This window comes from Gorilla gorilla, chromosome 6, assembly GCF_029281585.2.
Source record: "Gorilla gorilla gorilla isolate KB3781 chromosome 6, NHGRI_mGorGor1-v2.1_pri, whole genome shotgun sequence".
Classification (NCBI taxonomy): domain Eukaryota; kingdom Metazoa; phylum Chordata; class Mammalia; order Primates; family Hominidae; genus Gorilla; species Gorilla gorilla.
Window position 1 is genome coordinate 877,569 of NC_073230.2, and position 72,089 is coordinate 949,657.

Genomic DNA, 72,089 nt, shown 5'->3' on the forward strand with positions numbered 1-72,089 from the left:
CATGGAAATATCTACACCGACACCTATATGAACATGGAAATATCTACACTGCCATCCGTACGAACGTGGAAATATCTACACCGCCATCTGTATGAACACGTAAATATCTACACCGCCATCTTTATGAACATGGAAATATCTACACCGCTAACTGTATGAACATGGAAATATATACACCGCTATTGGTATGAACATGGAAATAACTACACCGCTATCTGTATGAACATGGAAATATCTACACCGCCATCTGTATGAACATGGAAATATCTACACCGCCATCTGTATGAACATGTAAATATCTACACCGCTAACTGTATGAACATGGAAATATCTACACCGCTATCTGTATGAACATGGAAATATCTACACCGCTATCTGTATGAACATGGAAATATCTACACCGCCATCTGAATGAACATGGAAATATCTACACCGCCATCTGTATGAACATGTAAATATCTACACTGCCATCTGTAAGAACATGGAAATATCTACACCGCTAACTGTATGAACATGGAAATAACTACACCGCTATCCGTATGAACATGGAAATATCTACACCGCTATCTGTATAAACATGGAAATATCTACTCCGCTATCTGTATGAACATGCAAATATCTACACAGCTATCTGTATATCAATGGAAATATCTACACTGCTATCTCTATAAACATGGAAATAACTACACTGCTATCTGTATAAACATGGAAATATCTACACCGCCATCTCTATGAACATGGAAATATCTACACCGCCATTTGTATGAACATGGAAATATCTACACCGCCATCTCTATGAACATGGAAATACCTACACCGCCATTTGTATGAACATGGAAATATCTACACCGCCATCTGCATGAACATGGAAATATCTACACCGCCATCCCTATAAACGTGGAAATATCTACACCGCTATCTGTATGAACTTCGAAATATCTACACTGCTAACGGTATAAATTGAAATTATCTACACCACTATCTCTATAAACATGGAAATATCTACACTGCTATCTGTATAAACATGGAAATATCTACACCGCTATCTGTATAAACATGGAAATACCTTCACCGCTATCTGTATAAACATGGAAATATCTACAACGCTGTCTCTATAAACTTGGAAATAACTACACCACTATCTCTGTAAACATGGAAATATCTAGACCGCCATCTCTATAAACATGGAAATATCTACACCACCATCTGTATAAACATGGAAATATCTATACCGCTATCTGCATAAACATGGAAATATCTACACCGCCATCTCTATGAACATGGATATATCTACACCGCCATCTGTACGAACATGGAAATATCTATACCGCCATCCGTATGAACATGTAAATATCTACAAAGCCATCTGTATGAACATAGTAATATCTACAACGCTAACTGTATGAACATGGAAATATCTACACCGCTATCTGTATGAACATGGATATATCTACACTGTTATCTGTATGAACATGGAAATATCTACACCGCTATCTGTATGAACATGGAAATATCTACACAGCTATCTGTACGAACATGGAAATATCTACACCGCAATCTGTATGAACATGCAAATACCTACACAGCTATCTGTATTTCAATGGAAATATCCACACTGCTATCTCTATAAACATGGAAATAACTACACTGCTACCTGTATAAACATGGAAATATCTACACCGTCATCTCTATGAACATGGAAATATCTACACCGACATTTGTATGAACATGGAAATATCCACACCGCTATCTGTGTAAACATGGAAATATCTACACCGCCATCTGTGTAAACATGAAAATATCTACACCGCAATACCTATAAACGTGGAAATATCTACACTGCCATCTGTATGAACATGGAAATATCTACACCGCCATCTCTGTAAACGTGGAAATATCTACACCGCTATCTGTATTTCCTTGGAAATATCTACACTGCTCTCTGTATAAAATTGAAATTATCTACACCACTATCTCTATAAACATGGAAATATCTACACTGCTATCTGTATAAACATGGAAATATCTACAACGCTATCTGTATAAACATGGAAATATCTTCACCGCTATCTGTATAAACATGAAAATATCTACAACGCTGTCTCTATAAACTTGGAAATAACTACACCACTATCTCTGTAAACATGGAAATGTCTAGACCGCCGTCTCTATAAACATGGAAATATCTACACCACCATCTGTATAAACATGGAAATATCTATACCGCTGTCTGCATAAACATGGAAATATCTACACCGCCATCTCTATGAACAGAAATATCTACACCGCCATCTGTACGAACATGGAAATATCTATACCGCCATCCGTATGAACATGTAAATATCTACACCGCCATCTGTATGAACATGGAAATATCTTCACCGCTAACTGTATGAACATGGAAATATCTACACCGCTATCTGTATGAACATGGAAATATCTACACCGTTATCTGTATGAACATGGAAATAACTACACCGCTATCTGTATGAACATGGAAATATCTACACCGCTATCTGTACGAACATGGAAATATCTACACCGCTATCTGTATGAATATGGAAATATCTACACCGATATCTGTATAAACATGGAAATATCTACACGGCCATCTGTATGAACATGGAAATATCTACACCGCTGACTGTATGAACTTGGAAATATCTGCACCGCTATCTGTATGAACACGGAAATATCTACACCGTTATCTGTATGAACATTGAAATATCTACTCCGCTATCTGTAGGAACATGGAAATATCTACACCACTATCTGTACGAACATGGAAATATCTACACCGCTATCTGTATGAACATGCAAATATCTACACAGCTATCTGTATATCAATGGAAATACCTACACTGCTATCTCTAAAAACATGGAAATAACTACACTGCTATCTCTATAAACATGGAAATTTCTACACCGCCACCTGTATGAACATGGAAATCCCTACACTGCCATCCGTACGAACATGGAAATATCTACACCGCCATCTGTATGAACATGGAAATATCTACACCGCTATCTGTATGATCATGCAAATATCTACACAGCTATCTGTATATCAATGGAAATATCTACAATGCTATCTCTATAATCATGGAAATAACTACACTGCTATCTGTATAAACATGGAAATATCTACACCGCCATCTCTATGAACATGGAAATATCTACACCGCCATTTGTATGAACATGAAAATATCTACACCGCCATCTCTATGAACATGGAAATATCTACACCGCCATTTGTATGAACATAGAAATATCTACACTGCCATCTGCATGAACATGGAAATATCTACACCGCCATCTCTATAAACGTGGAAATTGTCTACACCGCTATCTGTATGAACGTGGAAATATCTACACTGCTCTCGGTATAAATTGGAATTATCTACACCACTATCTCCATAAACATGGAAATATCTACACTGCTATCTGTATAAACATGGAAATATCTACAACGCTATCTGTATAAACATGGAAATATCTTCACCGCTATCTGTATAAACATGGAAATATCTACAACGCTGTCTCCATAAACTTGGAAATAACTACACCACTATCTCTGTAAACATGGAAATATGTAGACAGCCATCTCTATAAACATGGAAATATCTACACCACCATCTGTACAAACATGGAAATATCTATACCGCTATCTGCATAAACATGGAAATATCTACACCGCCATCTCTATGAACATGGAAGTATCTACACCGCCATCTGTACGAGCATGGAAATATCTACACCGCCATCTGTATGAACGTGTAAATATCTACACCGCCATCTGTATGAACGTGGAATTATCTACACCGCTAACTGTATGAACATGGAAATATCTTCACCGCTATCTGTATGAACATGGAAATATCTACACCGTTATCTCTATGAACATGGAAATATCTACACCGCTAACTGTATGAACATGGAAATATCTACACCGCTATCTGTATGAACATGGAAATATCTACACCGTTATCTGTATGAACATGGAAATATCTACACCGCTATCTGTATGAACATGGACATATCTACACCGCTATCTGTACGAACATGGAAATATCTACACCGCTATCTGTATGAACATGCAAATACCTACACAGCTATCTGTATATCAGTGGAAATATCCACACTGCTATCTCTATAAACATGGAAATAACTTCACTGCTATCTGTATAAACATGGAAATTTCTACACCGCCACCTGTATGAACATGGAAATACCTACACTGCCATCCGTACGAACATGAAAATATCTACACCGCCATCTGTATGAACATGGAAATATCTACACCGCTATCTGTATGATCATGCAAATACCTACACAGCTATCTGTATATCAATGGAAATATCTACAATGCTATCTCTATAATCATGGAAATAACTACACTGCTATCTGTATAAACATGGAAATATCTACACCGCCATCTCTATGAACATGGAAATATCTACACCGCCATTTGTATGAACATGAAAGTATCTACACCGCCATCTCTATGAACATGGAAATATCTACACCGCCATTTGTATGAACATAGAAATATCTACACTGCCATCTGCATGAACATGGAAATATCTACACCGCCATCTCTATAAACGTGGAAATGTCTACACCGCTATCTGTATTAACGTGGAAATATCTACACTGCTCTCGGTATAAATTGAAATTATCTACACCACTATCTCCATAAACATGGAAATATCTACACTGCTATCTGTATAAACATGGAAATATCTACAACGCTATCTGTATAAACATGGAAATATCTTCACCGCTATCTGTATAAACATGGAAATATCTACAACGCTGTCTCCATAAACTTGGAAATAACTACACCACTATCTCTGTAAACATGGAAATATGTAGACAGCCATCTCTATAAACATGGAAATATCTACACCACCATCTGTACAAACATGGAAATATCTATACCGCTATCTGCATAAACATGGAAATATCTACACCGCCATCTCTATGAACATGGAAGTATCTACACCGCCATCTGTACGAGCATGGAAATATCTACACCGCCATCTGTATGAACGTGTAAATATCTACACCGCCATCTGTATGAACGTGGAATTATCTACACCGCTAACTGTATGAACATGGAAATATCTTCACCGCTATCTGTATGAACATGGAAATATCTACACCGTTATCTCTATGAACATGGAAATATCTACACCGCTAACTGTATGAACATGGAAATATCTACACCGCTATCTGTATGAACATGGAAATATCTACACCGTTATCTGTATGAACATGGAAATATCTACACCGCTATCTGTATGAACATGGACATATCTACACCGCTATCTGTACGAACATGGAAATATCTACACCGCTATCTGTATGAACATGCAAATACCTACACAGCTATCTGTATATCAGTGGAAATATCCACACTGCTATCTCTATAAACATGGAAATAACTTCACTGCTATCTGTATAAACATGGAAATATCTACACCGCCACATGTATGAACATGGAAATATCTATACTGCCATCCGTACGAACATGGAAATATCTACACCGCCATCTGTATGAACATGTAAATATCTACACCGCCATCTGTATGAACATGGAAAATCTACACCTCTAACTGTATGAACATGGAAATATCTACACCGCTATTGATATGAACATGGAAATAACTACACCGTTATCTGTATGAACATGGAAATATCTACACCGCTATCTGTATGAACATGGATATAGCTACACCGCTATCTGTATAAACATGGAAATAACTACACCGCTATCTGTATAAACATGGAAATATCTACACCGCTATGTGTATAAACATGGAAATATCTACACCGCCATCTGTATAAACATGGAAATATCAGCACCGCTATCGGTATGAACATGGAAATATCTACACCGCTATCTGTATGAACATGCAAATATCTACACAGCTATCTGTATATCAATGGAAATATCTACAATGCTATCTCTATAAACATTGAAATAACTACACTGCTATTTGCATAAACATGGAAACATCCGCACCGCTAGCTGTGTAAACATGGAAATACCTTCACAGCTCTCTGTATAAACATGGAAATAACTACACCGCTATCTCTATGAACATGTAAATATTTACAACGCTATCTGTGTAAAGATGGAAATGTCTGCACCGCTATCTGTGTAAACATGGAAATACCTACACCGCTATCTGTGTAAACATGGAAATACTTACACCGCCATCTGTATAAACATGGAAATATCTACACCGCCATCTGTATAAACATGGAAAATCTACACTGCCAACCGGATGAACATGGAAATATCTACACCGCCATATCTATAAAGGTGGAAATATCTACACCGCTGTCTGTATGAACTTGGAAATATTCACACTGCTATTAGTATAAAAATGGAAATATCTACACTGCTATGTCTATAAGAATGGAAATATCTACACCGCTATCTGTATGAACAACGAAATATCTACACCGCCATTTCTACAAACATGTAAATATCTACACTGCTCTGTGAATAAACATGGAAATAACTATACCGCTATCTGTATAAACAGGGAAATATCTGCACCGCTATCTCTATAAACTTGGAAATAACTACACCACTATCTCTATAAACTTGGAAATATCTACACCGCCATATCTATAAGCATGGAAATATCTACACCGCCATCTGTAGGAACATGAAAATATCTACACCGCCATCTCTATAAACATGGAAATACCTATACCGCCATCTCTATAAAGATGGAAATATCTAAACCGCCATCTGTATGAACATGGAGATATCTACACCGCTATGTATATAAAGAAGGAAGCATGTACACCGCCACCTGTATAAACGTAGAAATATCTACACCGCCATCTCTATAAACATGGAAATATCTACACCGACATCTGTATAAACGTGGAAATATCTACACCGCTATCTGTATAAAGATGGAAATATCTACACCGCTATCTGAATAAACATGGAAATATCTACACCGCCATCGCTATAAACATGGAAATATCTACACCGCCATCTGTACGAACATGGGAATATCTGCACCGCCATCTGTATGAACAAGGAAATATCTACAACGCCATCTGTATTAGGATGGAAATATCTACACCGCTATCTGAATAAACATGGAAATATTTACACCGCTATCTCTATAAACTTGGAAATATCTACATCGCTACCTGTATAAACATGGAAATATCTTCACCGCTATCTGTATAAAGATGGAAATATCCACACCGCTATCTGTGTAAACATGGAAATATCTTCACCGCTATCTGTATAAACATGGAAATAACTACACCGCTATCTATATAAACATGTAAATATCTACAATTCTATATGACTAAACATGGAAATGTCTACACCACCATCTGTATGAACATGGAAATATCTACACCGCCATCTCTAGGAACATGGAATTATCTACACCACCATCTGTATTAAGATGGAAATATCTACACCGCTATGTGTATAAACATGGAAATATCCACACTTCTATCTGTGTAAACATGGAAATATCTTCACTGCTATCTGTATAAACATGGATATAATTACACCACTATCTCTATAAACATGTAAATATCTACAACGATATCTGTGTAAACATGGAAAGGCCTACACCGCTGTCTGTGTAAACATGGAAATATCTACACCGCTTTCTGTATAAACATGGAAATAACTACACCGACTTCTCTATAAACATAGAAATATCTACAGCGCCATCTGTGTAAACATGGAAATATCCAAACCGCCATCTCTATAAACATATTAAAATCTACACCACAATCTGAATGAATGTAGAAATATCTACACCGCCATCTCTATAAACGTGGAAATAATTACACTGCTATCTGTATGAACATGGAAATATCTACACAGCTATCTGCATATACATGGAAATATCTACACAGCTTTATCCATAAACATAGAGATAAGTACACCGCTATCTCTATAAACTTGGAAATATCTACAGCGTCATCAGTATGAACATGGAAATATCTAAACCGCCATCTGTACGAACATGGAGATATCCACACCGCTATCTGTGTAAACATGGAATATCTACACCGCTCTCTGTATAAACATGGAAATACCTACACCACTATCTGTATATCAATGGAAATATCTACACTGCTATCTCTATAAACATGGAAATAACTACACTGCTGTCTGTATAAACATGGAAAGATCTACACCGCCATCTCTATGAACATGGAAATATCTACACCGCCATTTGTATGAACATGGAAATATCTACACCGCCATCTCTATGAACATGGAAATATCTACACCGCCATTTGTATGAACATGGAAATATCTACACCGCTAACTTTATGAACATGGAAATATCTACACTGCCATCTGTATGAACATGGAAATATCTACACCGCTATCTGTATGAACATGGAAATATCTACACTGCTCTCTGTACGAACATGGAAATATCTACACCGCTATCTGTATGAACATGGAAATATCTACACCGCTATGTGTATGAACATGCAAATATCTACACAGCTATCTGTATATCAATGGAAATATCTACACTGCTATCTCTATAAACATGGAAACATCTACACTGCTATCTGTATAAACATGGAAATATCTACACCGCCATTTGTATGAACATGGAAATATCTACACCGCTAACTGTATGAATGTGGAAATATCTACACCGCCATCTGAATAAACATGGAAATATCTACACCGCTATCTCTATGAACATGCAAATATCTATACAGCTATCTGTATATCAATGGAAATATCTACACAGCTATCTCTATAAACATGGAAATAACTACACTGCAATCTGTATAAACATGGAAATATCTACACCGACACCTATATGAACATGGAAATATCTACACTGCCATCCGTACGAACGTGGAAATATCTACACCGCCATCTGTATGAACACGTAAATATCTACACCGCCATCTTTATGAACATGGAAATATCTACACCGCTAACTGTATGAACATGGAAATATATACACCGCTATTGGTATGAACATGGAAATAACTACACCGCTATCTGTATGAACATGGAAATATCTACACCGCCATCTGTATGAACATGGAAATATCTACACCGCCATCTGTATGAACATGTAAATATCTACACCGCTAACTGTATGAACATGGAAATATCTACACCGCTATCTGTATGAACATGGAAATATCTACACCGCTATCTGTATGAACATGGAAATATCTACACCGCCATCTGAATGAACATGGAAATATCTACACCGCCATCTGTATGAACATGTAAATATCTACACTGCCATCTGTAAGAACATGGAAATATCTACACCGCTAACTGTATGAACATGGAAATAACTACACCGCTATCCGTATGAACATGGAAATATCTACACCGCTATCTGTATAAACATGGAAATATCTACTCCGCTATCTGTATGAACATGCAAATATCTACACAGCTATCTGTATATCAATGGAAATATCTACACTGCTATCTCTATAAACATGGAAATAACTACACTGCTATCTGTATAAACATGGAAATATCTACACCGCCATCTCTATGAACATGGAAATATCTACACCGCCATTTGTATGAACATGGAAATATCTACACCGCCATCTCTATGAACATGGAAATACCTACACCGCCATTTGTATGAACATGGAAATATCTACACCGCCATCTGCATGAACATGGAAATATCTACACCGCCATCCCTATAAACGTGGAAATATCTACACCGCTATCTGTATGAACTTCGAAATATCTACACTGCTAACGGTATAAATTGAAATTATCTACACCACTATCTCTATAAACATGGAAATATCTACACTGCTATCTGTATAAACATGGAAATATCTACACCGCTATCTGTATAAACATGGAAATACCTTCACCGCTATCTGTATAAACATGGAAATATCTACAACGCTGTCTCTATAAACTTGGAAATAACTACACCACTATCTCTGTAAACATGGAAATATCTAGACCGCCATCTCTATAAACATGGAAATATCTACACCACCATCTGTATAAACATGGAAATATCTATACCGCTATCTGCATAAACATGGAAATATCTACACCGCCATCTCTATGAACATGGATATATCTACACCGCCATCTGTACGAACATGGAAATATCTATACCGCCATCCGTATGAACATGTAAATATCTACAAAGCCATCTGTATGAACATAGTAATATCTACAACGCTAACTGTATGAACATGGAAATATCTACACCGCTATCTGTATGAACATGGATATATCTACACTGTTATCTGTATGAACATGGAAATATCTACACCGCTATCTGTATGAACATGGAAATATCTACACAGCTATCTGTACGAACATGGAAATATCTACACCGCAATCTGTATGAACATGCAAATACCTACACAGCTATCTGTATTTCAATGGAAATATCCACACTGCTATCTCTATAAACATGGAAATAACTACACTGCTACCTGTATAAACATGGAAATATCTACACCGTCATCTCTATGAACATGGAAATATCTACACCGACATTTGTATGAACATGGAAATATCCACACCGCTATCTGTGTAAACATGGAAATATCTACACCGCCATCTGTGTAAACATGAAAATATCTACACCGCAATACCTATAAACGTGGAAATATCTACACTGCCATCTGTATGAACATGGAAATATCTACACCGCCATCTCTGTAAACGTGGAAATATCTACACCGCTATCTGTATTTCCTTGGAAATATCTACACTGCTCTCTGTATAAAATTGAAATTATCTACACCACTATCTCTATAAACATGGAAATATCTACACTGCTATCTGTATAAACATGGAAATATCTACAACGCTATCTGTATAAACATGGAAATATCTTCACCGCTATCTGTATAAACATGAAAATATCTACAACGCTGTCTCTATAAACTTGGAAATAACTACACCACTATCTCTGTAAACATGGAAATGTCTAGACCGCCGTCTCTATAAACATGGAAATATCTACACCACCATCTGTATAAACATGGAAATATCTATACCGCTGTCTGCATAAACATGGAAATATCTACACCGCCATCTCTATGAACAGAAATATCTACACCGCCATCTGTACGAACATGGAAATATCTATACCGCCATCCGTATGAACATGTAAATATCTACACCGCCATCTGTATGAACATGGAAATATCTTCACCGCTAACTGTATGAACATGGAAATATCTACACCGCTATCTGTATGAACATGGAAATATCTACACCGTTATCTGTATGAACATGGAAATAACTACACCGCTATCTGTATGAACATGGAAATATCTACACCGCTATCTGTACGAACATGGAAATATCTACACCGCTATCTGTATGAATATGGAAATATCTACACCGATATCTGTATAAACATGGAAATATCTACACGGCCATCTGTATGAACATGGAAATATCTACACCGCTGACTGTATGAACTTGGAAATATCTGCACCGCTATCTGTATGAACACGGAAATATCTACACCGTTATCTGTATGAACATTGAAATATCTACTCCGCTATCTGTAGGAACATGGAAATATCTACACCACTATCTGTACGAACATGGAAATATCTACACCGCTATCTGTATGAACATGCAAATATCTACACAGCTATCTGTATATCAATGGAAATACCTACACTGCTATCTCTAAAAACATGGAAATAACTACACTGCTATCTCTATAAACATGGAAATTTCTACACCGCCACCTGTATGAACATGGAAATCCCTACACTGCCATCCGTACGAACATGGAAATATCTACACCGCCATCTGTATGAACATGGAAATATCTACACCGCTATCTGTATGATCATGCAAATATCTACACAGCTATCTGTATATCAATGGAAATATCTACAATGCTATCTCTATAATCATGGAAATAACTACACTGCTATCTGTATAAACATGGAAATATCTACACCGCCATCTCTATGAACATGGAAATATCTACACCGCCATTTGTATGAACATGAAAATATCTACACCGCCATCTCTATGAACATGGAAATATCTACACCGCCATTTGTATGAACATAGAAATATCTACACTGCCATCTGCATGAACATGGAAATATCTACACCGCCATCTCTATAAACGTGGAAATTGTCTACACCGCTATCTGTATGAACGTGGAAATATCTACACTGCTCTCGGTATAAATTGGAATTATCTACACCACTATCTCCATAAACATGGAAATATCTACACTGCTATCTGTATAAACATGGAAATATCTACAACGCTATCTGTATAAACATGGAAATATCTTCACCGCTATCTGTATAAACATGGAAATATCTACAACGCTGTCTCCATAAACTTGGAAATAACTACACCACTATCTCTGTAAACATGGAAATATGTAGACAGCCATCTCTATAAACATGGAAATATCTACACCACCATCTGTACAAACATGGAAATATCTATACCGCTATCTGCATAAACATGGAAATATCTACACCGCCATCTCTATGAACATGGAAGTATCTACACCGCCATCTGTACGAGCATGGAAATATCTACACCGCCATCTGTATGAACGTGTAAATATCTACACCGCCATCTGTATGAACGTGGAATTATCTACACCGCTAACTGTATGAACATGGAAATATCTTCACCGCTATCTGTATGAACATGGAAATATCTACACCGTTATCTCTATGAACATGGAAATATCTACACCGCTAACTGTATGAACATGGAAATATCTACACCGCTATCTGTATGAACATGGAAATATCTACACCGTTATCTGTATGAACATGGAAATATCTACACCGCTATCTGTATGAACATGGACATATCTACACCGCTATCTGTACGAACATGGAAATATCTACACCGCTATCTGTATGAACATGCAAATACCTACACAGCTATCTGTATATCAGTGGAAATATCCACACTGCTATCTCTATAAACATGGAAATAACTTCACTGCTATCTGTATAAACATGGAAATTTCTACACCGCCACCTGTATGAACATGGAAATACCTACACTGCCATCCGTACGAACATGAAAATATCTACACCGCCATCTGTATGAACATGGAAATATCTACACCGCTATCTGTATGATCATGCAAATACCTACACAGCTATCTGTATATCAATGGAAATATCTACAATGCTATCTCTATAATCATGGAAATAACTACACTGCTATCTGTATAAACATGGAAATATCTACACCGCCATCTGAATGAACATGGAAATATCTACACCGCCATCTGTATGAACATGTAAATATCTACACTGCCATCTGTAAGAACATGGAAATATCTACACCGCTAACTGTATGAACATGGAAATAACTACACCGCTATCCGTATGAACATGGAAATATCTACACCGCTATCTGTATAAACATGGAAATATCTACTCCGCTATCTGTATGAACATGCAAATATCTACACAGCTATCTGTATATCAATGGAAATATCTACACTGCTATCTCTATAAACATGGAAATAACTACACTGCTATCTGTATAAACATGGAAATATCTACACCGCCATCTCTATGAACATGGAAATATCTACACCGCCATTTGTATGAACATGGAAATATCTACACCGCCATCTCTATGAACATGGAAATACCTACACCGCCATTTGTATGAACATGGAAATATCTACACCGCCATCTGCATGAACATGGAAATATCTACACCGCCATCCCTATAAACGTGGAAATATCTACACCGCTATCTGTATGAACTTCGAAATATCTACACTGCTAACGGTATAAATTGAAATTATCTACACCACTATCTCTATAAACATGGAAATATCTACACTGCTATCTGTATAAACATGGAAATATCTACACCGCTATCTGTATAAACATGGAAATACCTTCACCGCTATCTGTATAAACATGGAAATATCTACAACGCTGTCTCTATAAACTTGGAAATAACTACACCACTATCTCTGTAAACATGGAAATATCTAGACCGCCATCTCTATAAACATGGAAATATCTACACCACCATCTGTATAAACATGGAAATATCTATACCGCTATCTGCATAAACATGGAAATATCTACACCGCCATCTCTATGAACATGGATATATCTACACCGCCATCTGTACGAACATGGAAATATCTATACCGCCATCCGTATGAACATGTAAATATCTACAAAGCCATCTGTATGAACATAGTAATATCTACAACGCTAACTGTATGAACATGGAAATATCTACACCGCTATCTGTATGAACATGGATATATCTACACTGTTATCTGTATGAACATGGAAATATCTACACCGCTATCTGTATGAACATGGAAATATCTACACAGCTATCTGTACGAACATGGAAATATCTACACCGCAATCTGTATGAACATGCAAATACCTACACAGCTATCTGTATTTCAATGGAAATATCCACACTGCTATCTCTATAAACATGGAAATAACTACACTGCTACCTGTATAAACATGGAAATATCTACACCGTCATCTCTATGAACATGGAAATATCTACACCGACATTTGTATGAACATGGAAATATCCACACCGCTATCTGTGTAAACATGGAAATATCTACACCGCCATCTGTGTAAACATGAAAATATCTACACCGCAATACCTATAAACGTGGAAATATCTACACTGCCATCTGTATGAACATGGAAATATCTACACCGCCATCTCTGTAAACGTGGAAATATCTACACCGCTATCTGTATTTCCTTGGAAATATCTACACTGCTCTCTGTATAAAATTGAAATTATCTACACCACTATCTCTATAAACATGGAAATATCTACACTGCTATCTGTATAAACATGGAAATATCTACAACGCTATCTGTATAAACATGGAAATATCTTCACCGCTATCTGTATAAACATGAAAATATCTACAACGCTGTCTCTATAAACTTGGAAATAACTACACCACTATCTCTGTAAACATGGAAATGTCTAGACCGCCGTCTCTATAAACATGGAAATATCTACACCACCATCTGTATAAACATGGAAATATCTATACCGCTGTCTGCATAAACATGGAAATATCTACACCGCCATCTCTATGAACAGAAATATCTACACCGCCATCTGTACGAACATGGAAATATCTATACCGCCATCCGTATGAACATGTAAATATCTACACCGCCATCTGTATGAACATGGAAATATCTTCACCGCTAACTGTATGAACATGGAAATATCTACACCGCTATCTGTATGAACATGGAAATATCTACACCGTTATCTGTATGAACATGGAAATAACTACACCGCTATCTGTATGAACATGGAAATATCTACACCGCTATCTGTACGAACATGGAAATATCTACACCGCTATCTGTATGAATATGGAAATATCTACACCGATATCTGTATAAACATGGAAATATCTACACGGCCATCTGTATGAACATGGAAATATCTACACCGCTGACTGTATGAACTTGGAAATATCTGCACCGCTATCTGTATGAACACGGAAATATCTACACCGTTATCTGTATGAACATTGAAATATCTACTCCGCTATCTGTAGGAACATGGAAATATCTACACCACTATCTGTACGAACATGGAAATATCTACACCGCTATCTGTATGAACATGCAAATATCTACACAGCTATCTGTATATCAATGGAAATACCTACACTGCTATCTCTAAAAACATGGAAATAACTACACTGCTATCTCTATAAACATGGAAATTTCTACACCGCCACCTGTATGAACATGGAAATCCCTACACTGCCATCCGTACGAACATGGAAATATCTACACCGCCATCTGTATGAACATGGAAATATCTACACCGCTATCTGTATGATCATGCAAATATCTACACAGCTATCTGTATATCAATGGAAATATCTACAATGCTATCTCTATAATCATGGAAATAACTACACTGCTATCTGTATAAACATGGAAATATCTACACCGCCATCTCTATGAACATGGAAATATCTACACCGCCATTTGTATGAACATGAAAATATCTACACCGCCATCTCTATGAACATGGAAATATCTACACCGCCATTTGTATGAACATAGAAATATCTACACTGCCATCTGCATGAACATGGAAATATCTACACCGCCATCTCTATAAACGTGGAAATTGTCTACACCGCTATCTGTATGAACGTGGAAATATCTACACTGCTCTCGGTATAAATTGGAATTATCTACACCACTATCTCCATAAACATGGAAATATCTACACTGCTATCTGTATAAACATGGAAATATCTACAACGCTATCTGTATAAACATGGAAATATCTTCACCGCTATCTGTATAAACATGGAAATATCTACAACGCTGTCTCCATAAACTTGGAAATAACTACACCACTATCTCTGTAAACATGGAAATATGTAGACAGCCATCTCTATAAACATGGAAATATCTACACCACCATCTGTACAAACATGGAAATATCTATACCGCTATCTGCATAAACATGGAAATATCTACACCGCCATCTCTATGAACATGGAAGTATCTACACCGCCATCTGTACGAGCATGGAAATATCTACACCGCCATCTGTATGAACGTGTAAATATCTACACCGCCATCTGTATGAACGTGGAATTATCTACACCGCTAACTGTATGAACATGGAAATATCTTCACCGCTATCTGTATGAACATGGAAATATCTACACCGTTATCTCTATGAACATGGAAATATCTACACCGCTAACTGTATGAACATGGAAATATCTACACCGCTATCTGTATGAACATGGAAATATCTACACCGTTATCTGTATGAACATGGAAATATCTACACCGCTATCTGTATGAACATGGACATATCTACACCGCTATCTGTACGAACATGGAAATATCTACACCGCTATCTGTATGAACATGCAAATACCTACACAGCTATCTGTATATCAGTGGAAATATCCACACTGCTATCTCTATAAACATGGAAATAACTTCACTGCTATCTGTATAAACATGGAAATTTCTACACCGCCACCTGTATGAACATGGAAATACCTACACTGCCATCCGTACGAACATGAAAATATCTACACCGCCATCTGTATGAACATGGAAATATCTACACCGCTATCTGTATGATCATGCAAATACCTACACAGCTATCTGTATATCAATGGAAATATCTACAATGCTATCTCTATAATCATGGAAATAACTACACTGCTATCTGTATAAACATGGAAATATCTACACCGCCATCTCTATGAACATGGAAATATCTACACCGCCATTTGTATGAACATGAAAGTATCTACACCGCCATCTCTATGAACATGGAAATATCTACACCGCCATTTGTATGAACATAGAAATATCTACACTGCCATCTGCATGAACATGGAAATATCTACACCGCCATCTCTATAAACGTGGAAATGTCTACACCGCTATCTGTATTAACGTGGAAATATCTACACTGCTCTCGGTATAAATTGAAATTATCTACACCACTATCTCCATAAACATGGAAATATCTACACTGCTATCTGTATAAACATGGAAATATCTACAACGCTATCTGTATAAACATGGAAATATCTTCACCGCTATCTGTATAAACATGGAAATATCTACAACGCTGTCTCCATAAACTTGGAAATAACTACACCACTATCTCTGTAAACATGGAAATATGTAGACAGCCATCTCTATAAACATGGAAATATCTACACCACCATCTGTACAAACATGGAAATATCTATACCGCTATCTGCATAAACATGGAAATATCTACACCGCCATCTCTATGAACATGGAAGTATCTACACCGCCATCTGTACGAGCATGGAAATATCTACACCGCCATCTGTATGAACGTGTAAATATCTACACCGCCATCTGTATGAACGTGGAATTATCTACACCGCTAACTGTATGAACATGGAAATATCTTCACCGCTATCTGTATGAACATGGAAATATCTACACCGTTATCTCTATGAACATGGAAATATCTACACCGCTAACTGTATGAACATGGAAATATCTACACCGCTATCTGTATGAACATGGAAATATCTACACCGTTATCTGTATGAACATGGAAATATCTACACCGCTATCTGTATGAACATGGACATATCTACACCGCTATCTGTACGAACATGGAAATATCTACACCGCTATCTGTATGAACATGCAAATACCTACACAGCTATCTGTATATCAGTGGAAATATCCACACTGCTATCTCTATAAACATGGAAATAACTTCACTGCTATCTGTATAAACATGGAAATATCTACACCGCCACATGTATGAACATGGAAATATCTATACTGCCATCCGTACGAACATGGAAATATCTACACCGCCATCTGTATGAACATGTAAATATCTACACCGCCATCTGTATGAACATGGAAAATCTACACCTCTAACTGTATGAACATGGAAATATCTACACCGCTATTGATATGAACATGGAAATAACTACACCGTTATCTGTATGAACATGGAAATATCTACACCGCTATCTGTATGAACATGGATATAGCTACACCGCTATCTGTATAAACATGGAAATAACTACACCGCTATCTGTATAAACATGGAAATATCTACACCGCTATGTGTATAAACATGGAAATATCTACACCGCCAACTGTATAAACATGGAAATATCAGCACCGCTATCGGTATGAACATGGAAATATCTACACCGCTATCTGTATGAACATGCAAATATCTACACAGCTATCTGTATATCAATGGAAATATCTACAATGCTATCTCTATAAACATTGAAATAACTACACTGCTATTTGCATAAACATGGAAACATCCGCACCGCTAGCTGTGTAAACATGGAAATACCTTCACAGCTCTCTGTATAAACATGGAAATAACTACACCGCTATCTCTATGAACATGTAAATATTTACAACGCTATCTGTGTAAAGATGGAAATGTCTGCACCGCTATCTGTGTAAACATGGAAATACCTACACCGCTATCTGTGTAAACATGGAAATACTTACACCGCCATCTGTATAAACATGGAAATATCTACACCGCCATCTGTATAAACATGGAAAATCTACACTGCCAACCGGATGAACATGGAAATATCTACACCGCCATATCTATAAAGGTGGAAATATCTACACCGCTGTCTGTATGAACTTGGAAATATTCACACTGCTATTAGTATAAAAATGGAAATATCTACACTGCTATGTCTATAAGAATGGAAATATCTACACCGCTATCTGTATGAACAACGAAATATCTACACCGCCATTTCTACAAACATGTAAATATCTACACTGCTCTGTGAATAAACATGGAAATAACTATACCGCTATCTGTATAAACAGGGAAATATCTGCACCGCTATCTCTATAAACTTGGAAATAACTACACCACTATCTCTATAAACTTGGAAATATCTACACCGCCATATCTATAAGCATGGAAATATCTACACCGCCATCTGTAGGAACATGAAAATATCTACACCGCCATCTCTATAAACATGGAAATACCTATACCGCCATCTCTATAAAGATGGAAATATCTAAACCGCCATCTGTATGAACATGGAGATATCTACACCGCTATGTATATAAAGAAGGAAGCATGTACACCGCCACCTGTATAAACGTAGAAATATCTACACCGCCATCTCTATAAACATGGAAATATCTACACCGACATCTGTATAAACGTGGAAATATCTACACCGCTATCTGTATAAAGATGGAAATATCTACACCGCTATCTGAATAAACATGGAAATATCTACACCGCCATCGCTATAAACATGGAAATATCTACACCGCCATCTGTACGAACATGGGAATATCTGCACCGCCATCTGTATGAACAAGGAAATATCTACAACGCCATCTGTATTAGGATGGAAATATCTACACCGCTATCTGAATAAACATGGAAATATTTACACCGCTATCTCTATAAACTTGGAAATATCTACATCGCTACCTGTATAAACATGGAAATATCTTCACCGCTATCTGTATAAAGATGGAAATATCCACACCGCTATCTGTGTAAACATGGAAATATCTTCACCGCTATCTGTATAAACATGGAAATAACTACACCGCTATCTATATAAACATGTAAATATCTACAATTCTATATGACTAAACATGGAAATGTCTACACCACCATCTGTATGAACATGGAAATATCTACACCGCCATCTCTAGGAACATGGAATTATCTACACCACCATCTGTATTAAGATGGAAATATCTAAACCGCTATGTGTATAAACATGGAAATATCCACACTTCTATCTGTGTAAACATGGAAATATCTTCACTGCTATCTGTATAAACATGGATATAATTACACCACTATCTCTATAAACATGTAAATATCTACAACGATATCTGTGTAAACATGGAAAGGCCTACACCGCTGTCTGTGTAAACATGGAAATATCTACACCGCTTTCTGTATAAACATGGAAATAACTACACCGACTTCTCTATAAACATAGAAATATCTACAGCGCCATCTGTGTAAACATGGAAATATCCAAACCGCCATCTCTATAAACATATTAAAATCTACACCACAATCTGAATGAATGTAGAAATATCTACACCGCCATCTCTATAAACGTGGAAATAATTACACTGCTATCTGTATGAACATGGAAATATCTACACAGCTATCTGCATATACATGGAAATATCTACACAGCTTTATCCATAAACATAGAGATAAGTACACCGCTATCTCTATAAACTTGGAAATATCTACAGCGTCATCAGTATGAACATGGAAATATCTAAACCGCCATCTGTACGAACATGGAGATATCCACACCGCTATCTGTGTAAACATGGAATATCTACACCGCTCTCTGTATAAACATGGAAATACCTACACCACTATCTGTATATCAATGGAAATATCTACACTGCTATCTCTATAAACATGGAAATAACTACACTGCTGTCTGTATAAACATGGAAAGATCTACACCGCCATCTCTATGAACATGGAAATATCTACACCGCCATTTGTATGAACATGGAAATATCTACACCGCCATCTCTATGAACATGGAAATATCTACACCGCCATTTGTATGAACATGGAAATATCTACACCGCTAACTTTATGAACATGGAAATATCTACACTGCCATCTGTATGAACATGGAAATATCTACACCGCTATCTGTATGAACATGGAAATATCTACACTGCTCTCTGTACGAACATGGAAATATCTACACCGCTATCTGTATGAACATGGAAATATCTACACCGCTATGTGTATGAACATGCAAATATCTACACAGCTATCTGTATATCAATGGAAATATCTACACTGCTATCTCTATAAACATGGAAACATCTACACTGCTATCTGTATAAACATGGAAATATCTACACCGTCATCTCTATGAACATGGAAATATCTACACCGACATTTGTATGAACATGGAAATATCCACACCGCTATCTGTGTAAACATGGAAATGTCTACACCGCTATCTGGGTAAACATGGAAATATCTACACCGCCATCTGTGTAAACATGAAAATATCTACACCGCAATACCTATAAACGTGGAAATATCTACACTGCCATCTGTATGAACATGGAAATATCTACACCGCCATCTCTGTAAACGTGGAAATATCTACACCGCTATCTGTATTAACTTGGAAATATCTACACTGCTCTCTGTATAAAATTGAAATTATCTACACCACTATCTCTATAAACATGGAAATATCTACACTGCTATCTGTATAAACATGGAAATATCTACAATGCTATCTGTATAAACATGGAAATATCTACAACGCTGTCTCTATAAACTTGGAAATAACTACACCACTATCTCTGTAAACATGGAAATATCTAGACCGCCATCTCTATAAACATGGAAATATCTACACCACCATCTGTATAAACATGGAAATATCTATACCGCTATCTGCATAAACATGGAAATAGCTACACCGCCATCTCTATGAACATGGAAATATCTACACCGCCATCTGTACGAACATGGAAATATCTATACCGCCATCTGTATGAACATGTAAATATCTACACCGCCATCTGTATGAACATGGAAATATCTTCACCGCTAACTGTATGAACATGGAAATATCTACACCGCTATCTGTATGAACATGGAAATATCCACACCGTTATCTGTATGAACATGGAAATAACTACACCGCTATCTGTATGAACATGGAAATATCTACACCGCTATCTGTACGAACATGGAAATATCTACACCGCCATCTGTATGAACATGGAAATATCTACACCGCCATCTGTATAAACATGGAGATATCCACACCGCTATCTGTGTAAACATGGAAATATCTACACCGCTATCTGTATAAACATGGAAATATCTACACCGCTATCTGTATATCAATGGAAATATCTACACTACTATCTATATAAACATGGAAATAACTAAAATGCTATCTGTATAAACATGGAAAGATCTACACCGCCACCTGTATGAACATGGAAATATCTACACCGCCATTTATATGAACATGGAAATATCTACACCGCTAACTGTATGAACATGGAAATATCTACACCGCCATCTGTATGAACATGGAAATATCTACACCGCTATCTGTATGAACATGGAAATATCTACACCGCTCTCTGTACGAACATGGAAATATCTACACCACTATCTGTATGAACATGGAAATATCTACACCGCTATGTGTATGAACATGCAAATATCTACACAACTATCTGTATATCAATGGAAATATCTACACTGCTATCTCTATAAACATGGAAACATCTACACTGCTATCTGTATAAACATGGAAATATCTAAACCGCCATTTGTATGAACATGGAAATATCTACACCGCTAACTCTATGAATATGGAAATATCTACACCGCTATCTGAATAAACGTGGAAATATCTACACCGCTATCTCTATGAACATGCAAATATCTATACAGCTATCTGTATATCAATGGAAATATCTACACAGCTATCTCTATAACATGGTAATAACTACACTGCTACCTGTATAAACATGGAAATATCTACACGGTCATCTCTATGAACATAGAAATATCTACACCGACATTTGTATGAACATGGAAATATCCACACCGCTATCTGTGTAAACATGGAAATGTCAACACCGCTATCTGTGTAAACATGGAAATATCTACACCGCCATCTGTGTAAACATGAAAATATCTACACCGCAATACCTATAAACGTGGAAATATCTACACTGCCATCTGTATGAACATGGAAATATCTACACCGCCATCTCTGTAAACGTGGAAATATCTACACCGCTATCTGTATTAACTTGGAAATATCTACACTGCTCTCTGTATAAAATTGAAATTATCTACACCACTATCTCTATAAACATGGAAATATCTACACTGCTATCTGTATAAACATGGAAATATCTACAACGCTGTCTCTATAAACTTGGAAATAACTACACCACTATCTCTATAAACATGGAAATATCTAGACCGCCATCTCTATAAACATGGAAATATCTACACCACCATCCGTATAAACATGGAAATATCTATACCGCTATCTGCATAAACATGGAAATATCTACACCACCATCTCTATGAACATGGAAATATCTACACGGCCATCTGTACGAACATGGAAATATCTATACCGCCATCTGTATGAACATGTAAATATCTACACCGCCATCTGTATGAACATGGAAATATCTTCACCGCTAACTGTATGAACATGGAAATATCTACACCGCTATCTGTATGAACATGGAAATATCTACACCGTTATCTGTATGAACATGGAAATATCTACACTGCTATCTGTATGAACATGGAAATATCTACACCGCTATCTGTATGAACATGCAAATATCTACACAGCTATCTGTATATCAATGGATATATCTACAATGCTATCTCTATAAACATGGAAATAACTACACTGCTATCTGTATAAACATGGAAATATCTACACCACCACCTGTATGAACATGGAAATATCTACACTGCCATCCGTACGAACATGGAAATATCTACACCGCCATCTGTATGAACATGTAAATATCTGCACCGTCATCTGTATGAACATGGAAATATCTACACCGCTAACTGTATTAACATGGAAATATCTACACGGCTATCTGTATGAACATGGAAATATCTACACCACCATCTGTATGAACATGGAAATATCTACACCGCCATTTGTATGAACATGGAAATATCTACACCGCTAACTCTATGAATATGGAAATATCTACACCGCTATCTGAATAAACGTGGAAATATCTACACCGCTATCTCTATGAACATGCAAATATCTATACAGCTATCTGTATATCAATGGAAATATCTACACAGCTATCTCTATAACATGGTAATAACTACACTGCTACCTGTATAAACATGGAAATATCTACACGGTCATCTCTATGAACATGGAAATATCTACACCGCTATCTGCATGAACATGGAAATATCTACACAGCTATCTGCATGTACATGGAAATATCTACACAGCTTTATCTATAAACATGGAAATAACTACACCGCTATCTCTATAAACTTGGAAATATCTACAGCGCCATCTGTATGAACATGGAAATATCTACACCGCCATCTGTAGGAACATGGAAATATCTACACCGAAATCTGTATTAAGATGGAATATCTACACCGCTTTCTGTATAAACATGGAAATATCTACACCGCTATCTGTAGAAACATGGAGATATCCACACCGCTATCTTTGTAAACATGGAAATATCTACACCGCTGTCTGTATAAACATGGAAATATCTACACCGCCATCTCTATAAACATGGAAATACCTGCACCACCGTCTGTATAAACATGGAAATATCTACACCTCCATCTCTATAAACATGGAAATGTCTACAACGCCCTCTGTATGAACACGGAAATATGTACACCGCCATCTCTATAAACGTGGAAATATCTACACCGCTATCTGTATGGACATGGAAATATCTACACTTCTATCTGTATAAAATTGGAAACATCTAAACCGCTATCTCTATAAAATTGGAAATATCTACACCACTATCTCTGTAAACATGGAAATATCTGCAACGCTATCTGTATAAACAAGAAAATATCTAGACCGCCATCTCTATAAACATGTAAATACCTACACCGCTATCTGTATAAACATGGAAATATCTACACCGCTATCTGTATAAACATGGAAATATCTACACCGCTATCTCTATAAACTTGGAAATAACTACAACACTATCTCTGTAAACATTTAAATATCTAGACCGCCGTCTCTAAAAACATAGAAATATGTACACCGTCATCTGTATAAACATGGAAATATCTATACTGCTATCTGTATAAACATGGATATATCTACACCGCTATCTGTATAAACATGGAAATATCTACACCGCCATCTCTATGAACATGGAAATATCTACACCGCCATTTGTATGAACATGGAAATATCTACACCGCCATCTCTAAGAACATGGAATTATCTACACCTCCATGTGTATGAACAAGGAAATATCTACACCGCCATCTGTATGCACATGGAAATATCTTCACCGCCATCTGTATGAACATGGATATATCTACACGGCATCTGGATGAACATGGAAATATATACACAGCTATCTGCATATACACGGAAATATCTACACAGCTTTCTCTAAAAACATGGAAATAACTACACCGCTATCTCTATAAACTTCAAAATATTTACACCACCATCTGTATGAACATGGAAATATCTACACCGCCATCTGTAGGACCATGGAAATATCTACACCACCATCTGTATTAAGATGGAAATATCTACACCGCTATGTGTATAAACATGCAAATATCCACACTGCTATCTGTGTAAACATGGAAATACCATCAGTGCTATCTGTATAAACATGGAAATAACTACACCGCTATCTCTATAAACATGTAAATATCTACAACGATATCTGTGTAAACATGGAAAGGTCTACACCGCTGTCTGTGTAAACATGGAAATATCTACACCGCTTTCTGTATAAACATGGAAATATCTACACCGCCTAATCTATAAACATAGAAATATCTACACAGCCATCTGTATAAACATGGAAATATCCACACGGCCATCTCTATAAACATATTAATATCTACACCGCCATCTGAATGAACGTAGAAATATCAACACCGCCATCTCTATAGAGGTGGAATTATCTACACTGCTATCTGTATGAACATGGAAATATCTACACAGCTATCTGCATATACATGGAAATATCTACACAGCTTTATCCATAAACATGGAAATAAGTACATCGCTATCTCTATAAACTTGGAAATATCTACAGCGCCATCTGTATGAACATGGAAATATCTACACCGCCATCTGTATGAACATGGAAATATCTACACCGCCATCTGTATAAACATGGAGATATCCACACCGCTATCTGTGTAAACATGGAAATATCTACACCGCTATCTGAATAAACATGGAAATATCTACTCCGCTGTCTCTATAAACTTGGAAATAACTACAACACTATCTCTGTAAGCATGGAAATATCTAGACTGCCATCTCTATAAACATAGAAATATCTACACCGCCATCAGTATAAACATGGAAATATCTATACCGCTATCTGTATAAACATGGAAATATCTACACCGCTATCTCTATAAACATGGAAATATCTACACCGCTATCACTATAAGCTTGGAAATATCTACTCCGCTATCTCTATAAACTTGGAAATCTCTACACCGCTATGTGTATCAACATGAAAATATCTAAACCGCTATATCTGTAAACATGGAAATATCTAAACCGCCCTCTGTATAAACATGAAAATATCTACACCGCCACCTCTATAAAAATGGAAATATCTACACCGCCATCTGTATGAACATGGAAATATCTACAATGCCAACCGTATGAAAATGGAAATATCTACCCCGCCATCTCTATGAACATGGAAATATCTACTCCGCCATGTGTATGAACATGGAAATATCTACACCGCCATCTGAAGGAACATGGAAATATCATCACTGCCATCTGTATGAACATGGAAATATCTTCACCGCCATCTGGATGAACATGGAAATATCTACACTGCCATCAGTATAAACATGGAAATATCTACACCGCTATCTGTATAATCATGGAAATGTCCACACCGCTATCTATGTAAACATGGAAATATCTTCACCGCTATCTGTGTAAACATGGAAATAACTACACTACAATCTCTATAAACATGTAAATATCTACAACGCTATCAGTGTAAACACGGAAAAGTCTACACCACTATCTGTGTAAACATGGAAATATCTACACTGCTTTCTGTATAAACATGGAAATATCTACACCGCCATCTCTATAAACATGGAAATATCTAAACCGACATCTATATGAAGATGAAAATATCTACAACGCTATCTGTATGAACATGGATATATCTACACCGCTATCTGAATGAACATGGAAATATCTACACCGCTACCTGTATGAACATGGATATATCTACACCGCCATGTCTACTAAGATGTAAATATCTACACCGCTATGTGTATAAACATGGAAATATCAACACTGCTATCTGTGTAAACATGGAAACAACTACACCGCTATCTCTATAAACATGTAAATATCTACAACGATATCTGTGTAAACATGGAAAGAACTACACCGCTGTCTGTGAAAACATGGAAATATCTACACCGCTTTCTGAATATACATGGAAATAACTACACCGCCTTCTCTATAAACATAGAAATATCTACACCGCCATCTGTATAAACATGGAAATATCCACACCGCCATCTCTATCAACATGTTAATATCTACACCACCATCTGTATGAACATAGAAATATATACACCGCCATCTCTATAAACGTAGAATTATCTACACTGCTATCTGTATGAACATGGAAATATCTACACAGGTATCTACATATACATGGAAATATCTACACAGTTTATCTATAAACATGGAAATAACTACACCGCTCTCTCTATGAACTTGGAAATATCTACACCGCCATGTGAATGAACATGGAAATATCTACACCGCCATCTGTAGGAACATGGAAATATCTACACCGCCATCTGTATTAAGATGGAAATATCTATTCCGCTTTCTGCATAAACATGGAAATATCTACACCGGTATCTGTATAAACATGGAGATATCCACACCGCTATCTGTGAAAACATGGAAATGTCTACACCACTATCTGTATAAACATGGGAATATCTACACCGCCATCTCTATAAACATGGAAATATCTGCACCGCCATCTGTATAAACATGGAAATATCTACACCTCCATCTATATAAACATGGAAATGTCTACAACGCCATCTGGATGAACATGGAAATATCTACACTGCCATCTCTATAAAAGTGGAAATATCTACACCGCTATCTGTATGGACACGGAAATATCTACACTGCTATCTGTACAAAATTGGAAATATCTACACCGCTATCTCTATAAACTTGGAAATATCTACACCGCTATCTCTATAAACTTGGAAATATCTACACCGCTATGTGTATCAACAAGGAAACATCTACACCACTATCTCTGTAAACATGGAAATATCTAAGCCGCTCTCTGTATAAACATGAAAATATCTACACCACCACCTCTATAAACATGGAAATATCTACACCAAAATCTGTATGAACATGGAAATATCTTCAGCGCCATCTGGATGAACATGGAAATATCTACACCGCTATCTGTATGAACATGGAAATATCTACACCGCTATCTGTATGAACATGGAAATATGCACACCGCTATCTGTATGAACATGGAAATTTCTACACCGCTATCTGTATGAACATGGAAATATCTGCACTGCTATCTGTATGAACATGGAAATATCTACACCGGCATTTGTATGAACATGGAAATATCTACAATGCCATCTGTAGGAACATGGAAATATCTACACTGCCAACTGTAGGAACATTGAAATATCTACAACGCCATCTGTATTAAGGTGGAAATATCTACACTGCTATCTGTATAAACATGGAAATATCTACACCGCTATCTGTATAAACAAGGAAATATCTACACCGCTATCTCTATAAACATGGAAATAACTACACTACTATCTGTATAAACATGGAAATATCCACACCGCTATCTGAATAAATATGGAAATACCTGCACCACTATCTGTATAAACATGGAAATATCTACACCGCTATCTGTATAATCATGGAAATGTCCACACCGCTATTTGTGTAAACATGGAAATATCTTCACCGCTATCTGTATAAACTTGGAAATAACTACACCACTATCTCTATAAACATGTAAATATCTACAACGCTATCTGTGTAAACATGGAAAGGTCTACACCGCTATCTGTGTATACATGGAAATATCTACACTGCTTTCTGTATAAACATGGAAATATCTACACCGCCATCTCTATAAACATGGAAATATCTACAACGCCATCTGTATGAACATGGAAATATCTACCCCGCCATCCGTATGAACATGGAAATATCTTCATCGCCATCTCAATGAACATGGAAATATCTACACTGACATCTGTATGAGCATGGAAATATCTACACCGCCATCTGTATGAACATGGAAATATCTACAATGCTAGCTGTATGAACATGGAAATATCTACAGCGCTAACTGTATGAACATGGAAATATCTACACCGCTATCCTTATGAACATGGAAATATCTACATCGCTATCTGTATGAACATGGAAATATCTGCACCGATATCTGTATAAACATGGAAATATCTGCACCGCTATCTGTATAAACATGGAAATATCAACACCGCTATCTGTATAAACATGGAAATATCCACACCGCTATCTGTGTCAACATGGAAATATCTTCACCGCTATCTGTATAAACATGGAAATAACTACACCGCTATCTCTACAAACATGTAAATAACTACTACGCTATCTGTGTAAACATGGAAATGTCTACAGTGCTATCTCCGTAAACATGAAAATATCTACGCCGATATCTGTTTAAACATGGAGATATCTACACCGCCATCTCTATAAATATGGAAATATCTACACCGCCATCTGTATAAACATGGAAATATCTACACCGCTATCTGTATGAACATGGAAATAACCACACTGCTATCTGTATAAAATTGGAATTATCTACTCCGCTATCTCTATGAACATGGAAATATCTACACCGCTATCTGTACAAACATGGAAATATCTATAATGCTATCTGTATAAACATGGAAATATCTACAACGATATCTCTATAATCATGGAAATATCTACTCCGCTATCTCTATAAACTTCGAAATATCTACATCGCTATATGTATCAACATGGAAATATCTACTCCGCTATCTGTGGAAACATGGAAATATCCAAGCTGCCCTCTGTATAAACATGGAAATATCTACACTGCCATCTCTATAAACATGGAAATATCTACACCACCATCTGCATGAACGTGGAAATATCTACACCGCCAACCATATGAATTGCAAATATCTACACCGCCATCTCTATGAACATGGAAATATCTACACCGCCATCTCTATGAACATGGAAATATCTACATCGCTATCTGTATGAACATGGAAATATCTACATAGCTTTCTGTATATACATGGAAAACTCTACACCGCTATCTCTATAAACATGGAAATAACTACACTGCTATCTCTATAAAACTGGAAATATATACACCGCCATCTCTATGAACATGGAAATAGCTGCACCGCCATCTGTATGAACATGGAAATATCTACACCGCCATCTGTATTAAGATGCAAATATCCGCACCGCTATCTGTAGAAACATAGAAATATCTACACCGATATCTGTATAAACATGGAAATATCTACACCGCTATCTCTATGAACATGCAAATATCTACACAGCTATCTGTATATCAATGGAAATATCTACACTGCTATCTCTATAAACATGGAAATAACTACACTGCTATCTATTTAAACATGGAAATATCTACACCGCCATCTCTATGAACATGGAAATATCTACACCGCCATTTGTATGAACATGGAAATATCTACACCGCCATCTCTAAGAACATGGAAATATCTACACCGCCATTTGCATGAAAATGGAAATATCTACACCGCCATCTGTATAAACATGGAAATATCTTCACCGCCATCTGTATGAACAGGGATATACCTACACCGGCATCTGGATGAACATGGAAATATCTACTCCGCTATCTGCATGAACATGGAAATACCTACACAGCCATCTGCATATACATGGAAATATCTACACAGCTTTCTCTATAAACATGGAAATAACTAAACCGCTATCTCTATAAACTTCAAAATATGTACACAGCCTTCTGTATGAACATGGAAATATCTTCACCGCCATCTGTAGGAACATGGAAATATCTACACCGCAATCTCGATAAATGTGGAAATATCTACACCGCTATCTGTATGAACATGGAAATAACTACACTGCAATCTGTATAAAATTGGAATTATCTACACCGCTATCTCTATGAACATGGTAATATCTACACCGCTATCTGTATAAACGAGGGAATATCTAGACCGCTATCATTTGTATGAACATGGAAATATCTATACCGCTATCTGCATAAACATGGAAATATCTACACCGCCATCTGTACGAACATGGAAATATCTACACCGCCATCTCTATAAACATGGAAATATCTGCACCGCCATCTGTATGAACATGGAAATATCTACACCGCTACCTGTATGAACTTGGAAATATCTACACCGCTATCTGTTGGAACATGGAAATATCTACACCGCTATCTGTATGACCATGGAAATATCTACACCGCCATCTCTATGAACATGGAAATATCTATACACCTAACTGCATATACATGGAAATATCTACACAGCATTCTTCATAAACAAGGAAATAACTACACCGCTATCTCCATAAACATGGAAATATCTACACCGCCTTTTGTATGAACATGGAAATATCTACACTGCCATCTCTATAAACATGGAAATATCTACACCGCTATCTGTATAAACATGGAAATATCTACACCGCTATCTGTATAAACATGGATATATCTACACCGCCATCTGTATAAACATGGAAATATCTACACCGCTATCTCTATAAACTTGGAAATAACTACACCACTATCTCTATAAACTTGGAAATATCTAGAACGCCATCTCTATAAACATGGAAATATCTACACCGCCATCTGTATGAACATGGAAATATCTACACCGCTATCTGTATGAACATGGAACTATCTACACCACTATCTGTATGAATATGCAAATATCTACACAGCTATCTGTATATCAATGGAAATATATATACTGCTATCTCTATAAACATGGCAATAACTACACTGCTATCCGTATAAACATGGAAATATCTACACCGCCATCTCTATGAACATGGAAATCTCTACACCGCCATTTGTATTAACATGGAAATATCTACACCGCTATCTGTATGAACATGGAAATATCTACACCGCTATTTGTATGAACATGCAAATATCTACACCACTATCTGTATAAAATGGAAATATTTACACCGCCATCTGAATAAAACTGGGAATATCTACACGGCCATCTGTATAAACATGGAAATATCTTCACCGCAATCTCTATAAACATTGAAATATCTACACCGCCATCTGTATGAACATGGAAATATCTACACCGCCATCTGTATTATCATGGAAATATGTACACGTACATCTGTATGAACATGCAAATATCTTCACCGCCATCTGTATGAACATGGAAATACCTACACCGCCCTCTGTAGGAACATGGAAATATCTACACCGCCATCTCTATAAACATGGAAATATCTACACTGCCATCTGTATAAACATGGAAATATCTACACCGCTCTCTGTATATACATGGAAATATCTGCACCGCTATCTGTATAAAAATGGAAATGTCCACACCGCTATCTGTATAGACATGGAAATATCTACACCGCTAACTGTATAAACATTGAAATATCTACACCGCTATCGGTATAAACATCCGTATTTGCTCTTAATTTATACCCGAGGCTGGGAAGTTTCATATGAAAAAAGACCAAGTACATAATTAGTCTATATTTGGTCTGGCAATTGATCTCTGCAATAATGAAACCTCAAAGACAATCAAATCTGAAATCTAAGCTACATATTAAATAGCTTGGTTTTTAGGTAGCACGTTGCTGTGTATGCTGGCTTCATAGAACATGCAAGTAGCAATGGCCATTTTTTAATATTCATTAGCCTTGAAGTTCTCCTAATTTTTAATCACATAGAAATAGAAATCTAATCTCACTACATTTTTTTTTAAACAGTGTCTGGCTTCGTTGCCCAGGGTGAAGAGCAGGGCATGATCTTGGCTCACACCTCTGCCTCTCGGACTCAAGCCATCCACCCACCTCAGACTTGGGGTAGCTGGGACCACAGGCATGTGCCACCATATCCAGCTAATATTTTTATTTTTGTACAAATGGGGTTTGTCATCTTTCCCAGGCAGGCCTCAAACTCCAAGACTCAAGCAATCCACCTGCCTTGAATTCCCAAACTACTGGGTTTACAGGTGACAGCCATTACGCCCAGCAACTAAACTTCTAAAAATCAATTTTACATAAAATTATCTAAGCGTGCAAGGAAAGATAAGAAGCCTAAGGAACCAGTGAGTTGAAGAATAAATGCAGTTTAAATCATACATGTAAACAACATGATGTGATGTGGTAGGAATCATCTAACATGCTTTAAAGCATGAGTAAAAGGTCTTTTCTTAGAAAACTGGATCTTAGTTTAGGATATCTTTAGATAAGAGTATGAAAAGTCACATCACATTGATAAGTGAAGTGCTTCCTTTGGCTAATTTTAGGGATAGGACATTTACTTTCATATAATTCATAGGAATCTTAGACTGAAAAATAAAATTTCCCTTCTCAAATCCTTACTTTCATACATTTTTTGCATTTCTTTCACTTTTGTGTTAATGGCCTATGTCTCAACATATTCTATTAAGCCTTCTGGAAACACATACTTTGTTTCCAGCCTCTTCAGAGAACCATCACTCCACTTCCTAGGCTTCTGAAGAAGCAGACCCAAGCTTATAGTTATTACATATTTCTAAATCTAGGTGACCAAGAAAAATTGATACTTTTCCCATCATACCTTTAAGTTAATAATCAGGGGAATGCTGAGAGGTAAAGACCCAAGAGTGTTGGTTGTCTAATTGTGCAGCTGTATAAACAAATCTTAATGCTTGAAAATATTCAAAGGTTATTCTCACGTTGATTGTTGGTAACTATGTGTAACAACATGAAAAGAAAAAAAATCAAATAATTACGTCTGAGGATAATACACAATCTCTAAGGGTAAGAAGAGCAACAAAAATTCTGCTTCAATTACCACTGAAATAATATATTTATCCTGTAAAATCTATGGTGGCTGGTTGTAAAAATTAGGCATTAGCAAACTGATAAAGACTTTTTAATGAAAACATTATGAAACATAGTTTTTAAAAAGTTAAATACACCCACACCAGTTTTTCAAATTCTTTGGGCTGCTTTAATGCTGCCATTAAATAGTTGATTTAGTTGTGACATAGATCCTATGTTCCATTGAGTCTACCATTCATAAAGATGCAATGTAAGGTAACAAAAGTATAAATTGTGTGTGTGAGGGGGAGAAGTCAAGAGTATTTTTATGTGACAGATGTTAAGTTGTTATCCGTGTAAAATAGTCTGTTACAAATACAGGACTCTGTATGTTAGTTTCACTTACCAGAAAGAAGTAAATTACAGCAGATACACACACACACACCAAAAAAGGGAAAAGAAACAAAGCTTAGCACCACAGAAAACCACCAAACTAGAGAGATGAACAATAAGAAAGGAAGAAGTGAACAAGTAATCTAAAAAACAAGTAATGAAATGGTAGAAGGAAGTCCTAATTTATCAATAATAAACTTGAATAGAAGTGGATTAAACTCTACTTAAAAGATATAAAGTGGATGAATGGATTCAGACAGCAAAAGCCACCTATATGCTGCCTACATGATACTTACCTCACTATTAAAGACAAATAGACTGAAAGTGAAGAGATGGAAAAATATATTTTATGCAAACAAATGAAAAGCAAGCAGGAGTAGCCACAGTCATGTCATATTTTAAAAGGCTTTAAATAAAAGAACTATATAAAAAAAGAATGTCACTGTATAAAGAAATGATAAAAGGTCCAATTCAATAAGAGGACGTAACATATATGTTACTTAGGTGTAACTATATATGTACCCAACACCAGAACAACCAGATATGTAAAGCAAATATTAGATTTAAAGGTAGAGATAGACTGCAATACAATATTAGTAGGAAATTTCAACACTCCACTTTAAAAATGGACAGATTATATGAAGAGAAAATCAACCAAAAAATGACAGACTCAAACTATACCATAGACCAAATGGACCTAGCAGGTAAAGAAGATCTCACCTGATATGGTTTGGCTGTATATCCCCACCGAAATCTCATCTTGATTATAGCTCCCATAATTCATACATGTTGTGGGAGGGAACCAGTGGCAGATAATTGAATCATGGGGGCGGTTTCCCCCATACTGTTCTTGTGGTAGTGAATACGTCTAACAAGATCTGATGGTTTTATAAGGGGGAACCCTTTCACTTGGTTCTCAATTCTATTTTGTTTGCTACCACGTAAGATGTGCCTTTCGCCTTCCATCATGATTGGGAGACCTCCCCAGCCACGTGGAACTATGAGTCCACTAAACCTCTTTTTCTCTGTAAATTACCCAGTCTCGGGTATGTCTTTATCAGCAGTATGAAAACAGAGTAATACATCATCCAACAGCTGCAGAATACAAATTATTCTCAACTGTACACCAAACATTCTCTAGGACCAATCATACATTATGACACATAATAACTCTTAACAAACTTAAGAAGACAGATATCATATGAAGTATCTTTTCTGATTACAGTGATATAAAGCCAGAAATCAACAACAGGAAAGCCCTTGGAAATTTTATAAAAACATGGAAATTAAATAGCATGCACCCAAGAAATCAATAGGTCTCATTAAGACATTAATAGGAAAATTTCAAAAGTCGCTGAGACAAGTAAGAATGAAAATCCAACATACCCAAACCTATGGAACGTAGCAAAAGCAGTTCTAAGAGGGAAATTTATAGCAATAAAAGCCTACACCAAAAATGAAGAAAGATTTTCAAATCACAAAGCAAAATTATACACTTCAAGTAACTAGAACATCAAAACCAAACTAAACCCAAAATTGGTAGAAGGAAGGAAATAATAAAGCTCACAGCAGATATAAAGGAAACAGACACTAAAAAATATTTCAAAAGATAAATAAGACAAAGTGTAAAGGTAAAACTGACAAACCTTTAGCTAAACTAAGACAAAAGGAGAGAAAATTCAAATAAATAAAAGATGAAAAAGGAGACATTACAACTGATACACCACAGAAATATAAGGGATTGTAAGACATTACTCATAACTATATGCCAACAAATTTGATAATGTAGAATAAAATGAATAAATTTCTGCACACATACAACTACCCAGATTAAATTGTGAGGAAATATAACATCTGAACACATCAATAATGAGTTTGGAAATTGAATCAATAATAAAACATCTTCCATCAAAACAACAACAACAACAACCAACACCCAGGACCTGATGTCTTCACTGCTGAATTCTACCAAACAGTTAAAGAATAACTACCAATTCTCCACAAACTTTTCCACAAAAGTAATGAGGAAGGAATACTTCCATACTCATCTTATGAGGCTCGCAATATCCTGATTCTAAAACCAGACAAAGACATGCACAAAATGAAAATAACAGGCCAATATTCCTGAAGAACATAGATACAAAAATTCTCAACAAGATACAAGTGAACTGACTTCGACAGCACACTAAAAAGAGTATTCACTATAATCAAGTGGGATTCATCCCAGGGATGAAAGGATGGCTTAACATGCACAAATCAGTAAATATGATACACCACCACAATAGAAAGAAAAACAAAAACCATGTGATCATTTCAACAGATGCAAAAAGAACACTTGACAAAAGTCAACATTCGTTTATGATAAAAACTGTCAAGAAAGTAGGTATAGGAGTGTACCTCAACGCAGTAAAGGCCATATGTGACAAACCCACAGCTAACATCTTATTTATGGTGAATAGTTAAATGCTTTTCCTCTATGATATGGAGGAAGACAAGGATGTCAACTTCTACCACTTCTATTTAGCATAGTACTGGAGGTCAGAGCCAGAGCAATTAGACAAAAGAAATAAATAAGAGGGATCCAAACTGGAAAGAAGGAAGTCAGATTGTTTCTGTTTGTAGAAAATGTGATCTCACATACATATGTATACATCTATATATATGATCATATAGATATATATGATCTCTCTCTCTTTAGGGTTCTTTCTATATATACTTATATAGAGTGAGAACCCTAAAGACTTGACCAAAAACTACTAGAAATCATAAATAAATTCAGTAAAGTTGTAGTATACAAAATCAACACAGAAAATGCAGTGGTGTTTCTATACACTAATAGTGAACTATCTGAAAAAGTCATCAAGAAAGGAATTCCATTTACAATAGCTACCAAGAAATCTGCAGATAAATTTAATCAAGGTCGTGAAAGATCTCTTCAATGAAAACTATAACACACTGATGGAAAAATTTACAATACACAAAAAATGGACACTATATACTCATGGAATGGAAGAATTGATACTATTGAAATGACCATACTAACAAAATGTCCTACAGATTCAATGCAATCCCTATCAAAATAACAATGAAATTCTTCACAGAAATAGAAAAAAATACCCTAAAATTTGTATGAAACCAGAAAAGACCCCAAATAACCAAAGCAATCCTGTGCAAAAATAACAAAGCTGGAGGCACCACACTACCTGACTTCAAAATATACTACAAAGCCATAGTAAGCAAAACAGCATGGCACTGCCATAAAGCAAACACATAGACCAATGGAAGAGAATATACAGCTCAGAAATAAATTCTCATACCTAAAGTCAACTGATTTTCAAAAAAGGAGTCAAGAGCACACACAGGGGTAAAGACAGTGTCTTCATTAAATGGTACTGAGAAGATTGGATATCTATATGTGGGATAATGAAATCAAACCCCTATCTTTTACCTTATACAAAAATCAACTCAAATGCGATTAAAGACCTAAAGGTAAGATTGAAAACTATGAAAAACTACTAGAAGATAACATGTGGGAAATTCTCTATAACTTTGGGTTGTACAAGGATTTTTTAAATGAGACGTCAAAAGCACAGGCAACAAAAGCAAAAATAGATAAATGGGGTTTCATCAAACTAAAATGCTTCTGCACAGCAAAGGAAACTTAACAGAGTGAAAAAACAACTTACAGAATGGGATACAATATTTGCAAACTATACATCTGCTAAGGAGTTAATGCCCAGATTATATAAGAAACTTAAACAACTCAACAGCAAAAACATAAAAAACTTATTTAAAAATGGGCAAAACTGGGAGGCTGAGGCAGGTGGATTGCCTGAGGTCAGGAGTTTGAGACCAGCCTGACCAATATGGTGAAATCATTTCTCTACTAAAAATACAAAAATTTAGCCAAACATGATGGCGTGTGCCTGTAACCCCAGCTACTCAGCAGGCTGAGGCAGGGGAATTGCTTGAACCAGGGAGATGGAGGTTGCCGTGAGCCCCGATTGCACCACTGTACTCCAGCTTGGGCAACAGAGCAAGACTCCTTCTCAAAAAAAAAAAAAAAAAGGACAAAATAAACTAAAAGACATGCCACAAGAGAAAATATAGAAATGGTCAAGACGAATATATAATAAAATCATGTTCAACATCACTAACCATCAGGGAAATGCAAATCAAAACCACAATGAGATACCAGTTCACCCATTAGAATGGCTATTACCAAAAAGGTAAAAGATTACAAGAGTTGGCAAGGAAGTGGAGAAAAGGGAACACTTACACACTGTTGATGGAGTTGTAAACTAGTACAACCATTAAGCAAAACTTTATGGAAATTCGCTAAAAAATAAAAAAAAAACAAAACAACAATCATTCGATCACATAATCCAGCAATCCCACTACTGGGTATACATCCATAGGAAATGAAATCATTGTGTTTGAAAAATATCTGCACTCTTATGTTTACTGTAGCACTATTTCTAATAATCAGATATGGAATCAATCTATGTGTCTAAAAACAAACAAGTGAATTATATATATACAATATATATTATGTATATTATATATAATATATATTATGTATATTATATATAATATATATTATGTATATTACATATGATATATATTATGTATATTATATATAATATATATTATGTATATTATATATAATATATATTATGTATATTATATATAATATATATTATGTATATTATATATAATATATATAATATACATAATACATATTATATATATAATATATACTATGTATATTATATAATATATATGATATATAATATATTATGTATATTATATATAATATATATATAATATATAATATATATTATGTATATTATATATCATATATATTATGTATACTATATAATACTATAATTATGTATACTGTATAATATATATTATGTATATAATATACATAACATATTATGTATATTATATATAATATATAACGTATAATATATATACATACATATATAATACATATATACATATATAATATACATAACGTATATTATGTATAATATACATAACGTATATTATGTATATTATATATATTACGTATAATATATATTATTATATGTATAATTACATATAATTATAACTATAATTATATATAATTTTATGTGTAATTATAATATACATAAAATTAATTATATATATATATATGTACATGGACACACACACAATGAACTACTATTCAGCCATAAAAAAAGAATGAAATTCTGCCAGTTGCAACAACATGGATGACCCTGCAGGATACAATGTTAAGTGAAATAAGCCAGACACGGAAAGCAAATACCGCATGATCTCTCTCATATGTGAAATCTTAAAAAAAAAAAGTTAATAGAGAAGTAGAGTAGAATAGTAGTTACCAAACAGTGAGGAAGAAGTGGGGAGGGCAAAATGGAGATAGATTGGTTAACAGTTATGAAATCACAATTATATAGGAAGAATAAGTTGAAGTGTTCTTTGCAAAGCAGGGTGACTATAGTTAAAAGTAAAGTATTGTATATTACAAAGTATCTAGAAGAAAGGATTTTGAAATTTCTTATTAAAAAGACATGATGAATGCATGAGGTAATTAATACACTAAGTATCCTTATTGGATCATTAGACAACATACATATTCATTGAAACATCAAATTGTATCCTATAAATCTATATAATTACAATGTGAAAATTTTTAAAAAATAAATTAATGAATTAAATAACAATTTTAAAATGTTCTCAATCACCAACACAAAGTTTAGGAGCTTTGTTCTTGACTCAGCCTTAAGACTGAAAACTAATGTGTTAGAAATATTTGTAGATCCTCTCAATTTTGAAAGAATCCTAGCTAAACTACTGAAATATAAAATATATTCTATGTAATATGCTCTTAGGTATATTCTTAGGTGAACTCTGCTTTTAGATGAAGCTTATAAAAAGGAAAAACGTTTCTGAAATAAAATTTTAAAGTATTTGGAAAATTACAGCTTAATCTATTAAAGACAAATTTTCTATACAGTAACCTTTTTATATGCTTTTGAAATGGGATATACAATTATTTTCCCTGATGTGAAACAAAATATAGAAAGTTGGCATTTTATCTAAGAAGTTAACTTAGGAAGAAAGAGTGAGAGGCAGTGGAATGAGGGAAGAAAGGAAGGCTGATGATGGGATACCTTATCAAGTTGCCTAATGCTGTATTGGAACCTAATAGGCCTTCTAAGGAGTTTTATTACATAATGCAAGACTCCTCAATCTGGGAGGAGGAAAGGGCTTTATTTTTGAGTGGTCACAGGTTGCCCCATGGGCATAAACTCTACCAAGCTTCTAGGTTACACCTACATGAGCATCCCACCTGCTTAAGTGAGAGCAGCCACAAACTGTGGGCCATTCCAGGTAAGTGTCATATCACACCTGCACCAACTAGTCAAAGCCTGGGTCAAAGCCTGTGCAGAACTGATTGCTACAGCAGAGGCTAAAATAAGAAATGGGGCTAAGAGAATGAAAAGCAGTGCCCATATGTATCCAAAAACAGGTTGAAGATATCTTTAGGAAGGAACAGATAATTTTTTTTATTCATACAATAACAGATGCATATGAACTCCTCGAGTAGTCACCCATTCCTGTCAGCCCTTGGGCTTCATAACTAAATCATTCTTCCTTTGTAATCCAGTCCCACATTTTCAGCTATCTCTCTATGTTTATTATCTTAAATATTTCTTTGCTCTATACTCTTCCCCTAGTCTTCAACCAATTTCTTTCTTTATTGTCCCAACCCACAGACTGTTATTTCCACTTCGATGTCCCATAGAAGCTTCAAGGGTTTGAAATACCTAAAAAAAACTCATCTTTCTCCCTAAAACTCCCTCTCCTTCTCCCACTTCAAAATTTCAACTAATGGCTCCCCCTGTTATTCCCACCAGAATCCTGAATGATCCGTTTCTCCTCATTCACTCCATACATGTAAATCTCATTAACGTTACTTTCTAGATATTTCATGAATCCTTTCCATTCATTCTGTACTAGAAAGTGTTCCCAGTTTAGACCCTGGTGGTTGTTGGCCTGTTACCGAGGCGCTCTCTCTCTCTCTCTCTCTCTGTGGGTGTGGGTCTGGGTGTGTGTGTCCTGAGAATTTATTTACTTCTGGTTTTTGTTTGTTTTTTAGTATCCAGAATCTACAGGGAACTTAAATCAATTAGAAAAAAAAATAACCCAATTAAAAAATGGGCAAAGGACATGAACAAACACTTCTCAAAAGAACATATACAAATGGCCAACAAATACACGAAAAAAAAATGCTTAGAATCACTAATCATCAGAAAAATGCAAATCAAAACACAATGAGATACCATTTCATACCGGTTGGAATGGCTATTATTAAAAAGTCAAAATACAACGGATGCCAGCAGGGCTGTAGACAAGAGGAAGTGTCTGTATATTTTTAGCTATAGCCCTACTTCAAACGTGTCCCCCTTACAGCCAAAAGAGCGGCCTATCTAAAGGACTGTTCTGATCAGCTCACTTACCTGACTGAAACCTTCAGTGACTCCCATGGCCTGCAGGTCAATGCACTAATTCATGACTATAACATGTGAGATATCCTTGATCTGGCTACTGGTCTAGTCCTCTCTGACTCACGCTTTATAAACCATGCATTCTGGAACTTTTTAGTTGTTTCCCACATCAGCATGCTACTTCCCATCCATGTAGATTTGCAGAGACCTCCTCATCTTTTTAATTCCCAGTTCCCACTCTCAACATGGGCCATCTCCTACCCACACTTCAAAACCTAAGCAAAACAACACCTTCCGTGACACCTCCATGCTGAGTCAGATGCCATCCCCTTTGTATTGTAGTTCTTTGCTTGTGTGCCTTTGTCTCACTTTGTTCTCTTTAAAATAAACTCCATGAGGACAATGATCACCTGCTATTTGTGTTAATATCTGCACCAAGTGGCATAGTGTCTGGAGTATAGTAGGATCTATTTTCAAGGAACAAAAGATTATATCTATACCAATAGACATGAATTAGCGCTTTTTTTTAAAGATAAGCTCCCTTTGAACTAAGTCAATGTTTACAAGAAGAGTTATACTCAAAGGTTCACTTTTGCTGCTTACGTTTCATTTATTTCAGGCAATTAATTCATTGTTATTGGTAAATCGATACTTTTTATTGATACTGAAAAGAGAGAAATAAACTAATGACTATCTCTGTTAGAGTAGATTTGTTCATATCTATCAGTAAAATGTTAATTATCTGAAAGTCAATAATAAAACATAAACTGTGATCTTAAATGTTTTTTAGGGGCTCAAAAATAATTAGAATTCATGTCAGCATATAAAAAAAGATCAGAGTATTTTTAAGATAGGATAAAATTTTATTTTAGTTTCTTAGGGATTTTTGTGACCTTATAGAGTTCAACTAATTATAATTTTAAAAATAGGATTGATAGAGTTTTAGAATTAGAAACAACTTATAGATTATTTTATTTTTCTTTTGAGGAACCAGGTCATCAGAAGATCAAGGAACACCTATAATGTCACTAGATCCTAATTTAATTTAAATTTTAGAATCCAGGTATTCTAACTCCTGTCTTGATACTATTTCTACTTCATTATGTTGCTTCCCAGGGCTTTAAAAAATAAAAGCTGGGAAATTACATTTGCTTTGCATATACAGCACCAATTATCAAATTCAGCATAAAAGCATAACATGTATACATCAAAAAGAAAACATAAAAACTTCATATTAAAAGCATCTCAAAACAATTGAATATAATAGGGAAACCTTATACAAATGCAACACTCCCCCATTAATAAAAAGAAACCAATTGGAGAAAAAAGAAATTCAATATAAACATGTTGGAGTATAACCTAATTCATTTTAATCCAATGCTTCAAATTGAAAAAAATTAGCACTAATGTTATTTTCCTTCATCATTACAATCTTGCTTTTCATTACATTATGCTATGTTTTGTATTAAACATAAAATCAATTTTTCACCTTAACACATGCTAGAAATACAGTCACCATGTTGGAAATCAGTAGAAAGTGTCTTTGTTTCTACTTTTTTTTTTCTCTGAAAAAAGCTTTGGGAAAAAAAATCATTTACAATGTTTAATTTTAATAACTTAAAGAATGTAATTGATTTTTGTTTGTTTTTGACATGGAGTTTCACTCTTGTCACTCAGGCTGGAGTACAATGGCATGATCTCAGCTCACTGTAACCTCCACCTCCCAGGTTCAAATGATTTTTCTGTCTCAGCCTCCCGAGTAGCTGGGATGACAGGCACTCGCCACCACACCTGGCTAATTTCTGTATTTTTAGTAGAGATGGGGTTTCATCATGTTGGCCAGGCTGGTCTCAAACTCCTGACCTCAGGCGATCCGCCCCCCTTGGCCTCCCAAAGAGCTGGGACTACAGGCGTGAGCCACCGCGCCCAGCCAATTGAATAGTTTTTAACTCAGAGGATAAATGCTTGAGGGGATGGAAAGCCCATTCCTCATGATGTGATTATTTCACACTGCATGCCTGTATCAAAACATCTCATGTACCCCACAAATATATAAACCTCCTATGTACCCACAAAAATTTTATAAAATAATGAAAATATTTTAAAACTAAAAAAAATTGTTTTTTAATTAAGCAACTTTATTTAAATAAAATCATTCTTCCTCATCCTCAGTCCTGGGATCTACCAGAAAGAATTAGCAACATCTTAAAGATGACAAAGTGTTAAAGATAAGCTGCTATTAAGTAAAAGTGTGAAGTGTGGGGGGGACAAGCTGGATGCCTGAACCATTTTGTTCTATCTTTAGGACAGTGAAAGAGCAAGAAGCAGGGATGGGGTGGGGGACACATATTCTGTTGAGCATTGTCACCACTATATTCACTGAAATTCATCTGCATGCTTGTATGTATACTTTTGATTCGCCTGATACACTGAAAATTATATGAAATTGTTCTCTATTCTTTAGATAATTATAATCTAAGTGCTAATATGAAGCTTAGAATTTATATGAAATATTTATGCCCACAACAAGACATTTCAGCTATTTCCTAGATAATAATCTCACTTCACCCTGCACAAAACAGGCACATGATCATGTCACTCTGACCTGTTTTGAGTCCAAGGAGGCTTTTGTTTTTAAAATAATTTAGGTTAGTAGTTAAAATATGAACTTTGGGCCAGGAGTGGTGGCTCATGCCTATAATCCCAGCACTTCGGGAGGCTGAGGCGTGCGGATGACTTGAAGTCAGGAGTTGGAGACTGGCCTGGCCAACATGCTGAAACCCCATCTCTACTAAAAAAAAAAAAATACAAAAATTAGCTGGGTGTGGGGGGGGGGGCACCTATAATCCGAGCTACTTGGGAGACTGAGGGGGAGAATTGCTTGAGCCTGGGAAGTGGAGGTTGCAGTGAGCAGAGATAATACCACTACACTCCAAAACAAACAACAAACAAAAAAATTCTAGAGTCACACTGAAAATCTTAACAACCTGCTTCTACTACTCATTTTTTTAATTTTTATTTTGACCTGATTTTAGATTGATAGTAAAATGCACAAATAACACAAAGTGCCCCCTATGTCCCTCACCCTACTTCCCCTAATACTAACATTTTCAGAGCCATCCTTATTTTCTCTATAAAAGAGCAGAATTCTCCTTTTAGAGATTTGGAAAGATTATTAAAAGATAAGTTACAAAATACAGTACCTGACACGTATAAAATATTAAATAAATATTAGCCATGCTTAATTATTTTGTTTTAAGTCTATATGAGTCAAGTTTTAGTAGAAATATGGGCTAGAAAAAAAAAACAGAAAGCAGGACTCTGTGATCCGACTTGGGCTTATAGAACAGACTGTACTAGTTTGTTCTCATGCTGCTAATAAAGTCCTACCCAAGACCGGGTAATTTATAAAGGAAAGAGGTTTAATGAACTCACAATTCCACATGGCTGGGGAGGCCTCACAGTCACGGCAGAAGGCAAAAAAGAAGCAAAGGCACATCTTAAATGGTAGCAGAGAAGAAAGCTTGTGTAGGGAAACTCCCATTTTAAAAGCATCAGATCTCGTGAGACTTATTCGCTACCAGGAGAACAGTAGGGGGAACCCGCCCCTATGATTCAATTATCTCCACCTGACTCCATCCTTGACATGCGGGGATAATTACAATCAAGGTGAGATTCGGCCGGAGACACAGCCGAATCATATCAATGACTAATGAGAGTTATGTCCAGAACCTAATGAAAACCTGTCTGAGGCCACATTCCCTGTAAAGCAGATTTGAGATAGAGATTTGTGTAGAGAACATTTAACTGGGTAAAATCCTAGGAACCAACAACTGTGGCGAAAAAACTGAATTGAATAAAGGGAGTTGAGATGTGAGGCAGTCACAACAAATACCTCAGCTAATCTCAAGGGGGAGCTGAGAAGCTGGGGTGACCCTTCAGAATTGCCCTAAATTGAGGCAGGAGTATGGAGTTTTAATACCTTTCACTGGCCATTCTTCAGATACGAGTTGTCCCCAAGGACGGACATCAGCTTGACAAGTTATTAATTAGATCTCCTGAGAATAAATTCTAGAGAGAATCAGCTGAGAGGCATGATTTAGCAAATGAGAACCAAGTGAAAGGCGAAAGGGGTTTCCCCTTATAAAACCATCAGATCTCATGAGACTTGTTCACTACCACTAGAACAGTGTGGGGAAAACTGCCCCCATGATCCACTTACCTCTCACTGGGTCCCTCCCACAACATGCGAATTATGGGAGCTACAGTGCAAGATGAGATTTCGGTGCAGACACAGCCAAGCCATATCAGACAGTAATAACTTTCAATTAAATATAGCTAGACGTTCTGTCAATGGGTCACAGCAGTCTAGAGAATACATTGAAAAACTCTGGGAACAGCAGATATAGAGGTCAGATCTAGAGATTTTGAACAAAGTTTAGTGCTACAATGCATTGGTGACCACAGACAAAAGGTGTCTGTTGTTGTTATAGTTTGTTTCTGTCTTGTTTTTCATCATGGGAGGACAAAAAGAAAAAATGGGGGCAATGGTGAAGGAGAAATGAAAAAGACCTGCTTTTCTATGGGTGGAAGCGACTAAACGAGAGAATAAATTTGGATTACACAACAAATGCAAATCAAGTTAGAAGCATGAAAGGCATGATTAAGGCCATGGTTCTAATAGATATCAGCCAGCGGAACCAGGATCATGCCACATCAAGAGAGGCTGCAGAGCCATTGCCTTCTCTCCTGTCAATGCTAAATTAATGAAATGGAACTCACAGAAGCACTATGTAATCAAATATTGGTGGGACACAAGCAAATTCTGAAAAAGTTTCATTGATCAATGATAATATCTTTTGGTGTAAATATCTCCTCAAAACAGTTCAGGAAAAAAAATAAAGCTATAATTTTCCTTTAGAAATATTTAACTTTGTTATACTAGTTTATTTTTTACCTAATACATTCTGATATATTGTTATGTAGGTTAAAGATGCTCGATTCATGCCACTGTGGAAACCACACATAATTTAGGCAATAATGCAAATTCTTTTCAAATTCTTTTATCAGTGTATTCACTTTATTTTTATTTCTAACACAATTCAAAATTACAGGATGCTATCAAAGTGATGCTACAAAACCCCACTAAAATTTTTTCAATTCTTCAAATCACACACTTACACACACACACACACACACACACACACACACACACACACACACACACACACCACATGCATTCCCCGTACAGGCCTTTTTTGTGGGGGGCCTGAGTAAATAATTGCATTTTATTTTCAATTTTTCATTTTGAAATAATTAAAGACTTACCAAAAATGTTGCAAAACTACGTGCCTTTTTGAAGTAAAGTCTTGAAAAAGTTGTTTGGTATATCCTTTATAGTAAAAAAAGAAAACACGTGTATATTCTGTTGATTAAAGGCATGCTGAGATTGTTAGACATGTGATTTCATCAGAGACTCCAATATAGAGCACAGCTGTAACGACATCCTAAGAGTGTTCTAACTGAAATGTGTTGGAAGAAGGTTCTACTTTTTCTCAACCCTTCTCAAGTTGGCACTTAGCAGATTTCCACTCTATAAAAATAACTCCTGCTCTGCAACTAATGTTCACAGATAAGCTCCAAATATATTTACAGCTCCATTTAAGTATAATGTACACACAGTAAAATTCACCCTTTTCAATGTGCAATTTAATGGGTTATGGCAGATGAATATCATCATTTGACCACAATCATGATCAAGATACAGAAAATCTGCATCATCACAAAATGTTTTCTTTTGCTGTTTTGCATTTGATCTTTTCTCCATTCCTGAACACAGGCAACCACTAATCTGCTTCTGTTTCTACAGTTTGCATTTTCTAGAGTATCCTATTAGTGGAATGATACATTGGTGTCTTTCATGTCTAGCTTGTTTCACTGAGCATAATGCTTTTGATATTCATTTATATTGCTGTTGTATCAGTTTGCTCCTTTTTATTGTTGAGTGGTACTCCATCTACAACTGGTTTATCCATTTACAAGTTGATGGACACATCTGCTATGAACTTCAAGGATGAGGCTTGGTACGGATATGTTTTTATTTATTTTGAGTCGCAGTGGAATTATTTGGCTATATGATCAGTACTAAGTTTAACATTAAAAGAAACTGCCAAACTGCTTTCCAAAATGTCTGTACCATTTTGAAGTCCCACTAGCCAGGTGTGAATAGCAATTCTTCACATCATGTGGTATGGTCAGTTCTGCTCGTGTCAGCCACTCCAGTGGGTGTACAGTGGTACCTCAATGTGGTTTTAACTTGCATTTCCCTGATGACGGGTAACGTTAAGTATCTTTTCATTTGTGTATTGGACATCATCTCTTTTTAAATTAAAATATCTGTACAAATATTTGGCCCATTTAGGTCAAAATATTACGTTAAATGAGTTATTTGTGTTTTGTTATTTAGTTTTTTAGTTATGTGTACATTCTAGATGAAAGTTCTTTATCAGACATATTTAAAATTATTCTGTCCCAATCTGTGGTTTGCCTTTTCATTTTTTGATGCTATGTTTTAAGTTGCAAAAGTCTTAATTTCATGAAGTCCAACTTACTATTTTTTTCCATTTTCATCCATCCTTTTCTTATCTAAAAAATTTTTAGCTGTAGTAAGATTATTAAAAATTTTTCCTATTCAGTAAGCTTTATACATTTTATATTTACATTATGTATAAAATACATGTTGAGTTAATTTGAGGATATGGTGTGAGGTAATTCTGAAGTTCATATTCTCCATTTAATATCCAATTTTAATAGTACCATCTTTATAAAGACATTGATTTCCTTATTGAAATATTTTGGCAACTTTGGCCATGTAAGGCAGGATATATTTCTAAATTATTTATTCTGTTTCACTGATATATATGTCTTCTTCATGCCAGTAAGTTTACTGTACTGTTTAGTGTAGCTTTATAATATGTCTTGAAATTTGGAAAGTTTTCCAACTTTATTCTTCTTTCTAAAACATGCTCTGGCTATTCTAGGACTTCTGCATTTAAAAAAAAAAATTAGAATCAGCTTTGTAATTTCTCCAAAAAGGCCTATAGGTTTGACTGGGATTGTGCCAAATCTGGAGATCAGTTTCAGAAGAATTATCATCTAATAAGTATGACATGTATATTTACCAATGAACTTGATACATATTTCTACCTATTCAATCTCTCGTATTAGTGATTTAGAAATTTTGGATCAGCATACCTTTTATTAAATTTATTCTGAATTATTTTATTATTTTTGAGGCTATTATAAGTTAAATTGCTTACATAATTTTATTTTCTAATTGGTGTTGATTGTGTATAGAAACACAATTGATTTTATTTATTGATCTTTCATCCTACAACTTTGTTAAATTCACTTCATACCTCTAGCACACTTCTGCAGATGCCTAAGGATTTTCTATGTATATGTTTACATCACGTGAGAATAGTATTTTTCTTTCTTCCCAACTTGGGTGTCACTTATTTCTTATTTTCTTTTCTTTTCTCTTTATTTCTTTCTTCTTTCTGTCCATTCCTCCTTCCTTCCCTTCTTTCTTTCTCCCTGTTTTAGAATCAGTTTTGTAATTTATCCAAAAGGACCTATAAGGTTTCATGGGAATTCCACTGAATCTAGAGATCAATTTCAGGAGAATTATCATCTCATAAGTATTAAATATTTATCAATGAACTTGGTATATATTTCCACTTATTTAATATTGAATGCAATACTTTAAAGAACTAGGGAGAGAGGACATCATTGCATTTTTCATAATCTTATGTAGAAAGTATTAAGGCTTTCACCATTTTAAGTAAGATGTTTGCTATAGATTTTTTGTAAACACATAATCAGTTTGAAAATGTACTTTTCTATCCTCAGTTTGCTGGGAGTTTTTAATTTAAAAAATGTGTTACATTTTGTAAATTCCTTTTTTGCATCTATTGAGAGTGTCACGTGATTTTTCTTTTTTCTGTCAGCATGGTAGATTTTCAGTTGTTGAAACCAACTTGAGATAAACCCCACTTGGTTAAAACACATTATCATTTTTAAATATTCCTAGACTCAATTTGCTAATATTGTATTAAGAATGTTGCATCTAAGTTCATAATGGTTATCAGTCTGTCATTTTTGAGTTGTGATATCTGTATTTGTTTCTGATATCGAGAGAATCCACGTAAAACATCTACTTCTGTCATCAGTAATAATCTGACCAGGGATAACACCAACAGTTAGAGAGGAACCTGTCATTACCTGTGGCAGCAGAGATATCAGAGATTCCAAAAAGAAAAGCAAGGTTAAAATTTCAAATATAATCACATGAAATATCAGAAAGCCAGGGGATAGAAATATAGGAGAGCAAAATCTTAGAGGTCAAAACAAGTAGTTAAGTACTGCACATGATAATAAAAAGTAAAATCTTTTCCTAAGGCAGAGCCTGGCTGCTGCCTAGCTTCTTTGACAATTCTTGGTAGGCTTTCATGGCTTTATAAGGGCTTATACTTTAGGTAAAATTATAGTCAGGGAAACGGTGGGTGTAGGTTGGCTCTGTAGAAATGAAGCATTACAGGAGCACTGCAGTGAGAAAGAAACTGATACTGATGATACTTCGGTCACACTAATAATACATGCTAATGATAATCATAGCAATCATGGTAATGACAGAAAATATATATATAATATTAACATGCTTCTATTTGCACATATACATATGTGAATAGAAACATTGATTTAAAGACATGAAAGTATAGAAATAGCCTACACCTGATAAAGATATGCTCATACACAATAACAAACCTCAGTATAAACAGAGATTTTGATGTATCACAGAATTCTGCAATAGATCACAATTTTGACACTATGGGAAGTGTCATTTTCAGAACTTTTCTTTATCTCCATTATCTCCATTCTCTATTTCCAACATTCCTGGAGACTGAACTCAAGGATCAGTAAATATTCTCAACCTTAACCATAGCAGACTTCATTCATCCCATATATGCTTGTTATTTTTCCCCATTGACAGAAGGCATTGTACCATGAAATATACAACATATCTCTGACACACCTGACGAAAACAAACAATGGGGAAAGATTGACTATTTAATAAATGGTGATGGGAAAACTGGCTAGCCAAATGAAGAAAGCTGAAAGTGGACCCCTTCCTTACACCTTATAAAATAATTAACTCAAGATGGATTAAAGACTTAAACATAAGATCTAAAACCATAAAAACTCTAGAAGACAACCTAGCCAATACCATTCAGAACATAGGCATAGGCAAAGACTTCACGACTAAAACACCAAAAGCAGTGGCAACAAAAGCCAAAATTGAGAAATGGGATCTAATTAAACTAAAGATAGCTTCTGCACAGCAAAAGACACTATCATCGGAGTGAACACACAACCTACAGAGTGGGAGAAAATTTTTGCAATCTATCCATCTAACAAAGGGCTAATATCCAGAATCTACAAGGAACTTAAACAAATTTACAAGAAAAAAACAACCCCATCAAAAAGTGGGAAAAGGATATGAACAGACACTTCTCAAAAGAAGACATTTATGCGGCCAATAAACACATGAGAAAAAGCTCATCATAGGCTGGGCGTGGTGGCTCACGCCTGTAATCCCATCACTTTGGGAGGCCAAGGCGAGTGGATCACAAGGTCAGGAGTTTGAGACTTGCCTGGCCACTATGGTGAAACTCTGTCTCTACCAAAAACACACAAAAAAACTTTAGCCAGGCGTGGTGGTATATATCTGTAATCCCAGCTACTCAAGAGGCTAAGGCAGGAGAATTGCTTGAACCCATTAGGTGGAGGTTGCAGTGAGCCGAAATTGTGCCACTGCACTCCACCCTGGGTGACAGAGTGAGGCTGTCTCGAAGAAAAAAAAAAAAAGCTCATCACCCCTGGTCCAATGAGATACCATCTCGCGCCAGTTAGAATGGCAATCATTAAAAAGTCAGGAAACAACAGGTGCTAGAGAGGATGTGGAGAAATAGGAATGCTTTTACACTGTTGGTGGGAGTGTAAATTAGTTCAACCATTGTGGAAGACAGTGTAGCAATTCCTCAAGGATCCAGAACTAGAAATATCATTTGACCTAACAGTCTCATTACTAGGTACACATCCAAAGGATTATAAATCATTCTACTATAAAGACACATTCACACATATGTTTATTGCAGCACTATTCACAATAGCAAAGACTAGGAACCAACCCAAATGCCCATCAATGATAGACTGGATAAAGAATATGTGGCACATATACACCATGGAATACCATGCAGCTATAAAAAAGGATGGATTAATGTCTTTTGCAGAGACATGGATGAAGCTGGAAACCATCATTCTCAGCAAACTATCACAAGAACAGAAAACCAAACACCACATGTTCTCACTCATAAGTGGGAGTTGAACAATGAGAACACATAGACACAGGGAGGGGAACATCACACACTGGGGCCTGTCAGTGGGTAGGAAGGAAAGAGGAGGGATAGCATTAGGAGAAATACTTAATGTAGATGACGAGTTGATGGGTGCAGCAAACCACGACAGCACATGTATACCTATTTCACAAAACTGCAAGTTCTGCAAATGTATCCCAGAACTTAAAGTGTATGTATGTGTGTATATATATATACACACAAATGTAAATGTAAATGTAAATAAATTGAAAATGGTAAAAATAGAAATATGTTTCCTACACAAATAGTGACATAATAAAGCAAGATAGAATGTATGTTTGAGTTAAAAAAAATTGCTTAGAAGACAACTTGAATTCCATTCCAAGGAACTAGTTTTCAAAAGTTTACAACCAGATTTCAGTTTGGCAAAAGGCAACAATGCTGTTTTGAAAATAATTTCTGAAAAGAGCTTCCCCAGCAGTTCCAAATGGCAGTCCTGATACAAGGAAGTAGGGGCAATTTTGTTACCACCAGGAACACTGAATTTATTTTCAGACCTTGAAATTCTGGGAGGCCCTCGAATAATAATCAACTACAATATTTTACTTTACATAGAAATATTGTTTTAATGTTAATATAAAAGCTTGTATATGAACTAAAATTGTCAATCTGCCACTTTTAAGAAAGAAGAATCCATTATGTCCCTAATCTATAGTGAGTTGATATGTTCCATAAGCAGTTCTGGAAGGAGGCTACACTTAGAGCATAAATTGGTATAGATCGCTTTGCTCTCACAGATAGCGACACAATATTTTCTGCTGAATGGGAAAAAGTTTGAAGGCATAAATCAAGATAAAGCAATCATCTGACAAAGAATTACAAAGAGGCCCCATACCTTTTTCTTAGTGAACTCCATGTGACACATTGATTTTCCACTGAAGATAAAAGCCAAAATCATGTGTCATCAATAGAAAGCAAGCAAAACTATTTGGTTCAATATGTTATGGTACTTAACAAAAAAAACTTGCAGAGAAAAGACAAATCTAAAATGTTGCACATGATTCAAACAAGTCTGGATCAGAAGAGACATTTCAGAGGTCACTGCTAGAGAGTCAAGGATACATTAGAGAGAAATAAACTCCTGCTTTTTTGTTTATCTACTTACATACACAGATACTGTCTGATGAAGATGATTGATATCAGGTATGGTATTTGATGGTATAGTCATTTACAAAATAATTCATCCCTTATGATCTAATGCAATTTTCTTCATATTACACGTGTATATTTAAATACTTCCTTGTGAAGTGGAGGCTAGCCAGGCTGCTGTTAGCATATCCAGTACGTTTCTGCAAATTCCAAAATGGCAAATCCCACAGTTGAAATTTCAACCTCTCTAGCGTCCCTCGGCTGGAGTGCATAATCACGGCAAAAGTCTGCAACATCAGAGGTGGCCGCCACAGACACAAAGTCTGTGTTTCTCATTCCATTCTACCAAATCTATTCAGCAGTCTGGGTGAGGGGGCTTGGCAGTATCTATGAGCAGAAAGCATTCAAATGGCTGGTATATGTGCTTCCGGGGAAACTAAGGGGAAAAAAGAGAGAGGGAGGGAGGGAGGGAACAAGAAAGAAGAAGGAAACTCAAGGAGAGAGGAAGGGAAGGAGGCTGGCAAGAAGGGATGGAGGGAGCAAGGGAGGGAGGAATAAAGGAAGGAAGTTACACCAAGTTTCAAAACTGGCCACGGACTGAGAAGGATTAAGAGACAAACGGAATTGAAAGCATTTATGTTCATACTCGGTATTTTTCTTACCCATTCTTGCAAATTAGTAATTTAAAAATTTTCATTTCCACAAATCCACGTGTTTTCTTGTTCCTCTCTCTCCGCTCTTTTTCCTTCTTTCCTTCCTGCCTTTCTTCTTTCTTTTCAACATAGGTTATATAAATGTGTGAGAGCTATCACTAGTCTACATTAATCATCAGGATTTTCCTGTATATTTCCAATTAAGATGACCCATAATAATATTCTACTGTAATTTTGGAGGGTCCAAAATACTAGATGGCATTTAGTGTTTTGGAAATCATGACAAGTCTAACAGGACTTTAAAAAACCTATCAAGACATCTGATGTGTTTTCTTGCCCATACACTCTTTAATGAGGTCTGCTTGACCCTTTCTTCTTCCCTTCTCTAGTCATGGGTTCTTCACACTGAAAACTAAGCTTTGCATCAGTGTTTGACGAACAGGTGACATAATAAACTGCAGTTACATTTTAAATTCAGCTCAAGATGGTAGATGAGAAATCTAAGATTGTGAAGTGAGATTTAGCATGCTGTTCAGTATGCAACAAATCTGAGTGTTGCTCACACAGGATTCATACCAACAGGCTCCTTCCAAAACCTTTCAATGCAAATTCTAGCAAATGCACACTTGGAAGAAAAATGTTCCATGAAGTTGTATATGTAAATTTATACTTTCAGCATTTATGTATATAATTTCAGGGGAAGTGGGATCAACTTAACATTATTAAACATAGTCCAATGATATTTACAACATAACTTCAGAAACATTTTATTACTAGAAGTATTTTAAAAAGGATGTACCATTTAGGATTTAAGACACACCCCACAAATGAAAAAACAAATGAGATTATAAACAACATTTTTAAAAAAATTATGCCATCTTTTCACTACAAAATCCTCCTGGGGGAAAAATATCTTTTCCTTCATTATTAAAGGATGTTATCAGAGCACAGTGGAATTCTTTCAGATTTAGTCAGAAGGTTCTCTGGAGTTGACAGATCTATTGGAGAATATTTTCTTTGAAAGTCCATGTCCTTTCCCCAGGCCTACATCATATATAAATAAACATTTCAGAAAAGGGGCCATGTTAAGAAAAAGTGGGTTGAAGATTGTAAGACCTGGTTCCTGGGTGCCAAATAATTCACAAGTTGGAATAAGCTGGGTTTCTGTAACACTTCTCTATGACTGCCATTGATACTGAACTATGCCAAGGAACTAAGTCCTACCAAGGAAAAGCAGGAGGAAAACAGGTGTAAGAAAACATTTCCTGTCAGTGTGTCCAGAGATAGCATGAGTCAACAGCGGCTCCTCATGAAGCCATCGATTCGTAACACTGGAGTATCTAGAATGCATCTGGGTCGAATTATTAAAAAGAAAGTTCTTCTCAAGCTAGTTGTAATGGTAGCTAATTTAAAAAATTAATGTTCTGCGATTCTGATAAAAACCTATGTGGTGAACCAACAATAAAGGCGGCTGGAGATATTGGTATGAAATAGTTATTTTTCCTTATATACCTGGACGTTCATGTAAGAAATTATACTTTTGGAAGGTCTGTCATATTCTCAGTGTATAAGAGTTGAATCATTTTTAGAAGTTATTGTCAGAATTTTGCTTTAATAGTGCAATAAAGTGTGCATTCTCTCTCTCTCATTTTCATTCAACGGCCTCTACAAATTGAGCCTGGCTCAAAGGTCTTTCCCTCTTGGAATATGACTCCTCCCCTGTCCCTCTACATAGGCTGTTCTATAACAAATTATTTTGCTGTCTTGATTTTTCAGAGACCTCATGCTAGTAGTAGAGAGCCAGGAGAAAGTGAGATGTCCTATATAAAAGGCCTGCTAGAAAAAGAAATCAGCACTGAGTTCTAAGGATACTGAACAACTTTTTAAAAAACAAGCAAGCCATATTAAACACATTAGTTACAACCAAATTAGATAAAACCATGAAAATTATCCAAGAAGAAAAAGTACATCACCTGTCTAGGTTTAAAATTGCTTAAGGCTGCCATCCAAGGACCATCTATGATAACAAATACAGTAGTCTGTATTGACACAAAGTTTTAGTGATAGACGTAATTACATTCTTCTGCTGGTGGTGTTCTAGAATAAATGGAATATCTGCTGATCAAATCTGAATGCATCCCATAATATTAGCATGTAGGATCCCAGATCTGCAGGCACTATCTCTTTCTCAGATCTACACTTTGAATATTATGTTAGTTAAAATGAGAAGTATGTTAGAAAATGTCTTTTAGAAAAGAAATATTGGCTGAGTATGGTGGCTCATGCCTGTAATCCCAACACTCTGGGAGGCCAAGGTGAGAAGATCTCTTGAGCTCAAGAATTTGAGACCAGCTTGGGCAACATATCTATAAAAAATTTTAAAAATTAGCCAGTGTGGTGGTGCACACCTATAGGCACAGCTACTTCAGAGGCTGAATCAAGAGGATCACTTGAGCTTGGGAGTTTGAGGTTGCAGTGAACTATGAACATGGCACTGAACTCCAGTCTGGGCAACAGAGTGAGAACTTGTCTTCAAAAAAATAAAAAAGAAGAAAAAAATAGGAAACATTGTGTTCACATATGCTATGGTACTCTTTCTTATATAAACTATTTCTTTGCAGTATTCTAGAGGATTTAAGACAAATTTACCATTTAATAATTGCATATGGTATATTATTGCATTAGTATAGTATGTTATTATATAATTAGTATAAGTGACCAGTGCTGCAACAACCACATTCCAAAAAGTATTGTGATCCTCCAAAATTACAATGTCTAAATGACATTATTCTCCTTCATGAGACCATTATACCTTAATTTTTCAGCACCATGAAAATCTACAAACGCCCTCTAAACTATATTTAGAAAACGTGGGAAAAAAATAGATACAGTTTCAGAAGATACATATATTTTGAAAATTAGCCTTTTTGGAATAAATTATTCTTTATGACATATAAATAAACACATTTTTCAGACTGGCGGGGTAACATTTGCATCAGTCAAAATAATTAGATTACTAAAACATGTAATCTTATTAGAAAAATGGTTTATTCAGAGAATCATTGGAATTATTAGCCTTCAAGCTGCTATATATTGAATCTGATCAAAATAATTAAGATAATATTATTTCATTTTTCAGTATAATATCTCCTTAGTATTTGTGTTTCTTATTTAATATGTGATTATATTTACTTCTGTGAATAATATGGATGAAGATCATTACAGTGTCAAGATCACTGGGTTCAGAACACAGAAACCTCAAGCCTATTCTTTTTTCTTAAATACCTGTAAGGCTTTAAAGAAGACAGAGTTTCTGGACTCTAATTTCTCTATCTGTAGAATAAATGGGTTAGACCAAATAACTCCCTTCTGCTTATAAATTTTCTAATTATATGACTGAGCTTACACCTGGAAAACAGTCTATCTCCTGTATAAATTAATGATAGAAATGAAAACCACCATGTTTCATGAAATTAACCACATAAATATTAACATCAACTGCTCAGAAGGACTTAAGTGCAAGTATCACAGGAATTCTGAAGCACAGAGAACTAAATATAAGAAATGTAACACTTCGTATTTTCAAAGAAGATTTTAATAATATATGTAAACACAGTAGCCTGTTCATAAGAAAAAAGAAAAGTGACGTCTTAGCATATTCAGGGTTCAACCAAAACTACTACTGGAATGTAAATCAAAGTAATATTCACCTAACTGTCATAATTGGCATGAATAATTTTAAGTAAAACACTTTTGATATTAAATGTGAACAATAAGCCAAAACAGAGAAAATTAATCAATTGATCATTTATTGAAACTGAAATAAAAATATATAATTATTGAAGCCTCTTATATACATAAACCAATCATTGCTTAAATGAGCTGACATACTAGCTCCATAGTTTTATGTCACTAAGGAACTCTTTTGAACACAATAAAGAAACCAGAATTGAGCACAAAGAATGATGAACTGGGAAGTTCATGGCTTTCTATCTACTAATTAGGAGTACAATCATTCAGTCAAACAGCCACTCAACAAACATTTAGCATACAGCTTCTGGATACCAGGTACTGGTGTAGGTGCTAGAGCAACAAGGAAATATTCCCTGCATTCAGTGAGCTCACAGGCAAGTAAACAAGTAAGTATGAAGACTGCATGACTGATTGGGAGTGGTGGCTCATGCCTGTAATCCCAGCACTTTGGGAGGCCAACGTGGGCAGATCACGAGGTCAAGAGATCGAGACCATCCTGGCCAACATAGTGAAACCCCGTCTCTACTAAAAATACAAAAATTAGCTGGGCACGGTGGTGCATGGCTTTAGTTACTTGGGAGGCTGAGGCAAGAGAATCAATTGAACCTGGAAGGTAAAGGTTGCAGTGAGCTGAGATCACACCACTGCACTCCAGCCTGGTGACAGAGTGAGACTCTGTCTCAAAAAAAAAAAAAAAGACTCCATGATAAATGTGTATCTACAAAAGGGCACAAAGGAATGAGTAGCTAATCCCCAAAGCCATATGGAGCAGTCAGTATAAGCTTCAGGAAAAGAAACTGAAGTAAAAAACTAACCTGAATCTGAAAAAAAATGAGTAGGTATTTTACAAGCATGTTTCAGGGGAAAAGTTGCAGGATGCAGAAGTCCTCCCAAGTACAAAAAGAGAATGAACTCTGGACAACTGGCAATTTATGGCACACAGGAATCAGTAAATGTAGGGATGAGAGGCACACAGAAACGTGGGCAAAAACAGGAATTTTGACTTTATTCCATAAATCATGGAAAGCCACCAATGGGTTTTAAGTAATAAAATACTAAGACCGGGTTTGCATTTTAGAAAGATCAATTTGATTTCAGTGAGGAGGTCCAAAAATGAGAGCAGCAAGGCCAGATAGAAGGTCCTACTGCAACTAGCTATGGTTAGAGATGCAGACCAAAACTAAGGTGAAATCATTTAGAAGAAATAACGTGGATATAAGAGCCATTGGTTTGGCCTCTCCACATCATTTTTTTTAATTTTATTTTCATTTATTTATTTATTTATTTTTTTGAGACAGAGTCTCGCTCTGTCACCAAGGCTGGAGTGCAGTGGCGTGATCTTGGCTCACTGCAAGTTCTGCCTCCCGGGTTCACACTATTCTCCTGCCTCAGCCTCCCGAGTAGCTGGGACTACAGGCACGCGCCACCACGCCCAGCTAATTTTTTCTATTTTTTAGTAGAGATGGGGTTTCACCGTGTTAGCCAGGATGGTCTCGATCTCCTGACCTCGTGATCCACCCACCTCGGCCTCCCAATGTGCTGGGATTACAGGCTTGAGCCACCATGCCCAGCTGGCCTCTCCACATCTTTACTGTTATACTGATAACATGGGGATGAAAATAAATATTATTTGTATTTAAACTATTATTGTTATGTGAAAATTAAACAAATAACATACTATGATAACATCTGAGGTTCAAGAAATATTAAGTCCTGAAAATAGGAAAGATGAAAGGAAGGAAACAGGGAGTGGGGAGGAAAGTAGGAGAAAGGAGAGAATATAGGAATGAGAGAGGAGGAAAATAATAAGAAAGAAGTAGAAAGCTAGGTACAGTGGCTCATGACTGTAATCCCAGCGCTTTGGGAGGCCGAGTCAGGCAGATCACAAGGTCAGGAGTTCAAGACCAGCCTGGCCAATATGGTGAAACCTTGTCTCCACTAAAAATACAAAAATTAGCTGGGTGTGGTGGCAGGCACCTATAGTCCCAGCTACTCGGGAGGCTGAGGCAGGAGAATCACTTGACCCTGGGAGGCAGAGGTTGCAGTGAGCTGAGATCACACCACTGCACTCCAGCCTGGGTGACAGAGAAAGATGCTGTCTCAAGAAAAAAAAAAAAAAAAAGAAAGAAAGAAGTAGAAAAAGATATAGTATTTCTTAATCAGCAGAAGCTACTCTTATTTTTCAATACTCTACCTTTCTAATGTGTCACTGACAAGGAAAGGTCTTGAATAATTGACTGAAGTCAGAATAGGTAAGGCACTCTACCTGTGGATACGTGAGAGGCCTTAAAAAGTTCATGGAAAATGTATATTATGAAAAAAACTATGCAAAGGTTTCAATATTGGCAGCAAAATAAACTCATACTAATTTATTATAGCATGTTTGAACAGGATCTAGTTTGAGACAGTAAGAAGGAGTAGACATTAGTTTGAAAAGAGCCCCTAGCAGAGCAATGTAAATTCTGCTAAAATTGAAGCAAGAACAAACATTAGATTATGATGAAGCTTGAGTGAAAGAATGGTGAAATCACTGATGCTTTACAAGAAGCTTGAGGGGACAATGCACCAAAGAAATCAGTAGTTCACAAGTGGACAGCTTTTTTAAAGAAGAAACGAGATGATGTGGAAGATGAAGTCCACAGGGACAGATCATCCATATCAGTTTTCAAGGAAAAAAAATTAATCTTGTTTGTGCCCTAATTGAAGAGGACCGATAATCAACAGCACAAACAATAGCCAACATCGTAGACATCTTAATTGGTTCAGCTTACACAGTTCTGACTAAAAAATTAAAGTTGAACCAACTTTCCACTGCATGGGTGCCAAAAGTGTTGTGCTCAGATCAGCTGCAGACAAGAGGAGAGCTCTCAATGGAAATTTTAAAGAACTAGGGTCAAGATCCTGAAGGATTTCTTTGAAGAATTGTAACAGAAGATAAAACATGGCTTTCCCAGTGTGATCCTGAGGGCAAAACACAATCAAAGCAATGGCTACCAAAGGTGGAAGTGGTCCAGTCAAAGCAAAAGGGGATCACTCAAGAGCAAAGGTCACGGCAACAGTTTTTTGGGGACATTCCAGGCATTTTGCTTGTTGACTTTGTGGAAGGTCAAAGAACAATAATATCTGCATATCATGAGAGTGTTTTGAATAAGTTAGCCAAAGTTTTAGGGCAAAATACCTGGGAAAGCTTTAGCAGACAGTCCTCTAACACCACAATGTTTCTGCTCATTCCTGTCATCGAGCAAAGGCAATTTTGTGAGAGTCTCAATGGGAAATTGTCAGGCATCCACCTTACAGCTCTGATTTGGCTCCTTCTGACTTCTTTTTGTTTCCCAATCTCAACAAATGTGGAAAGGGCACCCATTTTTCTTAAGTTAATAATGTATAAGAGACTGCATTGACATTGTTAAGTTCCCAGGACCATCAGTTCTTTAGGGATGAAAACCGAAGATCACATTTTCAATGTTTATCTTTTAACTTCATTTTTCCACAAACTTTTTGAAGTTTCTCCATACAAATGTCTCCATACAAATGAGCACTTGCAAAATAAGCAGAGAGTCTCATTCAATGGACAGAAAGTTCTGTGCCATCTAAAAATTATCTTAAGCAAGTTCAATGTGTAGCAACAGACTGTATTGAGAAATATCAGTTAGGTTGACTTCTGCAATGACCATGATGGAGTAACAAGAACTAGACTTTCTCTCCCTCCTGAAACAACCAAAAAAATGGCCAAAATGTATGCCACAAAAGTTTGCAAGACCCTGTAAAGTCAGTCTCAAACAAGGTGAGCCTATCAACTGCCCTAATTTATGCCTGGAGAAAGTTTTCCAGCCCACTACTCCAGGAGAAGAGCCCAAGAGGAGCCCATTGTTCTCCCTGAGCTGAGGGGACAGAGCTGAGAGTCCACAGAAACCATGTTGACATGAGCTCTCAGGACAAGGTTTCCGAGAAGAAGGGGCTGCACAGAAAGAGAACTCCAGAGCTCTGCAAAGGGTCCCCCTAAAGTACATAGCTAAGTAATTGTTAGGACAGGCCTAGAGAAAAGTACCTACGGTTGGGGAAACAACACACAGATAAGATGAAAAGTAACAGTACACATGCTCACCAAGGTCCAGTAATAGTGCTTATTTTATCAGCCAACCCAGAAACACCTCAAGATTCCCAGGGATACCCAGAAGGATCTTGCCTCACTAGTTGGGAGTGATTAGCTCTAAAATGAGAACTGGTCTGATCCCACCTAATGAATTTTTAAAGCAAGACCAAAAAGAGTCAAACTCTTTCCAACTAAACTTAAATACATACCAATACAAAGATCAAGAATATTTATATATACTTCCAGCACTCAATAAGATAAAAGTCACCGTATCTGACATCCAGACACAGTTTAGCAGAGACGCAACAGTCACAACAAAAGACAGAAGAACGTGGCTCATAATAAGGAGAAAAATCACTGAGTCAGAACTGATCCAGAGTAAATCAAGGTGCCAGAGTTATCAGTTAAGAACATTAAAATGCTTATTGAAACAGTATTCTATATGTTCTAAAATAGAGACATGCAAGATACACTAAAGGAGGCTGGGCGCAGTGGCTCACGCCTGTAATCTCAGCATTTTGCGAGGCCGAGGCAGGTGGATCACGAAGTCAGGAGTTCAGGACCAGCCTGACCAATATGGTGAAATCCCATCTCTACTAAAAATACAAAAATTAGCGGGACATAGTAGCATGCGGCTGTAGTCCCAGCTACATGGTAGGCTGATAGCACATTAGTCATTAAAGAAGAAAAGATAGACACCTCTCAAAATACAATATAGAGAGAAAATAAATTTTTAAAAAACATGAACAGAGCAATAGTAGACAGTACATTTCAAGTAACTGAATTTACGTGTAATCTCAGTTCCCAAAGGAGAGGAGAGGGAAGATGTGAAAACATTTGGGACTTTGAGTCAGGCAAAGCTTTCTTTGATATGACCCCACAGCATGATTTATATAATAATATATTGATAAGAAGAACTCATCAAATTTAAAAAAAAGAATCTGCTCTTCAAAAGAATCTATTAAGAGACTGAAAAGACAAGCTGCAGGCGGGGAGAAAATATTTGCAACTCATATATCTGATAAAAGGCTTGCATCAAAAATATATTTTAAAAGCTCAAAATTTAATAATGAAAAACAAACAACCCCATTTAAAACTTGGGTGAAAGACTGGAACAGACATTTCAAAGTAGACATTTGTTTGGTAAATAAGCACATATGCTCAACATAATTAATGCTTAGGGCAATGCAAATTAAAACCAAAATGAGACGCCACTATCTATTTTTAAATAGCTAAGATTAGCATGACTGATAATAGCCAAGCACTGGCTTGGATGTGGAGAAGCTGAAACTCTCATACACTGCTGATGGGAATACAAAAAAGTGTAACCTTTGAAAAACAGTTCAAGAGTCCCTTAAAAAGTTAAACATACTTCTGCCGTAAGACTCAGCCATTGCACTCCTGGGTATTTACCCAAGAGAGATAAAAGTAGGTGTTCATATAATGATATCAACACAAATGTTCATAGCACATGTATTCATAATAGCCCAAACTAGAAACAATCTAAATATCAATCAACACATTAACGAATTAACTTGCTTTATCCGAATTAATTATGGATACATACTATAACATGAATGAATCTCAAAATAATTATACTAAGTGAAACAAGGCAGACTCTAGAGGTAAAACATGCAGAGAAAAAAACATAAAATGTCAGACAAAAAAGTGCATAGTGTAAAATTGTATTTATATACATTTTTTGACTGTATAAATTACTGTCCAGTGACAGAAAGCAGTTTGGTGGTTTTTAAGGGCCAGGAATGAGGGGCCAGAGAAATGTATTATAAAGAGGCATCAGGAAACTGGAGGTGAAGTATATTTCCATCACCTCGATTGTGTGCTGATGGTTTCTAAACTTTCAATATTTTTAGTTTATTATATGTTATACAAAATAAAGCTTGTAATAAAAATCAAAAGATTGAGCCATCCTTATTTTCTCTATAAAAGAGCAGAATTCTCCTTTTAGAGATTTGGAAAGATTATTAAAAGATAAGTTACAAAATACAGTACCTGACACGTATAAAATATTAAATAAATATTAGCCATGCTTAATTATTTTGTTTTAAGTCTATATGAGTCAAGTTTTAGTAGAAATATGGGCTAGAAAAAAAAAAAAAAGAAAGCGGGACTCTGTGATCCGACTTGGGCTTATAGAACAGACTGTACTAGTTTGTTCTCATGCTGCTAATAAAGTCCTACCCAAGACCGGGTAATTTATAAAGGAAAGAGGTTTAATGAACTCACAATTCCACATGGCTGGGGAGGCCTCACAGTCACGGCAGAAGGCAAAAAAGAAGCAAAGGCACATCTTAAATGGTAGCAGAGAAGAAAGCTTGTGTAGGAAAACTCCCATTTTAAAAGCATCAGATCTCGTGAGACTTATTCGCTACCAGGAGAACAGTAGGGGGAACCCGCCCCTATGATTCAATTATCTCCACCTGACTCCATCCTTGACATGTGGGGATAATTACAATCAAGGTGAGATTCGGCCGGAGACACAGCCGAATCATATCAATGACTAATGAGAGTTATGTCCAGAACCTAATGAAAACCTGTCTGAGGCCACATTCCCTGTAAAGCAGATTTGAGATAGAGATTTGTGTAGAGAACATTTAACTGGGTAAAATCCTAGGAACCAACAACTGTGGCAAAAAAGCTGAATTGGATAAAGGGAGTTGAGATGTGAGGCAGTCACAACAAATACCTCAGCTAATCTCAAGGGGGAGCTGAGAAGCTGGGGTGACCCTTCAGAGTTGCCCTAAATTGAGGCAGGAGTATGGAGTTTTAATACCTTTCACTGGCCATTCTTCAGATACGAGTTGTCCCCAAGGATGGACATCAGCTTGACAAGTTATTAATTAGATCTCCTGAGAATAAATTCTAGAGAGAATCAGCTGAGAGGCATGAATTGCCAACACTCCCAATAGCTGGGCAAACTTCAGTTTTGAGGGAGGATTTGGGTCACACACAAAAGTCTCCACAACCAATTATTCATGGGAAATTCTATGTAGGCAGAGCTATTTCATGGCCAGTTAATCAAAACTACATAATCTATTTGGTTAAGCAAAAGAAATTAAAAAGATAAAATAAAATCTATATATTAACACTCAAAAGTTTTTAATGCATTTGCCTTGCATTTCTTGTGTTTTGCCTTCCATTTCAAATGTTTTGCCTTGCATTTGTTTATTTGCTTTTAAGAACATTTAGAGAACAATAATTACCAATATAATATGGAGTAGCACAGCATAGACGAGGGAAGCTAACTCTCTCCCTTTTCCCAGAACCTGGAACAGCTAAAGATCCTAAGCATTGTCAGCTTTGGTATCTGACATAGTTTGGATGTTTGTCCCCTTCAAATCTCACGTTAAAATGTGATCCCCAATGTTGGAGATAGATGCCTCCTGAATGGCTTGGTGCTGTCCTCTTGGTAATGAATGAGTTCTTACCCTGTGAGTTCATGCGATATCTGGTTGTTTAAAAGAGACTGACACCTCCTCCCTGTCTCTCTTGCTTCCTCTCTCACCATGTGATATGCTGGTTTCCCTTCACCTTCCACCATGATTTGAAGGTTCCTGAGACCCTCCCTGGAAGCAGGTGCCAGTACTATGCTTCATGTACAGCCTTCAGAACAAGGAGCCAAATAAACCTCATTTCTTTATAAATTACCCAGCCTCAGGTATTTCTTTATAACAATACAAATGGGCTAACAGAGTATCATTCATGGACAGTGAGTGTATTAGTCAATTTTCATGCTGCTGATAAAGACATACCCAAGACTGGGTAATTTATAAAGAAAAAGAGGTTTAATGAATTCACATATCTGCACCGCTACCTGTATAAATATGGAAATATCTTCACCGCTACCTGTACAAACATGGAAATATCTACACTGCTACCTGTATAAACATGGAAATATCTACACCGCTATCTGTATAAACACGGAAATAACTACACCGCTATCTCTATAAATATAGAAATATCCACACCGCTGTCTCTATAAACATGGAAATATCTACCACGCTATCTGTAGAAACATGGAAATATCTACACCGCTATCTCTATAAACATGGAAATATCTACACCACTATCTGTATAAACATGGAAACATCCACACCGCTATCTGTATAGACATGAAAATATCTACACCGCTATCTGTATAAACCTGGAAATATCTACACCGCTATCGGTATAAACATCCATACTTGCTCTTAATTTATACCCAAGGCTGGGATGTTTCATATGATAAAAAGACCAAATACAGAATTAGTCTATATTTGGTCTGGCAATTGATCTCTGCAATAATCAAGCCTCAAAGACAATCAAACCTGAAATCTAAGCTACATATTAAATAGCTTGGTTTTTAGGTTGCACGTTGCTGTGTATGCTGGCTTCATAGAAAATGCAAGTAGCAATGGCCATTTTTTAATAGTCATTAGCCTTGAAGCTCTCCTAGTTTTGAATCACATAGAAATAGAAATCAAATCTCACTAGATTTTTTTTTTTGAAACAGGGTCTGGCTTCTTTGCCCAGGCTGAAGAGCAGGGCATGATCTTGGCTCACACCTCTGCCTCTCGGACTCAAGTCATCCTCCCACCTCAGCCTTGGAGTAGCTGGGACCACAGGCATGTGCCACCATATCCAGCTAATATTTTTATTTTTGTACAAATGGGGTTTGTCTTCTTTCCCAGGCAGGCCTCAAACTCCAAGACTCAAGCAATCCACCTGCCTTGAATTCCCAAAGTACTGGGTTTACAGGTGACAGCCACTACGCCCAGCAACTAAACTTCTAAAAATCAATTTTACATAAAATTATCTAAGCGTGCAAGGAAAGATAAGAAGCCTAAGGAACCAGTGAGTTGAAGAATAAATGCAGTTTAAATCATACATGTAATCAACATTATGTGATGTGGTAGGAATCATCTAGCATGCTTTAAAGCATGAGTAAAAAGTCTTTTCTTAGAAAACTGGATCTTAGTTTAGGATATCTTTAGATAAGAGTATGAAAAGTCATATCATATTGATAAGTAAAGTGCTTCCTTTGGCTAATTTTAAGGATAGGACATTTACTTTCATATAATTCATAGGAATCTTAGACTGAAAAATAAAATTTCCCTTCTCAAATCCTTACTTTCATACATTTTTTGCATTTCTTTCACTTTTGTGTTAATGGCCTATGTCTCAACATATTCTATTAAGCCTTCTGGAAACACATACTTTGTTTCCAGCCTCTTCAGAGAACCATCACTCCACTTCCTAGGCTTCTGAAGAAGCAGACCCAAGCTTATAGTTATTACATATTTCTAAATCTAGGTGACCAAGAAAAATTGATACTTTTCCCATCATACCTTTAAGTTAATAATCAGGTGTATGCTGAGAGGTAAAGACCCAAGAGTGTTTGTTGTCTAATTGTGCAGCTGTATAAACAAATCTTAATGCTTGAAAATATTCAAAGGTTATTCTCACGTTGATTGTTGGTAACTATGTGTAACAACATAAAAAGAACAAAAAATCAAAGAATTACGTCTGAGGATAATACACAATCTCTAAGGGTAAGAAGAGCAACAAAAATTCTGCTTCAATTACCACTGAAATAATATATTTATCCTGTAAAATCTATGGTGGCTGGTTGTAAAAATTAGGCATTAGCAAACTGATAAAGACTTTTTAATGAAAACATTATGAAACATAGTTTTTAAAAAGTTAAATACACCCACACCAGTTTTTCACATTCTTTGGGCTGCTTTAATGCTGCCATTAAATAATTGATTTAGTTGTGACATAGATCCTATGTTCCATTGAGTCTACCATTCATAAAGATGCAATATAACGTAACAAAAATATAAATTGTGTGTGTGGGGGGGGAGAAGTCAAGAGTATATTTATGTGACAGAAGTTAAGTTGTTATCAGTGTAAAATAGTCTGTTACAAATACAGGACTCTGTATGTTAGTTTCACTAACCAGAAAGAAATAAATTACAGCAGATACACACACACACACCAAAAAAGGGAAAAGAAACAAAGCTTAGCACCACAGAAAACCACCAAACTAGAGAGATAAACAATAAGAAAGGAAGAAGTGAACAAGTAATCTAAAAAACAACTAATGAAATGGTAGAAGGAAGTCCTAATTTATCAATAATAAACTTCAATAGAAGTGGATTAAACTCTAGTTAAAAGATATAAAGTGGATGAATGGATTCAGATAGCAAAAGCCACCTATATGCTGCCTACATGATACTTACCTCACTATTAAAGATAAATAGACTGAAAGTGAAGAGATGGAAAAATATATTTTATGCAAACAAATGAAAAGCAAGCAGGAGTAGCCACAGTCATGTCATATTTTAAAAGGCTTTAAATAAAAACACTATATAAAAAAAGAATGTCGCTGTATAATGAAATGATAAAAGGCCCAATTCAATAAGAGGACATAACATATATAATACTTAGGTGTAACTATATATGTACCCAACACCAGAACAACCAGATATATAAAGCAAATATTAGATTTAAAGGTAGAGATTGACTGCAATACAATATTAGTAGGAAATTTCAACACTCCACTTTAAAAATGGACAGATTATATGAAGAGAAAATCAACCAAAAAATGACAGACTCAAACTATACCATAGACCAAATGGACCTAGCAGGTAAAGAAGATCTCACCTGATATGGTTTGGCTGTATATCCCCACCGAAATCTCATCTTGATTATAGCTCCCATAATTCATACATGTTGTGGGAGGGAACCAGTGGGAGATAATTGAATCATGGGGGCGGTTTCCCCTATACTGTTCTTGTGGTAGTGAATACGTCTAACAAGATCTGATGGTTTTATAAGGGGGAACCCTTTCACTTGGTTCTCAATTCTATTTTGTTTGCTACCATGTAAGATGTGCCTTTCGCCTTCCATCATGATTGGGAGACCTCCCCAGCCACGTGGAACTATGAGTCCACTAAACCTCTTTTTCTCTGTAAATTACCCAGTCTCGGGTATGTCTTTATCAGCAGTATGAAAACAGACTAATACATCATCCAGCCGCTGCAGAATACAAATTATTCTCAACTGTACACCAAACATTCTCTAGGACCAATCATACATTATGACACATAATAACTCTTAACAAACTTAAGAAGACAGATATCATATGAAGTATCTTTTCTGATTACAGTGATATAAAGCCAGAAATCAACAACAGGAAAGCCCTTGGAAATTTTATAAAAACATGGAAATTAAATAGCATGCACCCAAGAAATCAATAGGTCTCATTAAGACATTAATAGGAAAATTTCAAAAGTCGCTGAGACAAGTAAGAATGAAAATCCAACATACCCAAACCTATGGAACGTAGCAAAAGCAGTTCTAAGAGGGAAATTTATAGCAATAAAAGCCTACACCAAAAATGAAGAAAGATTTTCAAATCACAAAGCAAAATTATACACTTCAAGTAACTAGAACATCAAAACCAAACTAAACCCAAAATTGGTAGAAGGAAGGAAATAATAAAGCTCACAGCAGATATAAAGGAAACAGACACTAAAAAATATTTCAAAAGATAAATAAGACAAAGTGTAAAGGTAAAACTGACAAACCTTTAGCTAAACTAAGACAAAAGGAGAGAAAATTCAAATAAATAAAAGATGAAAAAGGAGACATTACAACTGATACACCACAGAAATATAAGGGATTGTAAGACATTACTCATAACTATATGCCAACAAATTTGATAATGTAGAATAAAATGAATAAATTTCTGCACACATACAACTACCCAGATTAAATTGTGAGGAAATATAACATCTGAACACATCAAGAATGAGTTTGGAAATTGAATCAATAATAAAACATCTTCCATCAAAACAACAACAACAACAACCAACACCCAGGACCTGATGTCTTCACTGCTGAATTCTACCAAACAGTTAAAGAATAACTACCAATTCTCCACAAACTTTTCCACAAAAGTAATGAGGAAGGAATACTTCCATACTCATCTTATGAGGCTCGCAATATCCTGATTCTAAAACCAGACAAAGACATGCACAAAATGAAAATAACAGGCCAATATTCCTGGAGAACATAGATACAAAAATTCTCAACAAGATACAAGTGAACTGACTTTCACAGCACACTAAAAAGAGTATTCACTATAATCAAGTGGGATTCATCCCAGGGATGAAAGGATGGCTTAACATGCACAAATCAGTAAATATGATACACCACCACAATAGAAAGAAAAACAAAAACCATGTGATCATTTCAACAGATGCAAAAAGAACACTTGACAAAAGTCAACATTCCTTTATGATAAAAACTGTCAAGAAAGTAGGTATAGGAGTGTACCTCAACACAGTAAAGGCCATATGTGACAAACCCACAGCTAACATCTTATTTATGGTGAATAGTTAAATGCTTTTCCTCTATGATATGGAGGAAGACAAGGATGTCAACTTCTACCACTTCTATTTAGCATAGTACTGGAGGTCAGAGCCAGAGCAATTAGACAAAAGAAATAAATAAGAGGGATCCAAACTGGAAAGAAGGAAGTCAGATTGTTTCTGTTTGTAGAAAATGTGATCTCACATACATATGTATACATCTATATATATGATCATATAGATATATATGATCTCTCTCTCTTTAGGGTTCTTTCTATATATACTTATATAGAGTGAGAACCCTAAAGACTTGACCAAAAACTACTAGAAATCATAAATAAATTCAGTAAAGTTGTAGTATACAAAATCAACACAGAAAATTCAGTGGTGTTTCTATACACTAATAGTGAACTATCTGAAAAAGTCATCAAGAAAGGAATTCCATTTACAATAGCTACCAAGAAATCTGCAGATAAATTTAATCAAGGTCATGAAAGATCTCTTCAATGAAAACTATAACACACTGATGGAAAAATTTACGATCCACAAAAAATGGACACTATATACTCATGGAATGGAAGAATTGATACTATTGAAATGACCATACTAACAAAATGTCCTACAGATTCAATGCAATCCCTATCAAAATACCAATGAAATTCTTCACAGAAATAGAAAAAAATACCCTAAAATTTGTATGAAACCAGAAAAGACCCCAAATAACCAAAGCAATCCTGTGCAAAAATAACAAAGCTGGAGGCACCACACTACCTGACTTCAAAATATACTACAAAGCCATAGTAAGCAAAACAGCATGGCACTGCCATAAAGCAAACACATAGACCAATGGAAGAGAATATACAGCTCAGAAATAAATTCTCATACCTAAAGTCAACTGATTTTCAAAAAAGGAGTCAAGAGCACACACAGGGGTAAAGACAGTGTCTTCATTAAATGGTACTGAGAAGATTGGATATCTATATGTGGGATAATGAAATCAAACCCCTATCTTTTACCTTATACAAAATCAACTCAAATGCGATTAAAGACCTAAAGGTAAGATTGAAAACTATGAAAAACTACTAGAAGATAACATGTGGGAAATTCTCTATAACTTTGGGTTGTACAAGGATTTTTTAAATGAGACGTCAAAAGCACAGGCAACAAAAGCAAAAATAGATAAATGGGGTTTCATCAAACTAAAATGCTTTTGCACAGCAAAGGAAACT